The sequence below is a fragment of the Beta vulgaris genome, chromosome 8 (assembly GCF_026745355.1).
Source record: "Beta vulgaris subsp. vulgaris cultivar EL10 chromosome 8, EL10.2, whole genome shotgun sequence".
In the NCBI taxonomy this organism is placed as follows: Eukaryota; Viridiplantae; Streptophyta; class Magnoliopsida; order Caryophyllales; family Amaranthaceae; genus Beta; species Beta vulgaris.
Window position 1 is genome coordinate 11,759,410 of NC_079209.1, and position 72,089 is coordinate 11,831,498.

Here is a 72,089-nt window from a genome sequence, read left to right on the forward strand (position 1 = left end):
TGAATTGGGCTAAAATCTAAATTTGAAAATTCTGCTCATCCAAACAATGAAATTGACCAAATTCCAGAATTTGAAATGAAATGTTTGTATGCATACAAGCCATAATTGGATTCAATAAAGGGCAGAGGCTATCAATTCAATTAGTTAATTTTTGCATTTTTTGCATGAGCTTTTCATGATAGTTTAGTAGGAGAGAGAGCACACGTAGAATTTTTGCTTATTGCAGTCTTGAATTTGAGCTACGAGTATCAGAATTGGGAGAAGCTATCTAATCATGCATTCATGCGCTTCCAACTTCAAGGAAAGACGATAATGGGGCACTACATGTTGGTAGCTAGCTTTAATGGAGAGAGATAGAGAGTTTGAAATAGTAGATGGGTAATTTGAAATGACTTGAAAAATTATATCATTGCAAATTCCTTTTTTAAGGTTTCCTCAATAAATCTATGAATTCGGGCTAAAATCTAAATTTGAAATTCTTGCTCATCCAAACAATGAAATTGACCAAATTCCAGAATTTGAAATGAAATGTTTGTATGCATACAAGCCATAATTGGATTCAATAAAGGGCAGAGGCTATCAATTCAATTAGTTAATTTTTGCATTTTTTGCATGAGCTTTTCATGATAGTTTAGTAGGAAGAGAGCACTAGTAGAATTTTTGCTTATTGAAGTCTTGAATTTGAGCTACGAGTATCAGAATTGGGAGAAGCTATCTAATCATGCATTCATGCGCTTCCAACTTCAAGGAAAGACGATAATGGGGCACTACATGTTGGTAGCTAGCTTTAATGGAGAGAGATAGAGAGTTTGAAATAGTAGATGGGTAATTTGAAATGACTTGAAAAATTATATCATTGCAAATTCCTTATTTTAAGGGTTTCCTCAATAAATCTATGAATTCGGGCTAAAATCTAAATTTGAAATTCTTGCTCATCCAAACAATGAAATTGACCAAATTCCAGAATTTGAAATGAAATGTTTGTATGCATACAAGCCATAATTGGATTCAATAAAGGGCAGAGGCTATCAATTCAATTAGTTAATTTTTGCATTTTTTGCATGAGCTTTTCATGATAGTTTAGTAGGAGAGAGAGCACTAGTAGAATTTTTGCTTATTGCAGTCTTGAATTTGAGCTACGAGTATCAGAATTGGGAGAAGCTATCTAATCATGCATTCATGCGCTTCCAACTTCAAGGAAAGACGATAATGGGGCACTACATGTTGGTAGCTAGCTTTAATGGAGAGAGATAGAGAGTTTGAAATAGTAGATGGGTAATTTGAAATAACTTGAAAAATAATATCATTGCAAATTCCTTATTTTAAGGGTTTCCTCAATAAATCTATGAATTTGGGCTAAAATCTAAATTTGAAATTCTTGCTCATCCAAACAATGAAATTGACCAAATTCCAGAATTTGAAATGAAATGTTTGTATGCATACAAGCCATAATTGGATTCAATAAAGGGCAGAGGCTATCAATTCAATTAGTTAATTTTTGCATTTTTTGCATGAGCTTTTCATGATAGTTTAGTAGGATAGAGAGCACTAGTAGAATTTTTGCTTATTGCAGTCTTGAATTTGAGCTACGAGTATCAGAATTGGGAAAAGCTATCTAATCATGCATTCATGCGCTTCCAACTTCAAGGAAAGACGATAATGGGGCACTACATGTTGGTAGCTAGCTTTAATGGAGAGAGATAGAGAGTTTGAAATAGTAGATGGGTAATTTGAAATGACTTGAAAAATTATATCATTGCAAATTCCTTATTTTAAGGGTTTCCTCAATAAATCTATGAATTGGGCTAAAATCTAAATTTGAAATTCTTGCTCATCCAAACAATGAAATTGACCAAATTCCAGAATTTGAAATGAAATGTTTGTATGCATACAAGCCATAATTGGATTCAATAAAGGGCAGAGGCTATCAATTCAATTAGTTAATTTTTGCATTTTTTGCATGAGCTTTTCATGATAGTTTAGTAGGAAGAGAGCACTAGTAGAATTTTTGCTTATTGCAGTCTTGAATTTGAGCTACGAGTATCAGAATTGGGAAAGCTATCTAATCATGCATTCATGCGCTTCCAACTTCAAGGAAAGACGATAATGGGGCACTACATGTTGGTAGCTAGCTTTAATGGAGAGAGATAGAGAGTTTGAAATAGTAGATGGGTAATTTGAAATGACTTGAAAAATTATATCATTGCAAATTCCTTATTTTAAGGGTTTCCTCAATAAATCTATGAATTCGGGCTAAAATCTAAATTTGAAATTCTTGCTCATCCAAACAATGAAATTGACCAAATTCCAGAATTTGAAATGAAATGTTTGTATGCATACAAGCCATAATTGGATTCAATAAAGGGCAGAGGCTATCAATTCAATTAGTTAATTTTTGCATTTTTTGCATGAGCTTTTCATGATAGTTTAGTAGGAAGAGAGCACTAGTAGAATTTTTGCTTATTGCAGTCTTGAATTTGAGCTACGAGTATCAGAATTGGGAAAGCTATCTAATCATGCATTCATGCGCTTCCAACTTCAAGGAAAGACGATAATGGGGCACTACATGTTGGTAGCTAGCTTTAATGGAGAGAGATAGAGAGTTTGAAATAGTAGATGGGTAATTTGAAATGACTTGAAAAATTATATCATTGCAAATTCCTTATTTTAAGGGTTTCCTCAATAAATCTATGAATTCGGGCTAAAATCTAAATTTGAAATTCTTGCTCATCCAAACAATGAAATTGACCAAATTCCAGAATTTGAAATGAAATGTTTGTATGCATACAAGCCATAATTGGATTCAATAAAGGCAGAGGCTATCAATTCAATTAGTTAATTTTTGCATTTTTTGCATGAGCTTTTCATGATAGTTTAGTAAAAGAGAGAGCACTAGTAGAATTTTTGCTTATTGCAGTCTTGAATTTGAGCTACGAGTATCAGAATTGGGAGAAGCTATCTAATCATGCATTCATGCGCTTCCAACTTCAAGGAAAGACGATAATGGGGCACTACATGTTGGTAGCTAGCTTTAATGGAGAGAGATAGAGAGTTTGAAATAGTAGATGGGTAATTTGAAATGACTTGAAAAATTATATCATTGCAAATTCCTTATTTTAAGGGTTTCCTCAATAAATCTATGAATTGGGCTAAAATCTAAATTTGAAATTCTTGCTCATCCAAACAATGAAATTGACCAAATTCCAGAATTTGAAATGAAATGTTTGTATGCATACAAGCCATAATTGGATTCAATAAAGGGCAGAGGCTATCAATTCAATTAGTTAATTTTTGCATTTTTTGCATGAGCTTTTCATGATAGTTTAGTAGGACAGAGAGCACTAGTAGAATTTTTGCTTATTGCAGTCTTGAATTTGAGCTACGAGTATCAGAATTGGGAAAGCTATCTAATCATGCATTCATGCGCTTCCAACTTCAAGGAAAGACGATAATGGGGAACTACATGTTGGTAGCTAGCTTTAATGGAGAGAGATAGAGAGTTTGAAATAGTAGATGGGTAATTTGAAATGACTTGAAAAATATATCATTGCAAATTCCTTATTTTAAGGGTTTCCTCAATAAATCTATGAATTCGGGCTAAAATCTAAATTTGAAATTCTTGCTCATCCAAACAATGAAATTGACCAAATTCCAGAATTTGAAATGAAATGTTTGTATGCATACAAGCCATAATTGGATTCAATAAAGGGCAGAGGCTATCAATTCAATTAGTTAATTTTTGCATTTTTTGCATGAGCTTTTCATGATAGTTTAGTAGGAAGAGAGCACTAGTAGAATTTTTGCTTATTGCAGTCTTGAATTTGAGCTACGAGTATCAGAATTGGGAGAAGCTATCTAATCATGCATTCATGCGCTTCCAACTTCAAGGAAAGACGATAATGGGGCACTACATGTTGGTAGCTAGCTTTAATGGAGAGAGATAGAGATTTGAAATAGTAGATGGGTAATTTGAAATGACTTGAAAAATTATATCATTGCAAATTCCTTATTTTAATTTCTCAATAAATCTATGAATTCGGGCTAAAATCTAAATTTGAAATTCTTGCTCATCCAAACAATGAAATTGACCAAATTCCAGAATTTGAAATGAAATGTTTGTATGCATACAAGCCATAATTGGATTCAATAAAGGCAGAGGCTATAATTAATTAGTTAATTTTTGCATTTTTTGCATGAGCTTTTCATGATAGTTTAGTAGGAGAGAGAGCACTAGTAGAATTTTTGCTTATTGCAGTCTTGAATTTGAGCTACGAGTATCAGAATTGGGAGAAGCTATCTAATCATGCATTCATGCGCTTCCAACTTCAAGGAAAGACGATAATGGGGCACTACATGTTGGTAGCTAGCTTTAATGGAGAGAGATAGAGAGTTTGAAATAGTAGATGGGTAATTTGAAATGACTTGAAAAATTATATCATTGCAAATTCCTTATTTTAAGGGTTTCCTCAATAAATCTATGAATTGGGCTAAAATCTAAATTTGAAATTCTTGCTCATCCAAACAATGAAATTGACCAAATTCCAGAATTTGAAATGAAATGTTTGTATGCATACAAGCCATAATTGGATTCAATAAAGGGCAGAGGCTATCAATTCAATTAGTTAATTTTTGCATTTTTTGCATGAGCTTTTCATGATAGTTTAGTAGGAGAGAGCACTAGTAGAATTTTTGCTTATTGCAGTCTTGAATTTGAGCTACGAGTATCAGAATTGGGAGAAGCTATCTAATCATGCATTCATGCGCTTCCAACTTCAAGGAAAGACGATAATGGGGAATACTGTTGGTAGCTAGCTTTAATGGAGAGAGATAGAGAGTTTAAATAGTAGATGGGTAATTTGAAATGACTTGAAAAATTATATCATTGCAAATTCCTTATTTTAAGGGTTTCCTCATAAATCTATGAATTGGGCTAAAATCTAAATTTGAAATTCTTGCTCATCCAAACAATGAAATTGACCAAATTCCAGAATTTGAAATGAAATGTTTGTATGCATACAAGCCATAATTGGATTCAATAAAGGGCAGAGGCTATCAATTCAATTAGTTAATTTTTTGCATTTTTTGCATGAGCTTTTCATGATAGTTTAGTAGGAGAGAGAGCACTAGTAGAATTTTTGCTTATTGCAGTCTTGAATTTGAGCTACGAGTATCAGAATTGGGAGAAGCTATCTAATCATGCATTCATGCGCTTCCAACTTCAAGGAAAGACGATAATGGGGCACTACATGTTGGTAGCTAGCTTTAATGGAGAGAGATAGAGAGTTTGAAATAGTAGATGGGTAATTTGAAATGACTTGAAAAATTATATCATTGCAAATTCCTTATTTTAAGGGTTTCCTCAATAAATCTATGAATTCGGGCTAAAATCTAAATTTGAAATTCTTGCTCATCCAAACAATGAAATTGACCAAATTCCAGAATTTGAAATGAAATGTTTGTATGCATACAAGCCATAATTGGATTCAATAAAGGGCAGAGGCTATCAATTCAATTAGTTAATTTTTTGCATTTTTTGCATGAGCTTTTCATGATAGTTTAGTAGGATAGAGAGCACTAGTAGAATTTTTGCTTATTGCAGTCTTGAATTTGAGCTACGAGTATCAGAATTGGGAGAAGCTATCTAATCATGCATTCATGCGCTTCCAACTTCAAGGAAAGACGATAATGGGGCACTACATGTTGGTAGCTAGCTTTAATGGAGAGAGATAGAGATTTGAAATAGTAGATGGGTAATTTGAAATGACTTGAAAAATTATATCATTGCAAATTCCTATTTTAAGGGTTTCCTCAATAAATCTATGAATTCGGGCTAAAATTAAATTTGAAATTCTTGCTCATCCAAACAATGAAATTGAATTCCAAATTCCAGAATTTGAAATGAAATGTTTGTATGCATACAAGCCATAATTGGATTCAATAAAGGCAGAGGCTATCAATTAATTAGTTAATTTTTGCATTTTTTGCATGAGCTTTTCATGATAGTTTAGTAGAGAAGAGAGCACTAGTAGAATTTTTGCTTATTGCAGTCTTGAATTTGAGCACGAGTATCAGAATTGGGAAAGCTATCTAATCATGCATTCATGCGCTTCCAACTTCAAGGAAAGACGATAATGGGGCACTACATGTTGGTAGCTAGCTTTAATGGAGAGAGATAGAGAGTTTAAATAGTAGATGGTAATTTGAAATGACTTGAAATAATTATATCATTGCAAATTCCTTATTTTAAGGGTTTCCTCAATAAATCTATGAATTCGGGCTAAAATCTAAATTTGAAATTCTTGCTCATCCAAACAATGAAATTGACCAAATATCAGAATTTGAAATGAAATGTTTGTATGCATACAACATAATTGGATTCAATAAAGGGCAGAGGCTATCAATTCAATTAGTTAATTTTTGCATTTTTTGCATTGAGCTTTTCATGATAGTTTAGTAGGAGAGAGAGCACTAGTTAGAATTTTTGCTTATTGCAGTCTTGAATTTGAGCTACGAGTATCAGAATGTAGAAAGCTAATCATCCATTCATCGCTTCCAACTTCAAGGAAAGACGATAATGGGGCATAATGTTGGTAGCTAGCTTTAATGGAGAGAGATAAGAGTTTGAAATAGTAGATGGGTAATTTGAAATGACTTGAAAAATTATATCATTGCAAATTCCTTATTTTAAGGGTTTCCTCAATAAATCTATGAATTGGGCTAAAATCTAAATTTGAATTTTGCTCATCCAAACAATAAATTGACCAAATTCAGAATTTGAAATAAATTTTTGTATGCATACAAGCCATAATTGTAGTTGCATATAAGGGCAGAGGCTTTATCAATTAATTAGTTATATTTTTTGCATTTTTTGCATGAGCTTTTCATGATAGTTTAGTAGGAGAGAGAGCACTAGTAGAATTTTTGCTTATTGCAGTCTTGAATTTGAGCTACGAGTATCAGAATTGGGAGAAGCTATCTAATCATGCATTCATGCGCTTCCAACTTCAAGGAAAGACGATAATGGGCACTACATGTTGGTAGCTGCTTTAATGGAGAGAGATAGAGAGTTTGAAATAGTAGATGGGTAATTTGAAATGACTTGAAAAATTATATCATTGCAAATTCCTTATTTTAAGGGTTTCCTCAATAAATCTATGAATTCGGGCTAAAATCTAAATTTGAAATTCTTGCTCATCCAAACAATGAAATTGACCAAATTCCAGAATTTGAAATGAAATGTTTATATGCATACAAGCCATGATTGGATTCAATAAAGGGCAGAGGCTATCAATTCAATTAGTTAATTTTCGCATTTTTTGCATGAGCTTTTCATGATAGTTTAGTAGGACAGAGAGCACTAGTAGAATTTTTGCTTATTGAAGTCTTGAATTTGAGCTACGAGTATCAGAATTGGGAGAAGCTATCTAATCATGCATTCATGCGCTTCCAACTTTAAGGAAAGACGATAATGGGACACTACATGTTGGTAGCTAGGTTTAATGGAGAGAGATAGAGAGTTTGAAATAGTAGATGGGTAATTTGAAATGACTTGAAAAATTATATCATTGCAAATTCCTTATTTTAAGGGTTTCCTCAATAAATCTATGAATTCGGGCTAAAATCTAAATTTGAAATTCTTGCTCATCCAAACAATGAAATTGACCAAATTCCAGAATTTGAAATGAAATGTTTGTATGCATAGAAGCCATAATTGGATTCAATAAAGGGCAGAGGCTATCAATTCAATTAGTTAATTTTTGCATTTTTTGCATGAGCTTTTCATGATAGTTTAGTAGGAGAGAGAGCACTAGTAGAATTTTTGCTTATTGCAGTCTTGAATTTGAGCTACGAGTATCAGAATTGGGAGAAGCTATCTAATCATGCATTCATGCGCTTCCAACGTCAAGGAAAGACGATAATGGGGCACTACATGTTGGTAGCTTCGGAAACGGGAACTTAAGAGGAGTCTCCACTAATCATACTATATAGGGTGACTTCAACATTTACTTATTATTTAATTGGGCAAATGATAGGTCTTCTCAATTGCATTGTTATTTTTAGCTTATAAGGACTATATCTCTTTAGATTGGAATTGTGCTACGATTTGGTTGTCTCATAACGGGCTCTATATTGTGTTTTGAGAGCCTTATGGCCGTCATATGTCATCTTTTAAGCTTGATTTGGGCTTTGTTAGCTATCATGTTCTTAATTGTTGATTATAATTGATTAATTATTTAATTTGGTGCTTTTAATTTGTTAACTTTATTATTCATGTACTTCATTGTTATTATATTGTTGCATTATGAAGATCTTTATTTTTTACATAACTGTGTAAATAATGTTTCTTATAAATTATTACTAGATGTAATTATGAAACTAGTTATTAGGCCCGGGCTATGCCCCGGGTAAGAAGAAATTTCATTTATTAATATAATACTTTATGATAATAACAATAAACACAACTTAGCCTAGTGGTTAAGACTTTAGTATATGTACTTGAGGTCTCGTGATCGAATCCTATACTACACAATTTCAAAAAAAATTTATTGTACATAGATTACATGAACTAAAACTCCCTAGGGGTAGTACTGTAGTGGTCAACACTACTCTTCAAATGGTATCATGCATACATAATTAATTTTAATGAACATGCAAATTTATTTATTTTTAAGGATGCAAGGGATATGTTTAATAACATTAACTTTGGAAACATGGATCACCAAGAGAAGTTAGATGTGATGGTGATTCTTTGAAAACCCTTACATAAGGTCAGGGGTTCGAGCCCAAGCTTCAACATATTTATTTTTAAACTAATGACCACTTGACTTTGTTGGTTAACAGACACGTGGCGAAATTCTGGTGGCAGGAGGAGGGTGCCACGTGGCGCATCGACGTTGTTACGCACGTCTTTTAATATATTAGTATAGATAGATTGATTAAATTTGATAATAACTTCGCACACATAGCAAGTACATTGGCAAATACTACTTAATTATAATTATTACTAAATATAATTTGGTGTTCTCTTATAATTATTACTAGATATAATTATACAATTAATTAAATTTTCTATATGTTTTCGCACGTATCAGGTGCATATGAGTCTAGTTATAGTAATTGAATGTTGGTGACTACTTTTTAGAGAAAGTACAATAGACATAAATCTAAATTGATCCAAGAGAGAATTATGCAATCGAGAAAAACTTCGTCTTTGACACAATTGAAAATAAAAATATTGACCTTAAGAGCATCCTTATTCATGATTGAGAATAAAGATCAAGTTGATGATTGTGAGGTGAATGAGAGTGATTGGGAAAAAAATGGGTTGATGCGAGTGAAATGATGAATAAGATTGTAGGATGAGAGATGCCAGATGTCACATTTTCATTGGATTTTAAAATATGATAATTGTTATAAAATTTGTAGCGGTTTTATTTTAGAAAATACAAAGTGAAAAAAAATTAAAAAAAATACCAACAGCTCTATAACGAGCTCTATAAATAGAGATCCATTTTGCTATATTTTGGATAAAAAAAAATTTCAGTTATTTACTGATTTTCTCTAATTTTGCTTATTTCATATGAAATATCTTTCATTTTTCATTTCAAAAAAATAAAAATTAAAGAGTAAGAGAGAGAAATGTAGTTGGATAGGTCAAAAAGTAAGAGATAAAGAGGAAAAATTAGTTGGGATGAATTTTTTTTTGTTCATGGTTAAAAGGATATGTGGGAAAAGATTGTGAGATGTTATTTTTTAGAGAGAGAAAGTTAGAAAGCGAATGGGATGATCTTTGTTTAAGATCATGAATAATGGTGCTCTAAAGAATTTTGTCTCAATTTCGTACTATGTGAGTTTTGTTACAATGAACGGGGCCAACTCAACATGTAAGAGATCCAACCATATTTCTCAGTTTTGAGACAAACTCTCATCGAGGCCTATACCAGTTGTAAAAATAGAAGATAACTTTTTCCAATCCAAACCCTAGTCTACTTGTTTTCTGTTAGGTTCGGATTGGATCAACTTTTACCAAAGTTAGCTGAATTTAAAAAATAAATATTAATTATTCATGATAATTAATTATATTTAATAAATATTTTAAAATATATTATGAAAATCTGAAATTTATTCCTTAAGATAATTGATTTCAGAATCCAAAATATAGCAATTAATCAAGGGTAAACAAAATCTTTTAATTTCATATAACAAACAAAATCCGTCAGATCTGCGGTTGCACAATGCGCAACCGGATGCGTCAAGCGCACAAGGACGCGCACGCATAACATCGAGTTAGTCAATGAAACACAAAAACAAAAAAGCACCCACGTTGACGCAAGAAGCCTGCGCCAAACACAAGTGGTGTGCGTGGGGTGCACGTTCCATCCGCCAAGTGCACTATTGTTTTTATCTCTTACGCACGATTTTCGGAATTACTGTCTTATAAATAGCTTCATTTTCTATACAATTTTGATACGCTCAGATACTTTCTTACGAACTTTTGCTACGCTTCCAACTGGGCGCACGTTCCATGCGCCAAGTGCACTACTGTTTTTATCTCTTACGCACGATTTCCGGAATTACTGTCTTATAAATAGCTTCGTTTTCTATACAATTTTGATACGCTCAAATACTTTCTTACGAACTTTTGCTACGCTTCCAACTACAAAAACATTCTCAAACATATAATCAGTCACTTTTAATTTCCATTAAATCTCCATTTAAGCTTCAAAATTGCTCATCCTGATGATTGTTATTCAATACACATGCGACAAAGGTTAATTTATGAGGGTCAATTTCAATTTATTTCTTGTTACATTAACAATCTACTTTACATGATGTAGTTCTTAAAGAAATTCATGCTTCTTGTATATTCTACGTCTCTAATCTTCCTTTTTTATATTTTTATACATTATATTATTCACATGCATGCCAACATGTTTATTGCTTTCATCATCATTCACGTGCTTATCTGCTAATCAATACCTAAATAAATGTTCTAACGCTTAATAAAATAATTTGGACAATTGATTTAGGATCCTAGTAATCTTAATTACATAAATAACATATCATCAAAATTAGTCTTCCATGTATTTAATGAATTGATACAAATTAATTTTTTTAGGAAAATTGGGTTATAATAATCCCACCTTTTATCGGTCTCCAACTAATAGTCCCACCTTTTATTAATTTAAAAATAATCCCACCTTTTGTTGTCATTTGCAATTAGTGGTCCCTAATCAATTTTAACCTACAATAATAGGTTGTAACAGGTAAAATTCCCCTTGAAAGGTTTGACTTAGTTTTCAATGGTTGACCCTTATTAAACACCATGTTACTGACTAATTATTCTCCCTTTTTATTACTACGTTAATTTTTTTTTTCTTTCTCTTAGTGATTCATCTCCTTCCTTTAAACTTTTTCTAACTCTCTTTTTTTTTCGAATCAATTGCTTCAAAAGTTCTGGAGCACTAATGGACAACTTACTATTGCTTGGTAATGGAATTTGCTATTGCTTATATGATCACATGTTAAAACATGTTTAACAGCTACATATTTTGTAATATTCATGCTACATTACGCCATAATTTTAACCATAATTTATCATACAATTGAGTTTCTAAATTATTGTAACATTAATAAATCCCAAACTACAAACATAAATATGTTGATGAGGATAACAACTAATGCAAAACCTACGTCCAAAAAAATAGGAGCACAAGTGCAGTAGAATTAGACATCAATCATCCTTGGTCATTAGTCACCATCCTAGGTCCATTACTACCAGGTACCTGCAACAAAGATGAAGATTGACATTAGAAACATGATTTTTTAAATTATACTTCATATTATAAGTAACAACAGCACACCAAAAATAACTTACATTTGTGTAGGTAATCCCATTATTGGCAACCAACACTCCTTGCCCTTGAGGTACTTGTGTGCTTCCTCTTCCTCTTCCCCTTCCTCTTCCACCACTTCCCCTTGTACCAACACTAACACCCCTTTCCCTTCCTCCAGCTTCCCTTCCCCTTGTACCTTTGCCCCTCCCTCTTCCTGCAAGTATTACTCTACCTCCTCTTCCTAATCGACTAGGCTCGGCTGTTGTATGATGATTTGGTGGGGGCACAGTTGGTCTTGGTTGTGTAGGTTTGCCATCTGCCCTTGGTCTCCCCTTAGGCCTTTTTGGTTGTGGTTCTTGAACTTGTGCCGTGTTTTTATCAGGGCACCTTCTTTTATTGTGTCCTTTAGCATTACAAATAGAGCAAGTCATCTCCATACCATGTTTAGTCAGTTTGCTTGGTTTTTTTGGATTCTCAAATGGATCTTTCCTTCTATTTTTTCTTGGTCTGCCCGGACCAACTTTTACTGGTGGAGGGTCTACTTGAACATTACTACTTGGCCAGTGTCTCTCACCATCAAGTGGCTGAATTGCATTGGCATAAGCTTTGAGATACACTTCCTTCTTGTACCATTCACTTACAAAATCTTCAGGTTTCTTGTGGCAGAAAAAGATTGCCGCCACAGCATGACAACATGGTATACCAGTACTATCCCATTTCTTACATGTGCATGTTTGTTGTTCCAAGTTCACAGTTAAACTGTCTAAGTAATGGTTCACTTGGAACAAGATGTTTGTTGATGGAATGACATCACATTTTGCAGCTTCATCTTTTTCTTTCTCAAGTTTAAGCTGAATTCTAGGACAAACATTTGAGGTCCACTTGTTTGCTTCTTGTCTCTTCACGACAAGTCTTTGCATCAATGATGCCCTTATGTCTTCTAACATGTAGATGAGGTGCTTAGTTCTTGCATTGATGATGTAATTGTTGAAGGTTTCGACCATGTTAGATGTAATCACATCAGCCTTGCTTGTAGTCTTCATGTGTGACCTACAAAACACTTTTGGGTTGTATCCTTTGAAGGCAATGGCAGCATCAGGGAACTCCTTATCAAGCTCAGCTAGTGCATCATCGTAATCAGCTGAATTATATGACTTTGCAATCGTCCAAAACTTTAGCTTCATGTCATCCCCTCTAAAACACCTATGCCACAAGGCAAAGATGTGCCTTGCACAATGTCTATGTTCAGCATCAGGGAGGACAGATGCAACATTTGTTAAAATAGCCTGTGTTAATCGAGAAACAAAGTCAACACAAGCTAAGTATTCACTAATTAATAATAACCAATGAAAAGAGCATGTAAGTGTATACCTGATTCTCATCTGATACAATGACTAAGTTAGCTCCTTGACCCAAATCTAGACTCCTCTGCAAATGTGTCAAAAACCATCCCCAAGATTCATTATTTTCACCCTCCACCACTGCCCATGCTATGGGATACATTTGATCATTCCCATCTCTTCCCACTACAGACATTAGTTGACCTCCAAGAAAAGTTTTCAAAAAACAAGCATCTATGCATATGATTTTCCTACAACCTTGTTTCCAACCCTTTTGCAAACCCTCGAAACAAACAAATAGTCTCTGGAAAACTTTAGTACCATTTTTAGCAGTGTGTACAAGTTCAATAACACTTCCTGGACTAGAGTTTTTTAGAGCTTGTATGTATTTGCCAACCTTCAAATAATGTTCCTTCATTGAACCATGAAGCTTTCTATGAGCTAGGTACTTGACTCTGTAAGCAAAGTCTCTTTTAACAATAGCTTTGAATCCAAGCCTTATTGTCTCACATATCTCTTTGGTAGGCCAATGAGGTCTAGCTTTAAAAATCTCTAAAAACTGATCTGCCAACCAACTAGCCTTCATTTGCCTATTCTTCTCCATATTTCTTAAGCAAGTGTGTTCATCAATAACTGTTTTCACAACAAACAAAGCTCTCCTTGAATCCCAAGAAAAATATAATCTGAAAGGGCATCCATCAACACATCTTACACCAAGCCTTTGTTGTCTTTTTTTGTTACTGACATTAAAAGCTATGTTCCTTCCTTGAAGTATACCATACTTAGCCACTGCATTCTTCACATCAGCTTTCGTACCAAATCTTTGTCCTACCTTCCATTGAAACACAGAAAAGTCTGTGTCTTTCCCAACAATCAAGCTTCTTTTAGTTCTCCTATCCTCTACAGTATCCTCATCACCGCTTTCAGGAGGGGTGTGTATGTCCTGGTCAGAGTCTTCATAATCACTAAATGGCTCAATATTGTCGTTGTATTTCTTTGCAAAAACTTTAGAAGATTGACCTAGTTGTTGTAAGTCATTCCTCCCTTGAAGAGCCTCTTGTTGTAGCCTTTTTGATAACTCCAACAACTTGGTCTTGCATCCCCTCACTCTTTCCCTTGATGCCTTGCACTCATCATCACTAGTATCAACATCTGTTGCAACAGGCTCTTCAAGGTCTACTTGTTGTTCTTCTTCATTTTCCCATTCTTCCTCATATTCATCATCAACTCCAGCATAACCCAAGCCTTCTACTTCCTCATCAGAGCCTTCTGGATGATACTCTGGGTCACTCTCATCATCTGAACAAGCCCAAAAAGAATAAGTTTGTTGAGATAAGGCTTGAGGTTTAACCCCTATGTCTGTGGTGGTGGCTGGGATTCTATTTGGAGGTTGTGTTTCACAGTTTTGTAATGAATAGGTGTCATGTAGTTGATTCTTGTTGGAAAGTTTGTTCCTTGGGGCCTTTTTAGGTGTCATTTTTGGGGGCCTGTTGGACCCAATTGTATGTGGGCCTGGTTGGTGTGTATCAATTGTGGTAGGCAATATAAGAGACTCTGGTGGATCCCCACCATGAAACACATATATGTCTATAGTGCTAAATTGTGATACTATTTCAGCCATGATCCTTACCTCTTCATCAGTATACACCTTTCTCAAACCTTTCTCCAAACTCAAATCAGGAATCAAGTAATAAATACACTCTACCTTCTCATAATTACCACATTTTTCAACCAATTCCTTCAACCAAAACCCACACAATTGGTCTGCATCAATCTGAAAAGTTGTAATGTCCCCTCCAAAATATACTAAACCAGTGTTCATCTTCCTAAATACCCCCCATGAAAATACTTCAAAGTAACACCTTCCATTGCACATTCATAACAAGTATATTCACTACAACCACAAAAATAATAATAATAACAACAATTAATAACAAAAACAGTAACAACACATACAAACAAGTTCAGAAAAAGTGGGGAACAAATTCACAAATAAGACACCAACATGACTGCAATCAACCACATATCCACAATAAAATCTAAGTTTAGTTAAGCAATACGATTTTATTCCATAATTCGATGAATCATATACACGAATTTGAAAAAAATATTGGCAATTGAAAATCCCCAATTTGATTCCAATTCTCATCACTGTATGTAAATACGAAAAACAAGAAAAAAAAAATTAAATGAAAAAAAACCAAACCAATATACAGAGCATTAGGAAAAGCCATCCACAAAATTTGATATTAAAAAATGGAGGACAAGTACCTTTGGAATAGCCCCACTGTTGAAGCTTCTTTGAATGAGAAGTTAGCAGTAGTAGTACACCGTAATATTGTTTTTGGAGAAGTAATATATTTTAGCTTAGTATTTAGTATTATTTTTGGGAGGTAAATGATAGTCAACCTGGACAATAGGTTGCAAGTTAAAGGGACTATTAATTGCAGATGACAATAAAAAGTGGGATTATTTTTAAATTAATAAAAGGTGGGACTATTAGTTGGAGACCGATAAAAGGTGGGATTATTATAACCCATTTTTCCATTTTTTAGAATGTTCAAACATATTATTTGCATAAAGCTCGACGATTAATCGTATCAAGTAGAAGCCAACAATGGGAGTAGGGTGTGCACGGGTTCATGACCGGACCGAGCCAGAAGCAATTGGGCCGGCAGATCAGAATTTGAGAATTTTTTGGACCGGGACTGGTCCGGTCCGGTCCGATTTTGGACTAGTTGGATCGAAATCTATATATATATTTTTTTTAAAAAGATCTTTTTATTTGATATAAAGATATTTATAAATTATATACATTAAAATTTAATAATATTAATAGCAATAATCTTAAAGGTAATAAATTATAGGTTTTTAACTTTCTACATTTTAAACTTTTTCTAACATATAAACTCTTTTTTTACTAAAAAAAAAATCAGAAAATTTGATCCACGGTCCAGACCATAATTTTCTAGGTTTGTACTGGACCGAACCAAAATTAGGATTTTATGTGGATTGAGGACAGAACTGGAATCTTCTGAATGGTCCAGTCCGGTCCAAATTATGGTCTGATTCGGTCCAAATTACGGCCCGACCCTGCTCTTTACACATCTCTAAAAAACAGAATGTGATTTCTGATTATATCCGTACTATCACACCCAGACTCTATGTTTGGTTCATCGACGAATTATGAAGTATTCATAACGGAAAAATTTGTATTGGATAAGTCCTAAGTTGTCTATATGGTTTTTCAATATCCAGTTAGGTTTATGATTCTAGCTTTAAAGACTTATTGACAACTTATTTTTCAAAACAAATTTCGAAATAAAAACCTTTACAATGAGGTAGTCAAATCCGCGCTCATCCCGCTTAGGAAATAAAAACATGCCTATATTTTGGCAATTTCATTGGGGAGGATTCAATTTAGTTTTTGATGAGTAGGTGAAACTCGAAAAAAGCGAATTCATACTTATTTTATGCCTTTAAATAACATTAAAGTTTTGTATATGCATGAGTTTTCTTCAAGGCTACTATAAAATTATTGTCTTTCCCTCATTATCGCATGTTTATGCGTGAGGCTACCCCCATGGGGTTAGTGCTTTGTCCATCCGACAAGCTTCCTAAGAAATAGTGTTGGGTCTTAGTAATAGGCAAACCCACACAACCATGGCATTGCTCCTTTGAACCTGACTTGAAACTAAAGAGTGTTTTACACATCGCCATCTTTTTAAGCAAAGATACGAAAGCATGTGATCAATCTCTGGACACTTTTAAGCCTAACCTAAGTCTAACCATAGTATTAAAAATAGATCTCGACTTTAGATTGGAAGTGCATACTATTTCTTGCCTATTTGACATCATTCATTGTTTGTTTGTTATGTTTAACATGATTCTCCCATTGCTTTCCTCTCGAATTAAGCTAGAAAACATTGAAAAACCACCAATAAACCGTCGAAACGGAAATTATAGGTTTAGGGCAAAATGAGAGGTTTGAACTCATATTAGAGGATTTGACTAGTCAATATTCTAATTTGAGTGTTTGGTAAAGAGATATTTCAATTAGCTTATTGAGTCCAAAAAAACTCTTTTGAAAAAGGTGGGGTAAGGAACTTTTAAGCCTTAGAAGTTTAGAAATTAGTGGATCAATTACATTTATGTCTTAAAATAGATGAAAATTACATTGATAAATAATAAAAAGTACAACATACTATGCACATGTCTGTATTGATCATTTTACACAATTGTATACTTATCAAACACCATCACTAAGGGCCTGTTCTCCCCAACTTATTTTCAATTCAGTTCAGCTCCCATCAGTTCAGTTCAGTTTAATTCAGCTCCAATCAGTTCAGTTCAGCTCCATTCTTTTATAACCATTTTGTTAAATATTATTATTATTATGTTGGTATAATTTATTTTACTAATTACTCTTATTATTATTATTATTATTATTATTATTATTATTATTATTATTATTATTATCATCATCATCATCATCATTATTATTACTATTTAAATATATATCATTACTATTAAGTATTATTATTATTGTTGTTGTTTCTATATATTATTTTGTTTATTATAGCTTTACTCATTATTATTAGGAGGAACATGGTTTAGGTCAAAGCACAAATAAACCCACTTTTTTTTATCCCATAAACCAATCAAATCGCGTCAAGACGGTATATGATGTAATTTTCGCGATCCAACCCAATCATTATTTTTATTACTAAATATTTTTATATTATTAAATTTAATTACTGAAATAATAATATTAATTTACTTCTTAGATATTATTGTTATTATATATCATCATCAAGTATTAATATATTAATATAAATAATATAAAATAATAATTATTAATTATCATTATTATCATTAATTATTATATTATTAATTTATGATTATTAATATTATTTATTTATAACTATCATTTAAAAATATCCAAAATACTATTATTATTACTTATCATTATAATTATTATTTAATATTCATATTACTATTGTTTAAATATTATTTATATATTTATTACATTCAATTTAATTCAATTCAATTCACTTCAATTCAATTCAGTTCAATTCAGTTCAGTTCAGTTCAGTTCAGCTCCAATAAGTTCAGTTCAGTTCCGTTCAGCTCCAATAAGTTTAGTTCAGTTTAGTTCAGTTTAGTTCAGTTTAGTTCAGCTGTTTTATGCCGAAGAGAACAGACCCTTAATCAACCATTTACCAAACTAAAAAGCTAGAAGCCAAAAGCCAAGCAAAAAGCCATTTACCAAACACCCCTAAACACTTAATACAAACAACTAATCAACAATCAGCTAATACAATCCACTAACACCTAATAACTATTCGTTAATTGTCAAAGAGGACCTATATCTCTATTTCAAATCATGCAGCAAGTATTTCTGAAATTACTGAAATTATAGAACGCAACTACGCAAGTACACAACACAAAATCCATTCATTCATACATTTACAGAGTCCAGTCCCAACACTCGAATCTCTTCTTGTCTACCTTCCCGGCTTTTCCGCCGCCTTTAATTTACAGTTTCAATCCCCTTACTCTCTCTCTCTCGCAATGGTTCATCAATGGCGAGTACTCAACCTCATCAATGGAAGATGACATGTTCATCCAAAACCCTAAAATTTTGGGCTTTTTCCATCGACAATTCCTTCTTCCATTGCTGCTAACCTCATGCCGAACGACGTCGTTCCGAAGTCGGCTGCTCCCTCTCCGATTCTCGATCGTTTCCGTATCCTTCTCAAGGAGAGAGAATCTGAGTTTAGGGTTTCCGATATCGACGACGTCGTTTCGGTTCCACCGCCGACAACTGAGGAGATTGTGAGATTTTACGAGGATGTTTTGTCGGAATTAACGTTTAATTCGAAGCCGATAATCACTGATCTTACTGTTATTGCTGGTGAGCAGAGAGAGCATGCCGAGGGTATTGCTGACGCTGTTTGTGCTAGGGTTTTAGAGGTACCGCTCTCCATATTCAAATCGGAAGTTTTCTAGGGTTTCGGGATTTTGGGGAAAAAGTGTAATTTGTACTGTGTAATCATATTCAGATGAGTTTTCAGTTTAATTTTTGCTGTTAATGATTGCTTTTGTACATTGTAATCAAGTTTACTAGTGCATAAGGAATTGGTTTAGTGAGATTTTGGACTTCATCTCTCTGCTCTTTTGCTTATTTCAGTTGTTATTATTGTTTGTGGCTTTATGGTTTTGTAATGCTATGTACTCAATAGAAGGTAGTATATTATGGCGAGTTTTGAGCTCGTGAGCTTTAATTTTGTGGTGTTAAATGGCTGGTTATGCATATCTATGCAGGTTCCAGTAGATCAAAAGTTGCCTGCTTTGTATTTATTGGACAGCATTGTCAAGAATATTGGACGCGAATATGCTAGGCACGTTGCACCTCGTTTGCCGGAGGTGAGCAATGTTTTGGTTCCTGACTTGCTATTGGGGGTGTACATTCAGTCCTCATATGGGGTTTTACACCCAAAGCTTTGTTTCACCATTAGTACCTATCTTGGAATATTGGAATTTCAGGTGTTCTTGTGTGTACTTGGGTTTCATAAAAAAGTTAATTTATGCCTTTATGGAAAAACTTCCAGCCGTGTCATGATCATTCATGGTTGATGAGTCCTTTCACTTCTCACTACAATTGGTATTCAATGCCTCCAAATTCATTAGGTAACCATGTATTGTGAGAGGTGGATCACTGGAGACTATTGGACCGTGACCATGTAATCAATTTTCGATATTTTGGTGTGCTCATAAATATTTCGGTGTGGTAAAAAGGATGCAAACTTTGTGAAAAAGTTTTCCAACTATGAATGTTTCACACTTCCGATGGATGGCTACTTTTAGTTGAGTTCATGTAACATAGAGCTTAAACGTTGAATATCCGCTTGGGGTGTGTCATTAATACAATTTTTTTGCTCTTTTAAAGGTATTTTGTGAAGCTTACAGACAAGTACCACCAAATGTGTATCCTTCATTGCGCCACCTGTTTGGAACCTGGTCAACTGTCTTCCCATCACCGGTTCTTCGTAAGATTGAGGATGAATTGCAGTTCTCTCCAAGGGTAAACCAACCATCATCCAACATAGCCAGTATGAGGGCTTCTGAATCCCCTCGACCCTCTCATGGCATACATGTCAATCCCAAATACTTGGAAGCAAGACGACAATTTGAGAATCCATCAATTAATAATGTAAGTGTCAAGTTAACATCCATCCATTTTCCCTTTGTTGCCTCGTATCTTCTGCTTTTGACAGGACAGAGGCCAGGATTGTAAAACTGACACTCTTAGAGTATACACTATTTGTTGCACTCTTTCGTTCGAAGAGTTTCTTGAAACCACGGGTATTTTCTCCTCGTCTTGGATGCTTTTTCATGAAAGTGGTACTTCTCAACTTATGTCAAATCCCTTTGTTGCTTACCAACCCAGATGACTGGTGATTTGTATCTTGAAAGCCTTAAACTTTGTATATAGCTAGTTTAGGCTTTCTGGCTCCTTTATGAGGTCTGAGGAAGCTTTAGCCTACTGTGAAATTGACTGTCTATTCATAACTAACCATTTAGACATATAAAGAAGCATGTATAGAAGAGAAAATAAGTCTAATTAGTTTAAAAAGAAACACAGTTGAAAGTGTTTTCAAGAAGTAAGTTGTTATCCCCCCCTCCCCCCCCCCCCCCCCACAACAAATGCAGAGTTGGGAATGCAGATTTCTATAGGAATAATGTAAAATAGTTGATGAAATCCTGTTTGTTTGTTTCCTTTTTGTCGATTCAAATATGTGGTCCCCTTAGTCCCGTTCATACCATCCTTCGCCATTGAGATACGTGAACAGGCGTGTAGTTCTGTTTTGACAATTGTTTTTCATTGGTTGCAAACTCAGGTATATTGAACTAGAATATCTGTGTTGAAGTTCATGTCTTGTTTTTAATCCTTTTATTTTGGCAGCATCTCTGCCAATTATGATCTCCTCAAAGGCTCAAACCCTACAACTAGTGGGTTTTCCTTCTTACTGATACCTTCATTTTCTAATATACTATTGAGCTTTTAGTTTGCCATGATTAAACTTGGTGCATGTGTACGTCTTTTTTTGTTTTTTAATTTTTAATTATCATAAATTTATAAGAAATTTCTAATTCAATTATTCAAGATAAAGCTCAATTTTACTTAATTTGCTTAGTGCTATATGTCCTGCTTCTTTTCCTTTCTCCCGATCATCTTCGTGTAATTTGCTCTTTTCTTATTAATTGAACCTGTAACTCTATAATCCACAAGCATAACTTCTGTATTATGCCTACGTTTTCATCTCGGCAGAGCAGGTTAAGTGGTCCAACATACTTGCCTGTTAGATGTCCTGTACTTGGTACTCCCGTTATTAGCCTCTCCCTTATCTTTATCCATTTGTTTCTGCGTCTCCCTGAACTTCTCTGTGATGGCATAGATTGGCTAGGTTTTTTAGACTGAGAAGCATTGTTCAAATGCATATGGTGTGACACTGACAGTTGATTGCTCCATGTCTATTCATTCCATGAGCAGAACATCCAGCTTGGGAGGGGTGCATCTAACTTAGCAACACTGGGTCAGAAGCATTCTATTCCATATGAAGAGTATGATTATTATCAAGGAGAAGGCACAAGTTCCCACATTGATGCCCAAAGATTCAATGGTTATGGTACCCGTACATTGTTTCCACAATCAACAGATAAGCTGCTTCCATCTGTGACTGTGAGTGCTTTGGGCAGGCCCTTATCACCATCAGTTGATGAGTTTACAATGTCCACCTCACCTGGAAGGGTATTTGAACGGGCGTCTCCATCCCGTACAGGATATAGTAATGGACGTAGGAGAGCAAGAGATGAGGAGTCAGATGACTGGCAGAAAAGACATCGCTCTGATGATTCCTATCGTGGTTTTGAAAACATTGCAAACTATGGTTTGAGTAATGGTTTTGAACATGACAGGCCAAGAGCTCTGATTGATGCTTATGGCCAAGATGATGGGCAAAGGTCATTGAAAAAGAAACCTCTTGGTATGGGTCGCTTGATTGCTAATGGTGCCGGAAGTAAAATTGCTGATAGCTCATGGCAAGATACCGAGGAAGAAGAATTTGATTGGGAAGATATGAGCCCGACATTAGCTGATGGGAAGATCAATAATCTCACTGCATCTACTGTGCCTTCCAGAGGTTTTAGAGCTATACCTGGTGTTGGTTCTGTTGGCTCCAGACCTTCTGATTCCAGTTTCAGGAGGAATTGGGAAATGTCTAGGCTAGAGGATTCGCAAAAAGTTGCTGAAGATGTATGTTCCCGCAATCTGATTATCATCTACGCTCTTTAACTTCTATTTGTTTTTAAGATTGCCATAATTTCACATGATTAGAGATTGTTATAGCCTCTTAGTGCCATTTCGTTTTCTTCGTTTTGTTGATAACTTATTTTACTTAGAACTCGGTCAATGTTTTGCTTTGGTCTCTCTCTCTCTCACCTTTTTTTTTTTTTATTTTTTTTTATTTCTTTTTATTTTGTTATCTATGATGCGGATCCAAAGGCATCAAGTCAATTAGAGCCAATTTCACTTCTTACGGAACACATGGGGTTCATTTTGAAGACTTACAACAATGCATTTGTGTCATGTGTCACTTGGCTCGAAGAAGAAGCTACTTAGCATTTTAACTTAGTGTCATTTTTAGTTAAAATGTTAGCTAAGTTAGTTGAGTTGTTTAGCTTTCAATAAATCCGAAAATTTCATGTTAATTTTGGTTAATAAAGAGTCTTATTGTCATGGTTGTATTTTAGGAAAGAGTTGCCTTAACTTGGAGAAGAAGTGGCGTGCAAGGCATAGCTTGTTGTCCTTATGTATTTAAGGAAAGATTTGCCATCTTTCCTTAAGCTTTTGTTTTCTTAAGTTCTAGCTAGATTCTAAGGTAGAATTAAGGGAGAATACTTTCCTAAAATACTCTATGTTGGCCGAATGGCTTGGTTGATTGGAGGGCAAGTTAATTCTTGTCATTATAAATAAACATGTCATGCTACATTACAAGAGCGTGAATGATTTAGACAGAAACTTTGTTATTGATATTAATATGCCTCACAATTATTTTCGACCATTAGTTTAATTCTCAGGAGTGTTAATTAATCTACTTAATTCCAGGAGTGGTTTGAGTGAGATTAAGAGTTAGCTAAGATATTTAGGAGTGTTTATATTGGTTATCGTATCCGGATTTCTTTGCGCTTGTTCGAAGTTCTTGAGTGTCTAACTATACTAGTTGAGTATTCATATCAATCTATGTCTCTTCTGTGTTAGGCATATGTATCCTCACAGCAGTAGTATTATTGTGTTTTGTCAATATGATGCCTCTGTGTAGTTCATGCTTTTTTTCCAATGTCAATTCGTAACCGTGTTACACCTGACTACCTGAGGTTGCCTACCGACTACCGTAGTGGTAGAGATCCTTGATCACAAATGGCGATGAAGATCTCCTTTACTGGTTTTATATTTATATCATCTATATATTTTGCTTATTCTTTTCAGATAATTATACTAGAAGCACAATATTCTGATTAGGTTCCTATTATTCTGCAGGTTGGTCATCTATTATCCAACAGGCCTCTTTCAAGGAACGAGATGAATCACTCTCAGGGAGCTTGGAAGTTCTCTGGCAGTCTTTCTGGGTCTGTAGCTGTGGCTGGAAGAGAATACACTTCTCAGTTGACATTACCTGCAAATGGAGTGCCTCCATTGTCATTTGATGGAAAGCCTTCTTCTACAGATCATTTTGCTGGAGTTCCAATGCAGCTTGGCAGGGGCTCTAATGTTACAACTAGAGTAGGTTCTTCAGCTTTAAATTCTTTTGAAGAGAGACCTCCCTCACCTGCGGTCTCATGGCCCTCCACAAGTGGGCATAATGTGGTGCCACCTGCATACCTGCAGCAAAACCCGCCTAGACCGTCCTTTGATTTTACAAATAGAAGTTACAGTGTCCTCCATCAAGGGAATCAACAATTTGTCACCGATGACAAAAGAAATTCAATTTCTGGAAAGCTGCAACACAGGCCGCAGTTTAGCTTCACCCCATTGCACCATCTGTCGCAGCAACCTGTGTCATTACAGCAGCAATTGCGTCTGCCTCAAGAATCTCGGCAGAATGCTGTATCTAGTATGTCACCTTTGCCACCTCAAACGATGCTGCCATCTAGTCTTGGATATACTCCATTAGGTCATGGGCTTGCAGCTAGTAATGCTGTGCGTAATCCGGTACCAGGTTCACATCCTTCTGTACCGTTCCAAAATGTGTCCAATGGTTCTTTGCAGTTCCAAGCACCTATGGCACCACTCCCTTTAGTCCCTCGTCCCTATCCTCAGTTTGTACCTCTTCCACAGAGTTCTGGTCCCCTGACTAATCAATCACCGACAGCTGCTATTTCTGGTTTACTTAGTTCCCTTGTTGCTCAAGGTTTATTCCCATCGAATCAGACCCCTGTACAGGTAAGTAAGCTGTAATCCTATGTTACATCTAGTTTGGGTTTTGTAGCCTCTTGATCTATCTATTTCTTAGAATTTGTGGTTAATGATTAAATATAGTATCAGCGAAAGGTTTCTGATTTTACCTTTTGATCTTGGCTCCTACTGATTTTTCTTTTATGCTGCTATTCCAATTTAGGATTCTCTTGGAGTAGAGTTTAACCCCGACCTTCTTAAGGTGCGTCATGAGTCAGCCATAAAGGCTTTGTATGATGATCTACCCAGGCAGTGCACCACATGTGGCCTTCGGTTTAAGACCCAAGAAGAACACAGTAAGCACATGGATTGGCATGTGACCAAGAATCGAATTTCAAAGAACCGTAAGCACAACCCTTCTCGTAAGTGGTTTGTCAGTGTGAGTATGTGGCTCAGTGGTGCAGAAGCATTGGGGACTGATTCAGCTCCTGGATTTTTGCCAACTGAGAGTGCTGATGAAAAGAAGGATGATGAAGAAATGGCAGTTCCAGCAGATGAGGATCAAAATGTATGTGCTTTATGTGGGGAACCTTTTGAAGATTTTTACAGTGATGAAACTGAAGAATGGATGTATAGAGGAACTGTGTACTTGAATGCACCTTCTGGGTCAACTCTAGGTATGGACAGATCACAGTTGGGCCCTATTGTGCATGCAAAATGTAGGTCTGGTTCTAGTGCTACTCCAACCTGAAGAACAAGCATCTTGCTTTACGGTAAGCGTCTTAAATACTTGTTATCATGTGAATTTAGTGTTGTGGGCATTTGTCACTATTGAATGTTCTGGATGCATTTGCATGAGATGGCAAGGTACTTTTGTATAGGCCAGTCCTTTCACATTTATCTTTATTGAGTACGTGGGAGCGCATCTACGTGTGAAGCATGATATAAAGCTTTGAGCCTTGGACCATGGTAGAGCTATCTATTATCCACTGATCTGTGTAGGCTGGTTGCCTTGAGTTACGCAAGTTGCAGGGAAGACATGTCAATAGTGCCCTTGACTAACTTTCCCAAGTGTAACCGCAATTTAACTATCAGGGGTATTCCGAAGCTGTCGAAGTAGTTAAGCTAATAGCTACAACTTATCTTTTACGACAGTTTCAGCCTAGTTTGAGTAGATAAATTCTTATGCATTAAGTTGTTCATATGTTCTAATATAGGTTTATTTTGTTTTAATACACATCATTGCATTGTGTACAGGGACTTTCAAGAGGCTAACAATGGGACAAGTGAGGAGTTAATTATCAACCTAGATGTTTGTTTTTCCTGTAACATTAATCTGAGTTTTATCTTGTTAGAGGTAGGATCTTATACTTTTCTCTCTCCCCCCCCCCCCCCCTCCCCCTTTCATTTCAAGATTTTCTTACTTTGGCGCTCTAGCGGTGACATCATGCCAGAATTATGTAAATACAGCGGAGATATACCATCCTTAGTCCTTTGCAGTTACAGCAAAATGCTTCGGCTCAACAATTTCATCTATGGTGTACTTTTCAGCATCGATGAATGAAAATTATGTAGAGAGACGTCTGGAGTTTTGATTTTTCGACCCCCCTCCCCCTTAGAGAAAGGAAAACAAATTGAAGAAAAATCCTTTTTCTTGTTCTCTATATATATTTTCTTCATTTACTTCGACTGCACTATCAAAATGAGTCTGATGCTGATGGCGGGGAAGGTTTTCAGCAATCGATCTTCGTAGCAGATTTCATGAGTTGATATCTTCTTAGCAGGGAATGACAAAATGCAGATTAGTGGTAGTGGCAGTGGCAGAGTGCCAAATTATATAGGGATGCAATTTCGGAATATAATTAACTTGTATTTACTGTGTTTTATGATTAACCTTCATGGAAAATTTTTACTTGTCTATGTTAACGAAACTGTGGAGCTTGCATTTCAGTCGATAAATACTTTTTATCTTTCGTTTTTATTTTTGAGTTGATATGTTTTCCCTCTAATTTGGCACGTACAGTTTTCTGCTCATTATAGTAAGGTCTCTTGACTTAGAAGTCCATATTGCCAATAATGTTAGGGGCTTAGGGCTTTGCTATTTTGACGTCTTAATATATCCTACTAATGCCCTAAATACAATATTTTTATACTGTATTATTTATACCTTCATTTTTTTCTTATCTCTTCTTTCCTTCCCCTCCCCCTTTCCCTTCACCACCATTGAAACCGCCACCACCAACACCTCTACCACCAACACCACACCCACACCACTGCCAACAACACCGTCGCCACCACCACCGCATTTGTTTGCAAATACTCTATCAATGACTATTTTTTTTAAAAAAATTAAAATTATGTTAATACTCCCACAATGAGAGAAAATGAGAAAGTATTTGTATTTTGAATCTGAGAATATTTATTGCATTTACATCACCACTGGGCACCATCGGTGCTACACACCACCATTATCACACCACCACCGTCACACTGATACGCCACCACCACCATACCCCCCACCACTCACCCACACCCTTCTTCTCTCCTCTGTTTTCTGCATTTTCAAAGAATTTTTTTTATAAAAATAAAGGGAGGCGTCCACCATGGACGCCCCACCATCGGTGGAGGCGACAATGGCAGGCGCCTCACCTTGTGGTAGAGCGCTTGCCATGGACGCCTTCACCGGTGGCGGGACGTTCATGGTGGACGCCTCTTTTTTTTTGAATTATTTTAGAAAAATAAAGAGAATTGAACAGAGGAGAGAAGGAGAGAAGAGGGGATGGGGTGTGTTAATGTCGTCGGAAAATATTGCTGTCGGAAATGATGTCGCCGGAAAATGTTGCTGCCGTTGCTAGAGTTCCTTCGTGATGGTGATGGTGATGGTGATGAGAGAAATTGAGAGTGGGGGAGTGATGAGAGAGAGAGGGGGTGAGGTATGGGAGTGGGAGGGTGAGAGAAAGTAAAATAGTATCAATACGTAATAAGTATAAATACAAGGTGTTAGTAAAAAATAATAGTGCGGTGTTTAGCAATCCAGTAATGTTATTGTACGTTTGGACATATAAAGCACCATGCAATAAGTCTCACACTAAGATTAATGTGAGGCATTGATTATTGTCTAGCGGTGCAATTTTTTTTTGAGGGGAAAGAGATGTGCATTAATCAATCAAGGGACAGAACGTCCATCAATACATACGGAGCAACTTCCCTGGGACAATGATTTTCCCAACACTGCTCGACACCAAACGACACAACTCTAGCAAGGTTATGGGCTACAGCATTCCCATCCCTTCTAACATGACTAAAACAAACAGAATTCAAATTTTTGCTTAAATAAAGGACATCCCCTAATACAGAATCTAAATCAGATAAAAATAAAGACCCTTTGGTCAACCTCGAAACTACTACCATAGCATCCGACTCAATTATGACATCCGAAAAACCATGAGATCGTGCACACCGTACCGCAAATAGGATAGCCTTACACTCAGCAATATCCACAAGCCATCGAGCTTGCTGTTTTCGGACACTAGCAAAGAGGACCTCCCCAGCAGAGTTCCTCGCCACCGCAGCTATACTCACCCAGCCCTCCACACCAAGATAAGCGTCAGTGTTAATTTTAACCGTACCTGGCGGCGGAGCGTGCCAGCTACACGAGCTCACGCATCGGTTCTGTCGCGGGCCTTGCATCCGGGATTGGTACTCCGTGAACTCCTCCACTTGCCTACTCACTCTTTGGCTCAATACGGTAAAGGACAACAATTTTCCCCAAAGACGAATCTATTCCTTTCGAACCAAATGTTCCATGCTAGATAACACCCACGCTGAACCATCTTTTTGTCAAGCTTCGACTTACCGTTCCATCATATCGCACGCCTCCTCCTCTTCATCATTTCCCACCATCTCACTGCAGCCATGATCAACCCACAGGCCCCTGATCCGTTCGCAGCTAAAAATCGCATGATGTTGCGATTCAAGCGAATCGGGGCACCAAGGACAGCTGCCACTATCCAGCAGGTGTCGCGCCCATAGCGTGCCTCGGGTGGGTAACGAGTTCGTACAATACCTCCACAGAAAATGTCTCACTTTCGGTGCCACATCAAGCCCCCACAACACCACCCACGCACGATGAAAATCATCCAAGTTCCCCCCTTTCCCAAGCATATAAGCCGTTTTCACCGAATAAATCCATCTTTTGAGAGAGCCCATGTTACTTCATCTTTCGCCTCTCGAGAGCTTAAAGGCACTGACAAAATGAATTGTTGATCTCGCACCCCAAAGCACCTCTGAATACACTCAAATTTCCACTCATGCGTATCCTCATCAATCAAGTCATGCACTACATTTAGCCCCTCCACTCTCGCGCTCGTAATATATTGACCTTGCCCATCCCCTATCCAAGGCTCACTCCAAATATTGATATCACGCCCGTCTAGCGGTGCAATTTAAATAAACTATAAAGGATATTAAGTAACTAATGCTACTGTCCTATCAAGTTCTATTCATATACTTTAGATACACATTTTAAAATCGTAGAAAGAGTGTAAAAATGGGTTCACTTAATTTCTTTTTAGTGATTATAGAGAGTATGTTTATCTTATTTTAAGGGAGATAGATAGCATGAAAGACAGAGAGTGTGGGCCAAGGGTGTTTAAATTATTGTACTATATTTTGCCAAAATAGGAATAAAGCACTAAGAGTAGAACTTCACAGAGCGGACTAAAACGGAAAGTGGGTACGACTTCATAAAACGGAGGGAGTATATTGAAACTAATCATAATTATCAACCCAAAATCATAACATCAACCAAACTACCATAATCATAGCCCAATAACAGGTTTTTTTTTTTTATTTTTAAAATCTAAACCTATAACAAACAATCCAAAATAATAACTTTAATTTTTATCTAAACCTATAACTAACCATCCAAAACAATAACTTTTTAATTAACATATCAAAACAATAACTATTAACTCGAAAACTATAACAAATAATAAGCAAACCAACTAATGGTTTTACATACACTAGTTTGACCATTATTGGTGATTAATATAGAAGAAATCATATATAGTACTCATGTGAAACCTTATTAAATCCGTTTCAATATACATTGGTCCTTACTATACAATTGATTCTTACTTAAAATTATTTGTTCTAAATTTTAGATTGTTTTAGCTTAACTTGACGAACATTAATTTTGTTAATTTTCTGCACATCTCATTTTGACTATTTCTCTATATTACTTATAAATACAAATGTTAACATATACTTCAACAAAATACATTAAACTATCAAATTCTATAATTAAGCTAATAGATAATTAGCTAAAGACATTAACGATCAAAATCATGAATGATAAACGTGGCAAGCTACAATGGAATAAGAACTATTATTAATGGTTAAAGTTTACAATTACTAAGGCAAACATTAGCACCAAGTAAGTGTTGGCCCAGTGGTGATGGGGACTGACTTTGGTAGGACGGACCTGTGTTCGAATCCCCGCAACACCTTTGGGAGAGGAATGGAACCTAACCACCCCGAAGTTGGCCTCGATCCGGATGTAGCCCAAAGGGTGAACCGGGTGCAAACAACAAAAAAAACATTAGCCCAACATTTAGTTAATTAGGAATTATATTTTTGATTAAAACTGCGTTAAAGTTAAGTTTATTTTATTTTGACAGGAATAAACTCCAATTTAACGCAAATTTAGTCAAAAATATAATTGGTGTTTATTAATGTTGACTATCAATAATATTCAACAGTAAATTTCCTTCTCAATCAAGAGGATCCCACATTGGTCCACACGAAAAAAAAAGGGACTAATTGGAAGTTTAGACTTTAGACATATCAAGATTATCAACAATAGAGCTCTGCGCAGTCTCTCGCCTTCTATCTCCAAGGTCCGGGGTCCAAGGTCCAGGGTTCAGGTCCAGTGTAAAAACAACTTAGAACCATCCGCATAGTCCATATAGGGACAGGGAAAATATGACAAATATAATAAGGATCTTATATACTTTTTTTGAAATAAGTTTTTTTATTTGTAGTTCAAAAAATATAAAACGGTTGGCTAATGCAGATTATTTTCAAAAGATTAAACAACAAAATTGTAATGAATTTTGCACATAACAAGAGTTGAACTCATGTTTTCGTTGTTCCTTCCCTTACATTTTTACTACTTATTTATGTATTTTTCTTTTGTCTTTCCTCAAACAATTAACATGAATATATTTTGTAACTCTTATATCTTGAGCCTTGTTCAGTCGCCCTAATTGCAAAGACCAACTAGTACTATATATATACCCACCTCTCTATTAGTTTTTCCAAAGTCCAAACAAAAACCTTAACGAAATGGCAACCTTTAACTTCCCCAAAAGAGAAATCTCCACTATCATTCTCACCGTTTTTCTCATCTCTCCTGTACTGCTGGCTCGTCCATGTGAACCACCAAATAGTCCGGCATCGGCAAAGAAAGGAGATGATCATCAAGATGGTATGCTCGTCATTCTAAGAGGTAGCACTGCTAGGAAGATCGTGTTGCTGTCTTCCTTCATCATGCTAATTATTATGGTTTATAAGCTATGGATACCAATCATATCATGTTGCAGCTGCAACACTACCAGTACCAGCGGTATGCTTTTAAAACTTTTACGTCCTGTTGATAAGAGGTCATAAATGATGGAAATGGTAATGCATCAAAGTGTAAACTTGTACTAGAAATCCATTGTCATAACCTATATGGTGATGCTATATATTCCATCGTAAGATATCCATTTTTTTGCTAAAATTACATTACTAGCCATTACCACTTGGGAATGTGGTATTGGATGGTAAACTGGTAATGTAAATTTATAGAAGGAAACCCTGTGATAAAGTTTCATTTCCGTGGCCATTGACATGAAGACTTCTTTACATATCTCCGCTAAATTTCATTACTATTATGATCACTAACCAAACGGTGTTAGTACAACTTTTTTTTAGGACGAAAATATCACTAGTTTTGATCTTATGTTAAAATCTTTTAGTTAGAGGCTATCTAGTACAGACATGGGAAAATTCAGGTCCTAGCCATTTCAGAGAGCTTCTTAACATGGAAATAACTGGGGGTTCTTGAAGTAAACTTCAGCTCCCAGCTGTTTTCGTACTTCATAGCTTGGAGAATGATGGTATTAATAACTACATGTTACAATTTTATTTTATTAATGGGCATTCTTTTGTGAATATATACTATGTATTTTGAAGAAAATTTAATACCAGGTTTTTTTAATTAGTACCTTCATTTCAATCAACAGATAGCTGCACCACGTCGTCGTCAATGACATGCACACGTGATGGACAAGTTGAGATGGTCAAGGTGACGATTACTTGCGGCTAGATCACCAAGTTTCGTTGTCCAGCAGCAATGGCCAATGGGTTTGATGCATTTTGTGTATGGGCTCATGATCTCTGGTTATTTACCGCTGTGATTGTTGTATGTTACTATTGAAGCATATATTGTTGTATCAGTATAAGAGTTCGTAATTAAGGAATGCTTATTATTACGTGGGCTATGGCCTATGGGTTATTGCACTTCATAATGAGGCAACAATACTAAGGAAATTAGGAAAGGGATTCAGTTTTTTTTCATGTTTATTCCTTGACTGTCTAGTGTCTACGCATTATTGAACTGTGTACATATGCTTCCAGATGCACCTCTAACTACAAATAAGTGTATCTATATTTCGCGAGCTTTGTAAGAGATATTTGAGGAACTTATATTATTCTGTATACTTTTCTGAAACATTTTATGAAAGAGATTTCATTGTTTTAGGCTCTAATATCTTCACTTGAAATAAGGTTGTCTTGTCTGGATTTGAAATTTGGCTTAATCTAAACGGTATCTTTTTGGTTAGTAATGTTGTTATCATATGTGATTCTAATATATACATATATATGTATATGCATACATATATATGTGTATAATGGATGTGATAAATAACAAATAACAAAAGCAGAAAAAATAAACAATTCACAGATTTAACGTGGTTCACCAATGATTTGTTGGCTATGTTCACGGGCAGAAGAGAGAGAATAGCTTTATTGATCTTGAGTAAAACTGAATTACAGATGTGTTTTTTTACACTAATGATGGCGTAAAAACCTAGGTTATAGTATAATAATAACCCCGAAAAAAAATCTCGCATCCCGCGTCAAATTTCCTATTGCCCAATCGAGTGGTCATTTTCTCCAAGCCAGTTGATGTTTCGGGCACGATCCGACGCTAATCGCCCAATCGTAATTCGCTAAGAGCGCCCGATCGGGCGCCTTGCTTTTATGAGCCTCCTGAAGCAAGCGACCCAGCCCGGTCGGGCGAGCCAACGAAACCCATTTTTTTGACTAGATTCAAGGCAAATTACCACAAATCTTCACGTTGACTTGAATCCTCTCACAACGAACCAGATAACCTGATGAACAGATGCATTGATCACAGTGCCCAGATCCTCACTCCAACCAGATTTGTCCCTGAAGGACATCAGATTATCCCCTAAGGACCCCAGACTTGCCCCAAAGGGCAACTAACCACCTCGAACATTGAGCAAGTCCAAACAATGTGGAAACTTACTCTGTGGAACCGATTTGGTAAATATATCAGCAGGATTATATTATCAACTGTAACTATCTTTTTCAACTTAACTCATGTCTCACTTCTTAGAAAATGATACCTAACATCAATATATTTAGTCCTCTCATATCGCACTCAAGCTGTCACAATACACTATCGTCTGATCATGATGTAGACCTAAATCACTGACTAGCCCCTTTAACCAAATTCCCTTCTTAGTTGCTTCTGTCAAGGCCATATACTCTGCTTCAGTAGTGGACAAAGTCACCGTAGGCTGCAAAGGAGCTTTCCAACTCATAATAGAACCAACAAGAGTGAAAACATACTCAGTCATAGATCTTCTACCACTACTACAAAAAAGGCCTAGGAAACCGGTTGAAAAATGGCCTAGCAAACCGGACTATAACACATCTTCATCTCACATGTGTCCTAGGTTAAGAGACCGGTTATATATAATGTCTGGTTTCTTTGTTTATTTGGGAGACCAATTGACAAGTAAAACCGGTTTCTTAGGTAAGCCTATATATAATACATAAAGAGGTTAAGAGACCACTTAACATTCAAAACCAGTCTCCTTACCTTACCTTTAAAACCAGTTATTGAGCATAACCGGTTTCTTAGGTTTTGATACATATTTTTTTTAGAAATTAAAATGTTACAGTATACATACATAATTATCTTGTAACTACTCCTGTATTTGTGGCTCCTTTGATATACGTTCTTTTTTATAATAAAATATATTAAAATAGCTACAACAATATAATAAACAAAATTTCTACTTGCTTTATTCATCTTGTAAATAAAATTACTGCATTTAAATTTATATCCAAAAACAATCTCTCACAGCATCTATTTCTTCCAATAATGTTTTTAAAACAAATTTTCTATAATCTAATGCTATCTACTAAAACTAAAATTCTATAATAATATAAAATATGTACAATTCAAACTTAATTGTCGTCTTCAATCTCCATCGTCTTGTGTTTTGCTGTTTCAATATTTCACCCACATATCTCTTAGCTCGTCAATCATCTCTTGTGAATAAATGCTCAGAATCCCAAGAAAGTACTACAAAAAAAATTCAGATAATTATAATTAGAACTAGGATATATATATTATATAAGATTTTTCTACAAAAACTCATAAAAAACAAATCGATTAAAACTAGGCATTGTGAAATCCAATTGCAACCAACCTAAAATTGCTTTCATTTCAATAACAAGCAAGTATGTTTTATTAACATAGCCAAAGATGTAACAAATGGTGCTTAAATAACACATTCTTTTTCCAAGTGTATGAACACCAAGAAGTCCAAATGAATGTAGAAAATAAGAGCAAAAATTGACAAAAGTTTATTTCTATCATTCAAGTATATTAACTAGCCAAGTTCAAATATTTGATACAAAATATCATTCAAGTACTTGACTTAAAGGTAGACTGATTCATATTCAAATTGATACAAACTTAAACATACTCCAAACCCGGAGCAGTCCTATAAACATACTCCACCCATGTACACTTATGCGTTTTCAGCATCAGCTCTTGTCTTGAATTCCACATATGCATATTCTTTGGGAAGATTGACCTTTGTATACCATCATGTCAAAGTTAGCTACTGAAGGCACGAGTGCATAAGTTGACAACAGGCATTAATAAAACTTACAATGCGATCCATAGCAAGCTCAACATTTACTACTTCTCCGAAGTTGCCTGCCAGCAAAAGGAAAGTGAAACAAGTAAAGACATATAAGAAGGAAAGTCAAACAGGTCAAACAAAGAAGATATGCATCACATAGACTATATATAAAAAGACGAACATTACTCTAACCAGATTCATTTAGAAGCTAGTGGGAAAAAATGTAGACAGTAGGAGAATAACTAGGGAGTAAAGAAACAAAAAGGGAGGACAGAGAAGGGGAGTCTAACTATATATAAACACAACTCCAGAGAAGCAGCTTATTCTCTTGGTCATATTAGCTAAACTACTGCTCTAGCTCAATCACCTCGAAGTTCCAGTCTCTGACTTGGTCCCTTCTAACAACACGACTCCTAATTAGTCATGGAGTGCCTGAAATATCAACACAGTTTGATAAATTCGGCTGCAGAGTCATTTTAGATGATGACATGACTGAGTTTCCCCGAGGAGGAGGAACAGAAAGCTTCCCGATCAAGCAGTTAGCCATAGCTGAACATCGTCCATCATTGTATGAGCTAGAGACGGAGTAACTTCTGAATGAATGTGATGGAATTTCTACGCCATGGCGCACAAGACAAGCGAGACTCATATTAAATTTTGGACCAGTCTGTACTTAGCCTGCTGATAAAGAAGAAAAATACTGATTATGAACAAGCACAAGAGGCTAGCTTAATGACAAAATGGATTGAAGGAAAAGGTTGGCATTATTATTAACCCAAAAGGGTATTTATAGTACATCATATAAAATCTAACTTAAGTAGAACTAGGAAAACATATCCAACTAGGAAAACAATCCTAAACCAAATATAATACTAAAAAATATTATCTCTCGATAAACACTTTTAGATATGTCTAGATAAACACTTCTTGATATATAGATAGATTTAGTAAATACTCCTAAATCTATCCTAACACTTAACAAGAAACAATCAAACTTCAAAGAATTCAAAAGTGATGCTATACAAAAAAAGCAGTTGAGAGAAGTCTGGATCATCAGGCAACTTCATGAAAAAGGAGGTAACAAGCAATCTCATTGTACAAATGCCCAAGTCAATATGCTTCTCATCTGTCAGAATTCAGAAACAACAGCAAACATAAGTCAATGAGCTTGCAACCACTCTTTTGGCCATAAAAGAAGCACCACCCTTAAAAATGTTTTTTTTTTTCCTAAATCCAGCAAAAATATATATCGAGGCCAAGTCAAGCAAGGATCACTGCAGTCAATGTTGCTCTCATTCTTCATTACATGACTAATGTATCATCATATAAGAAAATATTAACCTTTAAAAGAAACTGATTGAAGGCAACAAATTCTGCAATTACATCAATTTGTTCATATCAGAATAGTATAATATAGTTATAACCCTTCATGATCATCATCAAAGTATATAAAATTTTGTAACTTTATGCATATACAAGCAGAATTTCGATCCAAACTAAAGAATTATTTACCTTCAAAGCTGCCTTGCTTGTATCAAAGGAGTTGAAAAGATTGCTGAAATTTTAAAACAACATATATAATCAGTTATTATATTCCTAGAGCAACAACAACAAACATTTATAACAATTCTAAATCATATAATCTGATATATAAACACCCATAACAACTGAAATTGCAATTTATTTTCCAATCCTCATGAAATTGATAAACCCTAATCTATAAAGTAAAACAAGAAATCAATCAAATTAAGTAGATTACGATGTGCCTAGTCATGGGTCACGACTCTTGAAACTTTTCCGTCCACCGTCGTCCACCAAGGCACCAATTTCGACCACTTCTGCAGCTGCAGGTCGGCGACAGCGAGTCTGGGAGGCACGACACGTCAACATCCAGTGGCAATTATGCGATATGAAGGCACGAACCACCAGGCAACAGCAGGAGTTCCGAGAGTCCGAGTCCATAAAGCCGCCGCTAGTGAGGCCGTATGACTGGAGGGAGAAGTGAAGGTCTGAGATTTTATGAGAGAGAAAGGGAGAAGGTTTGCGAGGTGGTGAGGTGAGAGAAAAGAAAGTTGAGAGTGAAAACTGAAAAAAAAATCGTGCATCAACTGTTTGAAATTTTTTATTTTTTTTTATTGCTGGAGCGTGTTAGTAGGTAAATCAGCCACTAACTTAAAAAGATATTAAATTTAAAAATTAAAATGTTTCAAGGAAACCGATTTTACTTAGAAATAGTCTCCTATCTCACAACAAGAATATATACATACATTATAAGATATTGAAAAAAAATTGAATTAAAAATTAAAAATATTTCAAGGAAACCGGTTTTACATAGAAGTAGTCTCTTATTTCACGATAACTTTTTTTATTAAGTGAAATAGTTCAACTTAAGAGACCGGTTTTGGATAATCAACGATTTTTTATATCTAACAAATGAGTTAGTAATCTCAACCAGTCTCTTATGGGTAGTCTCTTTGGCCTTTTTTGTAGTAGTGTACCATCCACATCCTCAGCATAATCAGAATTAGAGAAACATGTAACTAAACATGTGACATCACCACCATAAATGAGACCAATATTTGACATACCTCTAAGACAATGAAAGATCCTCTTGAACTTCCTGCCAATGCTCCTTACAAGGATCACCCATGAACCTACTAACAACATGACTGCATGTGCAAGATACGGCCTAGTGCAAACCATCACATACATCAAGCTCCCTACTGCACTAGCATAAGGAACCCGAGACATGTACATCATTCTCCTCAGCAGACTTAGGGGAAAAAGCAACCGACAAATGACTATTGGTCGCACTTGGAGTATCTAAAGGCTTTGCTGTTGACATGCCAAACCTTGACAATATATATCTTCTTAATATAACCTTTATGTGAAAAGAAAAGCTTCTTTGGGGTCATGTTCCTATAAATTTCCATGCCCGATTTTTTCCCCTGTCACACCCAAATCCTTCATCTCAAACTCAACACCGAGAAGCTCCTTCAACTTCTGAACATCATGCTTGTTCTTTGCTGCTATCAACATATCATCTACATACAACACTAAGTAGATGAAAGATCCACCTGTCATCTTGTTGTGATATACACAACAATCATATGAACTCCTGTTGTAGTCTAGCTCCATCATGTAGCTATTGAACTTGTACCACTGCCCCGAAGACTACTTTAACCCATATAAGGACTTCTTCAACTTGCAAACAAAATTTTCTTCCCCCGTAACCTGGAAGCCATCTAACTGAGCCATGTACATTTCCTCTTCCAAATCTTTATGTAGAAAACTTATTTTTATATCTAGTTGATCAAGCTCAAGATCTCGATGTGCAACTATTGCTATTAGCACCTTGATAGAAGTGTGTCTAACTATAGGTGAAAAAAATCTCATTGTAGTCTACTCCTCTTTATGTGAACCCTCTTGCAACTAATCGAGTCTTATATTTGACCCTCTCTTTAGATGTCATCTCCTCCTTTTTCCTGAAAACCCATTTACAAGTAACATTTTTTCTCCCTAATTAAAGGCTTAGGAACTAGTGGAAAAAAACCCATTCGATGCGGTCAAAATCGGGCAAACTGATCCGGATTTGGTCCGCATCGAATGGGCTCGCATCAGATCCAAAAAATTTACTGTTGCGGTTTGTTGTAAAAACCGCATCAATTTCACAACTTACTAATTCGGGTTTTTGTGAAAACCAGATCGGTAACCTGTGAAACTGATTCGATTTTTAGAAACAACCGCATCGATCTGCCCTTAATTATTTTTTTTAAAAAAATGTAATTCCCAATCCCAGGCCCCAGCTAGCAGACAAGCATTTGGCAAGAACCGACCAACAATAATGAAACAAACCACATGTTACAATATTTATATGAAAAATGTTACAACAATAACAAGAAAATTAGAAAATAAAACTAATGAAACATGTTACAATATTTATATCATTGCCAAAAAAAATACAAATAAAACTGATTAAAAAAATTACAAATAAAACTGGAGCGGAATTAATAACGCAAATAAATACAAAAAGAAACCAAAAAAAAAAAACAAAAATCTAAGAGAAAACACTAACAAAACGAAAAGAAATCACAAATAAAACTTATAACAGAATAAAAACAAAAAAAATTACAAATAAAATTAGTAACAGAATAAAAAAAGAAAATATATGACAAATAAATAACATGATAAAAAGGAAAATAAATTTAAAAAAATAATAATAACAGAATAAAAACGAAATTAAACGAAAATAAATTGAACGAAAATACTAGAAAACGAGAATATAAATGAAAAAAAAAGAAATGAAACGAAAAAACTGGAGAAATTAAACGAAAAATCACTAGTTTTAGATCTAAATTCGCTTCGCGCTGCTTCCTTCGCGTTTCCTTCGATTTTCTTTAATGGCGCTTCTTCCTTTGATTTTCTTTAATGGCACTTCGTTCTTCGAGTTTCTTTAATGGCGTGGCTTCCATTGTGTATTTGATTGTTTACGGTTCGATTGTGGATTTTAGCGTGATTAGAGAGAAGAGTGTTAGAGTTAGGGTGATGAGGGGTTAGAGAGTTTGGAATACATACTCTAAAGTAGTTGAAATACATATATATTTAGGTTCAAGGTATAATAGGATAAACCTTTCCATTGAAAATTTTTTCCTAAAAAGAAAATCATTAAAACTTCAAATATTTTTTGTGAATTTTTTTGTAAGTTTGTAGTGACGTCGAGGATATTGGTTGTAGTTTGTAAGTAAATTTTTTAGTTTTGTAAAGTTTCTTCATTTGAGTGATTTTTATAATGTAAATTATGCATTTTTATGATTTTAGTTGACTTGTAAGTGATTATTATAATCTCATTTCCAGTATTTTTTTTTGAAACCTCTTTCGTTTGTAAGTGAATATATAATTTAGAAAGGGAAGGGGGTAAAATAGTCTCTTCATTCGGGGACACCATAGCTCCCTTTATTATATAATAGAGATTTTTATAGAAATTATTATTACATTTCAATTTGTTTAATATAGGTGGACCAAAAAAGTATATTCTCTTTCGTTTGCCTAATATACTGTGTCCATAGTTATGAAAAAAGTATTGAAAAAACTGAGGGACTAAGATGCTTTCTCACGATAAAAAAAATATATAAAGGTGCTTTTTATAACAAAAGTTGTAACATATTATAAGGTACTTTTTGACAAATTAGAGTATGAATTTTCTGAAGTGATCCCTTTTTCTTGCAAGTTCATCCTTTGGATTTAGAGTGGTGGCTGGGCCAAATTGCTCTGAGAAAGTGTTAGAAGAGTGGTGGTGTATCTGATAAGATAGAGAGAGAGGAGAGTGTTAGAGTTAGGAGGAGAGAAGAGTGTTAGGATTAGGAGGAGAGAGGAGTGAGGAGGGGCATAAAGGTTAGGAGGCTTATATCCATTTCAGCATGCTGGGCCAAAGGTTGGAAACGCGGGTTTTGAGCGAAAAAATAACAAAAATCTTATGCGGTCCTCTGAACCGGATCAGATAAAAAAACCGCATCAGTTTCTAAAATATGATCCGGTCCAAAAAGACCGCATCATATTATCCTTCCAGCTTTCCCTCTCATTTTTTATGTTGATTTTCGAATGTGGTTTTACAAAAACTGAATCTGTTAATAAGTGACAGATAAGGTTTTTTCCAGTAGTGCAAGTCTCATTCTTCTAAAGTGACTCCATCTCATCTCCCATCGCAGCAAGCCAGTGGTTAGAGTCCGTACATATAACTTCCTCCCTGTTGGTAGGTGGTTCATAGACATCCACCTCCTTAGGGTTTTTTTCTAGTAGTGCAAGTCTCATTCTTCTAAAGTGACTCCATCTCATCTCCCATCACAGCAAGCCAATGGTTAGAGTCCATACATATAAATTCCTCCCTGTTGGTAGGTGGTTCATAGACACCCACCTCCTTAGCAACCTGTAGTGCATAAGCCACCATATCCTCAAAACCATACCTGTTATGGGGTTTCCCAAAATTTATCCTCATGAGACGCTCCCGAGCGAGCAAGACAAGGCATGTCTTGACTTGATGTTGAAGAGTTTGATGCTTCAGAATTACTGTGTTGATTCTCTTCATGTGTTTCATCACCCTCATCATGAGTGACCTGCTGCTTCACATGCACTTCAACACTAACAATATATGTTGCAACACTAGACTTCACAGTAGGATTAACCATAGAATTTTCATCAAAGACTACATTTTTACTAAGTATAACCCTATTCTTTGACGGGGACCAAATTCTGTAACCTTTCACCCCATCTCATTATCCTACAAACATTCCTTTTTTGGCTCTCAGCTCTAACTTACCCTCATTTACATGATGGTAAACACTACAACCAAAAGTTCTCATATTAGAGTAATCTGCAGGGTTACTTGACCACACCTCATATGGTGTTTTAAGGTTGATTCCAGATCAGTGAGGCCTACGGTTGATCAGATAGCACGTTGTACTAATTGCTTCTCCCCAAAACCTTTTTGTCATCCCAACATTTAGAGAGCATGCACCAAGCTCTCTCCAGAAGTGCACTAGTAGAATAAATGTTATTTGTTGCGGTGATATTGTTGCGGTTTACCTATACGCAACAATATAACACGCAAAAAGAAATAAAAAAATAGAATTTGACAATATTGCTGCGGTTCCCACCCAAAACCGCAGCAATATTGTATAACGGTTACCATTTTAAAAACATGTAGGACCCTGTACAGCTAATATTGCTGCGGTTTCCACGTAGGACCGCAACAATATATTAAAAAAGTATTTTTTTAATATATTGCTGCGGTCCTACGTGGAAACCGCTGCAATATTAGCTGTCACTTACCAAAAAAAAAAGACGGGGGTTTCTAATCTTTCACACTTAGGGTTTTTTCCTTCATTTTCTATGTCTCACCCTCAGTCTCTCTCAACGCCTCACCCTCTCTTCTCTCTCTCTCATCCTCTCAACCCTCTCTTCTCTCTCTCATCTCTCTCAACCTCTCTAAACACGCCAGATCTGAACGCTCAGTTTTTAACTATCGTTACTGTTGTTAACTATCTCAACCCTTAACAAATCTCACCCTTAGTAACGATAGTTTTTAACCTCGCAAGGCTTGTTTATCATATCAATCTCCTTCATAATCCCAAATTATTAAGGTTTTTTTCGTTTTTTTTTTCATTATTTAGATTTGTTGGTACCGGCCAAATCTTCTCGCGATGAATTTCCGGCGAGTTTTGTTCGAAGTTTCGTCCCTCATCGTTGTCTCGGCCTCAGATCTGAAATTTTCGAAGTTCCTTCTCGTGATGAATCTCCGACGAGTAAGATGGCGGTCTTGGTTTGCGTGATATCTTCGTTCGTTATAATCTCCGGCGAGTAAGATGGCGGTCTTGGTTTGCGTGATATCTTCGTTCGTTAAAATCTCCAGCGAGTAAGATGCGTGTCTTGGTTTGCATGATATCTTCGGTTGAGGACGGTGGGTGATGGCTGCGATTTTAGTTTTTTTTGTCTTAGATCTGATTTTCTTGTTTTCATCATCTTTGTTTTCTTTGTAAGCTGGTACAGTTTTTCACTTAGATTTTACTGTATAATATAATTTTCTGGTTCTTATTGTTTTTTTCATCTATTGTAAATGAGAAGTGATGTTGGTTTCATTTTGAGTTTAGTTTCTATTAAACGATATAATGCTCATTTGTGGATGGGTTTGTTGCCAGGTTTTATCTTTCAAATTTTATGGCAAAATGCAAAATTTTTTTTTTTGCCTGTACCAGGACCTTATTGCTGCGGATTTGGGATAGAAACCGCAACAATATATTGTATTTTTTTAATAAATAATATATATATTGCTGCAGTTCGGGCTAGAAACCGCAGCAATATAATTATGACCTATTGCTGCCCCCTTAATTGTTGCGCGCCCAAAACCGCCGCAATAGGCCTCTTTTTGACCGCAGCAAATAGCATTTATTCTACTAGTGGTGTCTGATTCATTCATTGGCTACATTATTCTGCTGTGGTGTAACCCTGACAATATGATGACTAGCAATCCCTTCATTCTTGCAGAACTCATCGAACTCAGACCAACAGATGTCCAGACCATTATCAGTTTGCATCCTTTTGATCTTCTTCCCAGTTTGATTCTCCACCAAAGCCTTACACTACTTGTAGTTCTTGAAAGCTTCACCTTTTGACTTCGTAATAATCAACCAAGTCATTCTTGAAAAACCATCAATGAAAGATACAAAATACTTGTGACAGCCTAAAGATTCAACACATGAAGGACCCCAACAATCGGAGTGGATATAATCAAGAGTACCTTTTGTTCTATGAATGCCCTTAGGAAATTTGTTGCGATGTTGTTTCCCGAAGACACAGTGCTCACAAACTCAAGATGGTGACCTCATGGCCACCTAGAAGATCTGCCTTAGAGAGGATTTGCATTCCTCTATCACTCATATGCCCAAGTCTCATGTGCCATAACTCGGTCATATCCTCCTTTTGAACTTCAGATTTAGCAACATCAGCTGAACTTGAGAGAGTAGAACCTTGCAAGATATATAAAGTTCCACACTTGACACCCTTCACCATATCCTTTGAACCCTTGCAGACATACACAACTGCACCCCACCTCTGAAACTAAACCCCTTACTGTCTAACACTATTTAATGTGCAAAATGTACCATCATGCGTTCAGATAATGATGAAGTCAATTGCAACTGTTTTGCAGACAAAACTGTTAGCCATTGAAATATTTCCCCCATCTACCTACTCATAAGCAGTAAACCACTCCCTGCGAGGACTCATATGATACAACACTCCAAAATCAAGAACCCACACATCATTGTAATTTGACTATTCATTTGCAACTAGAGCAATGTGATCCTCAACATTCAAATTTTTTGCTGCAACAACAGCGGAAGCAGACCCAGATTTATTATCCAGATGCTTCTTTTTAGGTCATTCTTTCTTCCAATGTCCCTTTTCCTTCCAGTAATTACATACATCATTAGGTTTAGGACCCCCTTTTGAGTTTCCTGATCTCATGAATTTTTTTTCTAGGAATTCCCATGACCCTTACTACTATTGTCAACCAATCTAGAAGCCTAATTGTCTATACTTATACTACCAGATGCCTTGTGGCACAATTCCCTAGTATGAAGAGATGATATAACCTCTTCTAGGGACATATAATCTTTACCAACAATAAAAGACTGCACAAAATTCTCATATGACATTGGTAAAGAAACAAGCAGAATTAAAGCAGCATCCTCATCCTCCACCTTAACATCAATATTACGCAGTTCTAATAAAATCGTATTTAATTGATCAAGATGATCCCTAAGAGGTTTACCTTCATTCATGTGCAGATTGAACAGACGTTGCTTCAGAATCAACTTGTTGGTTAGATATTTTGTCTTGTACAAATTCTCCAATTTCAACCATATACCAAATGTGATTTCCTCCACCGTGACTTCAATTCAGTGATGATGTCGTTAGCAAGACATAACATGATCGTTTAATGTGCCTTCTCCTCCAGAACGACCATCTCAGCAGTAACCGAATCCGAATACTTCTTTGCAAACTGTGTCCACAACCTTTGTTGCTTCAGTAAAACCCGCATCTTGATTTTCCATAGACTAAAACTATTTCTCCCATTGAATTTATTATTTTTCACAGTCATCCCAGACATCTCTCTCACTCAGATTAAACCTAATTTGTTATAACGGATGTGAGAAGGAACAAATAACGAATGTAGAAAATAATAAAGAACACATAGATTTAACGGGGTTTACCAACGATGTGTGTTGGCTACATCCATGGGCAGGAGAGAGAGAATAACTTTATTGATTTTGAGGAAAATTGAACTACCACAATAATGACGGCTTAAAGACCTAGATTATAATATAATAATAACACCGAAAGAAAATCGCACATCCCGCGTCAAATTCCCTATTGCGGGATCGGGTCAGGCAACATCCGCCCGATCGAGCGGTCATTTTCTTCAAGCCAAATGATATTTCGGGCACGATCCGACGTTGTTCGTCCGGTCGTAATTCACTAAGGGTGTGTTGCTTTTATGAGCTTGCTGAAGCGAGCGACCCAGCCCGATCAGGCGAGCCTGTCCGAGTAGACCGAGCGAGCCGACAAAACCCACTTTTTGACCAGATTCAAGGCACAAATATATATATAAAAGGTAAGATGAAGTCCCTTTTAAGGAGAGACTATACATAGCCTAAGTTCCTAGAATAAGGTAAAGAGAATGTAAGCTTAAGTAGAATTTAGTATGTTTCTTTGATTGTAAAATATTTATTGCAAAAAATCTATAAGGTAGTCGTAATAGAACTATTTGTTGTGCTTCATGTATTACATATAATAAGAGTAATAAATAACTAGGCCTTAAAGTTAGAACAACCTAATAAAATATATGAGTGTTCCTCCTACTATAAGGTCTATGAGGCTTAAACGGACAATCCTGACCCATTGTATTCCCCAAGCATGTAGGGAGGGCCTTGTAGCCCAACAATATTGTTTGCCGCATATAGGGGTGTTATTAACAGTTTCAGATAGGCTTAAATGTGAACGAGAGTGTTGAGATGTTAACTCACATGTTAGGTTGCCCGACCTAATTGAAATAAGAGAGAGGATTACTAACATATAAGCTAGAGTGGCTACTACTCCTATTACCAATTGGTTTTATGTTGGAACCTCATATAGACTTGTGTGTGATTATATTCTCCTCAAGTGTTGGCTTGTATGTGCAGGCCCAGTGACAAATTTATCGTGGTATTAAAACCCAGGTTGTTGGGCCGTTTATATTGAGCATTTGTCAATCGACGGGATAAGAGATTATTATTGGACATTCATTCCGAATAAAAATTACTATTATGTGCTCTACTAGTTTGCTCTAATTTGAAGAGTTGGAAAATGTTAGGCTATTAAGTAGGCTGAACTCTCCATAAGCAATTATAATAATACTCTTAATTAGTTGTGGCCCCGAATCCTAATAAGTATTGTCGTATCATGGTTCCTTAGCATTAGAGTCATTGTGGATACAATACAAATTGAAGCCCATAATTGATAGTAAGTGAACCTACACAGGGTTATGCATTACACTAACGAGATTATTGTCGGTCTTGGGCCTAACACATACTACATCTGTTTCAAATTAATTGTTACACTTACACTTTTCACGCATACCAATGCAAAACTTTGAGGACATATATCTTTAGTTTTGTATTTGTAAAAATTATAAAAAGTACATATTAATAAAATACATACTAATACGAATCTAACAAGATCCCACATGATTACGTTTTTATTCACGTATAAATCACAAACGAGGGTCAAAGTCCAATTTGTGAATAGTGTAAAATGTCAAAGTGTAACAATTAATTTGAAACGGAGGTAGTATATTGCATGTTAGGGCCAAAAGCTTTCCAGAATGATATAGCATTATAAAGATATTGGTAGTTGTTAACTCGTTATGTAAGAGAAAAGAACATGGATTGTTGTATACTTGCATCCCTACACCAGGAAAGGGACGAGTTAAGCAATGATAGGCTGATAGCACATTCCAAATGTAGGGGATACGTGTGCATTTGGCCTGTGGATGCAGAGGTAGCTAAGGCCAAGTATAAAGTAAGCAACTATAGAATGCCTCTATAACATAATGGTCCAATTTTATTAGTTGCTCGTCCAAAAAGTAAAAAAAGGAAGATCTATTTAAAGATTGTTCCTTAACAATTTATCTAGTTTAATGTTGGATGCAGATTCAAAGACGTTAATTTCTATCAGGTGTCTCTTTCTATTCTCCGGAAAAAAACCATTAATGACTCTTCTAGATCTTCCTATTCACTAAAAAATTTCGCTCTTTATAACTTAATTGAACATAATAAGGTTCCTATTATTAAGACGACCCTGTTCTCCAAATAGTCGGACTCAATTAAATTTATCTTAGATATTGCATGGGAAGGTGTAGGGGGGATCCTTAGCTTGAAAGGATCATGCTTATAACTTGAGATGAGTGGCCTTGCCCAAAGCCCATATGACTAATAAACAGATTGTGAACTGGGCTGGATCACACCTTATAGGAACTGGCCTCCCTCTCTCCTTTTGTCTTTCCACTTTAATTCATTCTCTATCCTCATGTCTCTGGTAAGTGCTAAACTTGTCTACAACATTCCTAGTCATAATTCATTATCGGCTCGTTTGGTAGTCGTTAATAAAGTACGGTAATGGGAATGAATTGTAAGTGTAATTTTATTAGGGAAGCACCCTTGAAATCTCTATGGTGAGGCATTTTTTCTCCATGGGCAAGCAATCTCACCCCTAGACTTGTGTTTTTGTCTTCAAAGGGAAGCAATTTTCATTACCACTCATTACCACCTACAAGGTGGTATTGGATGGGAATGAAAATTTAAGAAGAAAAGTGGACACTTTAGAATAAATTAGCATTACCATGGGAATGTACATGATATTTTTCGCAAATTTACACACAAATTCATTCCCATTACCACTATTTATGACCAACTACCAAACGGGCCGTAAATCTCTATGCAGGAAACATCTAAGAAAATACTTAAGTTTTGCCAAAGATTTGCCTCTCTAAGAAAAAACTCGAGTTTATAGTTACGTACTTACATGGTAAGGAACTGGGATAGTACTGTAAAAAAACGAACTACAACAGACAACAGTCATCAACTCGTTGGTGCGTGTTTTCATACATAATCTTAATTTTTAAGAGCCTATTTCTTTTTATTTAGGAACCCAAGCAGGGGAAACAATTTAATAAAATTAGTAATTTCTACGTTATATTTTAAATGAAACATAAAGGATTGGTACGAGGATGTAGGAGATGATAGAGATAGAGAAAAAGAAAATAAGACCCATATGATATGGGGAGAGATAGAGAGAAGTGAATACTAAATAAAGTAACAATTTATCTATTAGAAATAGCCTAAAATGATAAGTTTAGTTCATTATTTTTAAAACGGAGGAAGTAAGGATGGGCATGGATCGGGACCGAGGCGGTTCTTGCTAGACTCGCCCTAGACCCAGAGGGTCTTGAAAATCCGGTCCTTACCAAGATCCAATGGGTATGAGGGTCCTAGGTTCAAAACGGTTCCAAAATGAGTCTCAAGCTTATTAGGAGTTTTGAATATTTTTTTTAACCTGCAAATTATTTATACCCGTTTTTTTAGTTACTAAAAGGATAAAAGAACAAAATAATAGATTATCCTTGTACGAATATTTATAAATAAAACATCCACAACAAGTTGAATTGAGTCTTGGTAAAAAGATTTACTACTTTATGTATTTCTATTATAATACATACATTTAATATGTGAAAACAAAAAATGGGTCTACGGAGCAAATTTGTATATGATATTACGAGACCTAGACACAGATCCGAATTTTACACCTAGATCTAGATCCAATCTAGACCCAATGTGTCTCAATTTTTTGACACACGCCCTTAAAAATGGGTCGGCTCCAACAGTGTTGTGGTTGAGTCATAGGTTCATGCCCATCCCTGGGAGGAAGTAATAAGTTTTTCCTCTAAATATAATGTGCACATATTAAAGTGCCAACCCAAGGCATATTGAATCATAAATCTTTTATTCTGTATACTATATATCACTTAAATAGAACACTACTTTCCTTTTACAAAAAAAATTGTACTTCATTCGTTCCTAAATACAGTGCTTAATTTTTATTTTTTGTGTCACATAATATAGTGTTTGTGTCTATTTAAAAACATAATTTTTCTTTAGTGTACCCTCATTGCAAAAAAACAAAAAACTAACTCCTCTCATATATTCATTTTATCATAGAACAGTGTACCCATATTTAATGTTATTTAATAAAAATGCCATAATGACCATTTTCTCTAGATTTTATTTTTTCATCATTCACTCTCATTGGTTGTATCATTTAATGTTTCATTTTTTTTGTTTAAATAAATAAACCAAAAGATGTTTGTGTTCCTCTTAGGTTCTACTTACCTTCCTGTGAAGGAAGATATTTAAGCATTATATTTTAGGGAGTGTGCCTTGAGTGTAACATGTCACATCATAACTTATTATATAAACAACTCGCCTTGCGTACGGCCGACCACACCTGCACGAGCATTGTGACAACAGGTGCGATCTCGATATGCTTAAAGAAAAACAAAACGCCCTCTACACGTGGCGGGGCATCATGAGCAGTGTGGATATTGTTAGAAAAGGTGTTAATATGGCAGTAGGAAATGGTCATAAGACTTTCTTTTGGCATCATCGGTGGGTTGGAGACAAACCTTTGATTGAAGTGGCTCGAATAGAACCCCCGATTCACCTGCAAGATACTACTGTTCGAGAGATGTGGGATAGAAACACGGGGTGGCGATGGGAGATATTTGCAAATTTTTTACATAAAGAGGAGCTCGGAAGAATTGCAGCCCATGAATTGATAGAAGATGAAGAAGTGGCAGGTGAGATATTCTGGAATGGTGCTCCTTCGGGAGGTTTCACTTTGGCCTCTGCGTTAAAAATAATTCGAAATGAATTGGAAGTTGATGTAGATGAAGTGCGTGGATGGAAGAATATGTGAAGTGTGAAGGCTCCGCAACGAGTTCGCTTCTTCATCTGGTTGGCAAGTCAAGATCGACTCATGTCGAATGGAAATAGATTTATTCGTCAAATGACAGACGACCCTCGGTGTTTCGTGTGTGGAGAAATTGAGGAGAACACTCTTCACATCCTACGCGATTGTCCGGCGGCAAAAAGAGTTTGGAGGCTACTTGGGGTGCAAACGGAGGATTTAGTTTGGAGGATTCCACTTAGTGATTGGCTGCTAAGTAATCTCGAGAAAAGAAACTTGCGAAGTGATGAGGGTTGGCCAACGCTTTTTAGTATGACGTGTTGGTGGTTATGGCGTTAGAGGAATGAACGAAGTTTTAATGCTGAGCCACGAATTCCAATGGACCAAGTGAGTTTTGTTCTTGCTCGAGTGAAAGAGGTGCGGGAAGCGTTTCTGCGTGAACAATGCCCAATCAGTGGGCATGGTGAGTCACGCCAGGAAATATTTGTGAAGTGGCAATGCCCCAATGTGGGGTGGGTTAGATTAAATACTGATGGGGCTTCGAAGGGTAACCCCGGCAAAGCGGGCGCGGGTGGTGTGATTCGTGGACATCGTGGCGAAGTTTTTGAATTGTTTGCGATGAATTGTGGGGAATGTTCGTAAGAGCTGAGTTGTTAGCGGTTATGAGAGGTTTACTTGTGGCGTGGAATGGAGAGCACGAGAAGGTTATTTTATCGGTTGATTCGGAAGTGGTGGTCCGTTTGTTAGAGGGGGATCCCCCCAATAACTCTCCTTTTATTCATATTATTCGTAAGTGCATTGCTCTAATCCGTAATCGTGATTGGGAGGTTAAAGTGGAGCACTGTTATCGAGAAGCTAACCGGGTGGCGGATTGGCTTGCCAACTATGGTGTTAATTTGGGTGCTAAATTCGAACTGATTGAGGCTGTCCCAAAGGACCTTCGAACCGTTTTATTGGAGGACCTTGGGGGAGTTTCGTGGCCTCGCATGGTGCCTAGTAAGCGGATAGAGGAGACGGGGAAGTAGTTAACTATCTAGTATGGAATAATGTAGGAAACCTGGCGATGGTGTCTGGGTATTAGTCTGCTGTTTTCTTGTTGTTCGAGTAGTTGGTTTTCGTTTCTTTCTTTCAGTAGCTTTCGACTTTGTTCTTTTACTTTGTTTTATTTCATTTTTCTTTGTAAGTCTTGGGTTTTTTTTCCCTCTTCAATCACCAAAAAAAAAAAAAAAAAAAAGAATCAATATAATTATTCCAAATATCGTGAATAGATTTTTAATATATATATATATCTTTTATCTGATTATGCCGAAGTAGGATAATATAAGAGTCATTAAGGATGAGGAGCTAGCTCATGTGGTAGAGCACTCCCCTCTGATCTTTGAGGTCAGGGGTTCGATCCTTACCCCCAGCATTACGCTGGAGTATTTCCTTAGCATGCTTTGCATGCATTACCAGCATAATTGGTAGTTCCTACAAGGCTAGTAGCCTGGTAAGGATTAGCCCTTGGACTAACTTAATTTCCAAAAAAAAAAAAAAATCTCAGATTTTAAACACCACCCTTACACTTTTAATAACTAAATTAGATGGCATACGTTAGTTTTCGAAGCATAGTCATTGAATCGGATTTAAGCGAAGTCGCTTGTCTTGGCCATAGGCCATAGCCCATAATAAGTTACCAGCCATAATTTTTATAAAGAACCAAGTGAAAGTTGAAATAACTTTGAATAACGAAGGGAGGAGAAGTGACAGGTCAAAATAAAGAAAAGAGAAAGAAAGCCCCAACATAGTAGGAATCACGGCAGCAGCAAATGTGAAGGTATTAGCAGCACGCGAAACTCCCCCACATACCATTTGCTTTTGGTGTGTTGTTCACTGCCTACAACTGGAGGGTAGTGTTGACTGTTGAGCAAATGAGCATATGCCAATTTTTAGTCTAATAGTCAAGATACTTGCTTAGAATTTTCTATAAAGAGAATCTAAAGGTCATGCACACTGCACAAGCTAATCCCTACCAACCACATTGTCCGCAAGCAAGCTAAGGGTAGCCATTATTCATTATTGGCACAATTACATTGCTTGCAAAACCAAAATATGCCAAACTTTTACACACAGAAAAAAGTTACCATTGCGGCTTTTCTAGTCATCATCTTTGAAATCTCTCCTATACTATTGCTGCTTGCTAATCCATGTGAACCACAAATTTCTCCGAGATCCGCCGCGAATGCCCATGATGAAGACGGTATTAAGGTTATCCTTCCAGGGAGATTTGGGAAGATTGCCTTTCCGTCTTCGCTCATCATGCTACTTTTTTTTGTTTATAAACTTTGGAAATGCTGTTGTAACAATATTGGTATGTTTGTACTATAACATATCTCTTCTAGTAATAATTTTCCCTCTTTCAGTAAAATACTATAAGTACTTGTAAAAAGTGAGAATAAACATCGTTTACCATACTTGGGACAAGGTATGTACAAAAAGATATAGATTCTTGTGGGGAACAAGCTAAGGTAACGAGGGGCTGCTTGAGGTATATGAGGAGTTTAGGGATTATGATGAGGGCTCCTAGAGGGTTAGGAGGAGGCCAGGAGGGTTCTTGAGTAAGCCATTGGATGATCTACAAGCTAGATCATGAGGAGAGAGGGAGAAAAATATTATAAAGAATTAGGAGAGAGAAAAAAAGAGGAGAGAGAGAACGATGATCAGATCATTACAATGATTTGATCATTGTTGGATCATAGTTAAAGCTCATGAAAGAGAATAATTGGTAGGCCCCATGTATGATGAGTTGGCAACAATCTAATGGCATTAAGAAAAACAATCCAATGGTTAAAAAACCTAAATTGTAGATCATCCATTGTGGGTAAAAACAGCACAAAAACTAATGATAGATCATAAGTGAGGTGGAAGAGAGAAGAAATATTAAAATAATTGATCCAAAATTTTGGATCAACCATTGTGTATGAGGTGTTTGGGGTTATGTGGGGCTGACATTGTGAGGTGTTCGGGGTCATTAATTATGAGGTGGGATCTTAGAGTTCCGATCGAGGTGCCCAAGATGGAATTATGTGGTGTCCGGGATTATGAGAGGCTCCTCGAATTAGGAATGACAATTGGTCAAATTTAATTAGATTTTTCAATTTTTATATCCGACCCATCTCTATATTTCAATATGAATTTTATTGATTGGATTTAGATCAAAGTAATATTTTATTGAATTAGGTAAATTTAAGTCGTGCTCAAACTGTTTGATGATTTAAGGTCACAAAAGTTTGAGTTTTTGAAATAAAGATGAAAATTATACTTGTAATTTTTACTTGATTAATGAGGGAATAACTGAAGTAGGATTTAAGTCATATTTGTGAAATCTTATATAATCTTCACATCATGGAGGGTTCTGATCAAATGTTTACTTTTCGAATGTGATCAAATGATGAAGAAGGGCTTACGAGTTATTATGAGGTGTTCGAAAGTTAGGTGCTGTAGAATTATAAGGTGTTTGGAGGTTATGAAAGGATCTCGAATAAGTTAAATTACTCAAATCTCATACTTCTAAGTTATAACGTACGTAAAAGAGTCAAGTTAAGTTGAGCGCGTGATAACTCATTTATATTCAAAGTTCAAACCCATTTAACATAGTCAACTACCTTGACATATAACTTTAACTATCCATCGAGTTCAAAATCTTGTTGAAACTTAACTTGATGAAAAATTTTCATGTTTGGACTCTACTCGTGTTCATCGAGCCTTAGTTCATGATTATAGGCAAGCTTTTATTCAACAACAATAGTTTCTTTTTTGTGTGTATTTTTGTGAGTTGTGACTTGCCGAAGGAGGAAGGCAGCAGCTTGGCGAGAGAAGAATGGCTCGGCAGGAGTGGTGCTCCCGCACCAAATGTTGGTGCGCCCGCACCAAGTAGTGGTGCTCCCGCACATTCGCTACGACGTATTTCTTCAAGCTGAGGCAGAACACTTTGGTGCTCCCGCACATCAGGCATGTGCGCCCGCACATCAGGCTGGTGCTCCCGCACCAGATGATGGTGCTCCCGCACCAGATGATGGTGCTCCCGCACCTATCGGGGAGGCGAAATTTTTTCGCGTTTCTTTTCTTATTTTACGACTTAGGGTTTGTATCTTATACTTCATATAAATATGTTTTGTCATATTTAGGGCTTAGAACCACAAAATACTAGAGAGAGAGATTAGAGAAAACACAATAGAGAAGATTAGAGAGAGTCTTTGAGATTCAATTGGAAGTACATTCAATTGAATCTTGCCTATTGTATTTGTAATCGTCTCGTTCATAGTGAAGCGATCTTTTTCCCTGCCTTGAGGACGTAGCTATCACGTTGATAGTGAACCTCGTTAAATCTTGTGTGTTCATTTATTCGCTTTCTTTTTCTTGTGTGTGTGCTTGGTTGTTGTGAATTCTTGTTGGTTTAATTAAACGCTTCCGCATAACAAGTGGTATCAGAGCTACAGGTTAACACCGGGGTTAATCGCTTTTGGGACATGGCAACAACAACCTTAAAGATCGACAAGTTTACGGGAAGGAATAGTTTTGGGCTATGGCAGATAAAGATGAGAGCTTTATTGAAACAACAAGGTAATGGAAACCATTGATTAAGGGTTTCACAACGACATCAAAAGAGGGAAATCTGACTGGTCTAACTGAGGCCGAGTTGGAATCTATGGAGGAAAGAGCACACTCCACTATCTTGCTATGCTTGGCGGACGATGTCATCACAGAGGTTGCAGATGAAATCACGGCTGCAGGTTTGTGGTTGAAACTGGAGAGTTTGTACATGACAAAGTCGCTCACAAACAAATTGCTATTGAAGCAAAGGTTGTTTGGCCTACGCATGAGAAAAGGTATGTCCCTAAAAGATCATCTCGATCGTTTGAATTCTATTTTACTGGACTTGCGTAATTTAGATGTTAAGATTGAGGATGAGGATGCTGCGTTGATATTGTTGGTTTCATTATCAAGTAGCTATGAACATTTTGTAGAGTCTTTTGTGGTTGGAAAAGACACTGTGTCCCTAGAGGAGGTAAAGTCGGCACTTTACACTAGGGAATTGCGTCATAAAGCAACTGGTGATATGGTAGAGGATCGTGATTATTCTGCAGGTTTGGTAGCAAATGCTGAGAAAAATAGGGAGATTCGAGTAGGGATAGGAGAAAACCTAGGTCGAAGGGCCCTAAAAGTAGTGATCTTTGCCATTATTGTAAAGAACCGGGTCATTGGAAGAGTGAATGTCCTAAGAAGGATGGTTCGGCTTCTTTTGCAAAACAAAATAAGTTTGACTACGATTCTGAGAGGATTTAGCTCTAATTGTCCATGAGGAGAAACGCTTAGAAGATAAGTGGGTTCTAGATAGTGGATGTTCTTCACATATGTGTTCTGACAAGGAGATGTTTTCGACCTATAGCTTATGCAAGAGTAGTGTTACTTTGGGTGACAATACGGTGTGTGAGGTGGTTGGAGTAGGCGTCTGTGAGGTTTAGAATGCATGATGGGGGAGTTAAGGATCTTAGAGGCGTGAGGCATGTTCCACAACTTAAGAGAAATCTTATATCTCTTGGGATGTTAGACCGTAAGGGTTTTCGATTCCAAGGAGGGGATGGAGTTTTGCATGTGGTGAAGGGTTCTTGTGAGTTACTTCGTGGCATGAAGTCAGGTGTGGGTAACTTGTATGATTTGCAGGGTACGACACTGGCTAGAGATGATTCTGGGTTGAAGCTGCATTATGAGTTGAAAAATGATGGTCTTGAGTGTGAGGTGGAGCTTATGGGGGCTTCTACACAGGTTGAGAGGTCAGAGTCAACGGGAATGAGTTCAACAACCGGGTTGGAGAGTACTACTTGGGCTGAGGATGAGAGTGTCAACAGTGAGGTAGAGTTTGTGGGAACTTCTACACAGCTGGTTGAAACTAAGGGTCATCAAGAAGAACAACCAAGGGTCTCTCAACAGCAGATTGGTATGATAAGGTTCGGTTCTATCGACACTTGTGTGCCAGCTTATAGTTATGGGATCTCGAGCGACATGTCTTTGCCAGGGAGTGTTGGGTTGAGAGGTGATTCTGGGAGAAGTCACCAAGAGATAGCTAGATTGGAACTCCAGGAGGAGTTGCCTGCGTTTCAGTGAGAACGGGGTGGAGTGCTCCGGCGCGAGCATAGAAGAACTTCGACGGAAGTTCCCCTGCGCCAAGGGTGATTTGTTTTGGGTACTTAGACGTAAGTGCAAATGGCTCTAGTTGGAGCAACTGGCAGGGTACTGGCTCGTCTTGATTAAGGTGGAGCTAGTGTGTTTGCGATTCAATGAAGGCAATTTGATTTTCGACGGGTAATAAATTGGGTTTCAGGTGAATGCGCAACATGGATCTCATAGGCTGTGAGACCGGGTCGTTCATGATGAGTGGTCAGCGATCTTGGCGAGATTGGGTGAGACTCATATGAGGGCAAGCCTGGCATCGGGTGAAAGATGCATGAGCAGGAGGGAAAGGAGTATCTCGCGTACTGTTGCAGAGGTACATGATGTGTTGATGGTTTCGAGGTGGAGTCGTGTGATAAATGCAAGTCAAGGTGGAGATTTGTGAGTTGTGACTTGCCGAAGGAGGAAGGCAGCAGCTTGGCGAGAGAAGAATGGCTCGGCACGAGTGGTGCTCCCGCACCAAATGTTGGTGCGCCCGCATCATGTCAGGTGCGCCCGCACCAAGTAGTGGTGCTCCCGCACATTCGCTACGACGTATTTCTTCAAGCTGAGGCAGAACACTTTGGTGCTCCCGCACATCAGGCATGTGCGCCCGCACATCAGGCTGGTGCTCCCGCACCTATCGGGGAGGCGAAATTTTTTCGCGTTTCTTTTCTTATTTTACGACTTAGGGTTTGTATCTTAGACTTCATATAAATATGTTTTGTCATATTTAGGGCTTAGAACCACAAAATACTAGAGAGAGAGATTAGAGAAAACACAATAGAGAAGATTAGAGAGAGTCTTTGAGATTCAATTGGAAGTACTTCAATTGAATCTTGTCTATTGTATTTGTAATCGTCTCGTTCATAGTGAAGCGATCTTTTTCCCTGCCTTGAGGACGTAGCTATCACGTTGATAGTGAACCTCGTTAAATCTTGTGTGTTCATTTATTCGCTTTCTTGTTTTCTTGTGTGTGTGCTTGGTTGTTGTGAATTCTTGTTGGTTTAATTAAACGCTTCCGCATAACAATTTTAATTAGCTCATTTAGTTTATAATGAGATCAAAATTTAAAAAAACAATGAGCTTTGCAATGAACAACACAAATAAGTTTTAATAATTATATAAATCAACAAGTTATTGCTGAACATATATAGATAATTAAGTAACAATGTTCATATTCAAACCCATTTATAAACCCAGCTCTTAAATTTGGTCAAACTCGGTTCATTAATTAGAATTAAACGAAACTAACAAGATTTGATTGAACTCGAGTTCAAACTATTCAACAAGATTCTCAACTCATTTATACGATTATACCTCTCTAATCGTATTCTCTTAACTGCTGGAATTAAAAATTTTGTTTCGCAAAGTGCATTCTTAATTTTTATTATATGAAAATTATGTATTTCTCATTTGCTTTGCTTCTAATGAACAGATAGCTGCAAACCGTCAATGACATTTACGCGTCATAATGGTGAAATTGAGATGGTTAATTTTGAGATTGTTGTCCAGTAAGTTTCACCCCTCAAATAAAACTTTTGTGTTCTGGTCTTAATTCAGTGCTCCATTTTCAGGATCTATTGGTCTTTAATTGGGTGGTGCGGTTCTAGTAGTTCGCAACTATTCCACAACCTTTAAGATCCAATACGCTCTTGGCACTTAGACTTGTATAGTTGTATTATTGTGTAATTCTCACTTGAATATAATTTTCATTGATTGAATACATAGATTGTACATTTCTAATTTTAATGTACCTACAAGCTTTAATGCTTTATAATAATTACACGAGTTATATCTTTATATAATATATTGAGAATATATATTTACATTTTCCATACAACGTGTCTTGAGTATATATTGAAGATAAATTGATGGATTTGCTTTCTACTTTATTTGCACAATAAAATTTATATGTAATATTGCAAGAAATCGTGACAATATATAAGTTGAACCAATACCTTGAATATGAAAATTTAAATTCTGAGTGAAAATGATCTTAAATAGATATTGCATGAAAAAAAAAATCAAAATTAGGAGATTGATACATCTCAAGAACAATGTCAAGCTTTCTTTGGCAAGTGCAAAGTTGTGATCCATATCGATGTCTGGTCTTCCAAAGTGTATGAGAAATATAATATATTGACCATAAGTAATTTACTAAAATATTAATTTTTATTGCGCCAATGACTTTTTGCCTAGAGTTGTCACACCCGTGAGAAAAATATGCAATAAAACAAGGAGAGTAAATGTATATATGCACACATACATACTTATACATATATATTATTTAAGTGAAGGGGGAAAAAGCATTAGATCATCTAATGTAGAGGATTTGAAAATATAGAATAGAAAAAAGCCCTAGTCTCCCCCTCTCTCTTTTTCTCTCTAAAACCCTAACCTTCTCTACTCCTTCTTCATCAGTTAGGGGCTGCCATGGATGATTTCATCCATGATAAGCCCCCTTTTCCCTTTTATTTTCAGTTTTTAATTTATTTTCTTGTTTTGTTGAATAAATTAGTATCTCTTTATGAGATTTCTTCAAACCCTGTTATGGGGTTTTTAGTCTCTGTTGTGGAGATCTCCTTCTCCCCTATGGGAGTTGTGAGTGTGGTTGTTTTGTTTTTAGGTATGAGAAATTGTTCTTATTGGTTGACGTTCAAGAGTGTACATGAAGGTATTGGAATCTCGGATGCAGTTAACATGGCTCGATCAAGAATGTTCTTCCCAAACTATATCAGAATGATAGACTTCCTCATCAATAGTTGTTTGATTCAGCAAATACAAGGGGGCTGCGCTGTATTGCTCGATCTGGTTCATTATAGTTTCTTCGAAGACGAATTTGATTTAACCTTGTTTAATTATATCTTGTTTTTCTTTAATATCTATTGTAGATGTCGTTTGGCCTTCAATTAATGAAATTTCTCTTTCAAAAAAAAAAGTGAAGGGGGAAGAAGATGGTATTCTCCTTACAAAAAGTCTAATATACCCTTAATGAATTTAAATTGCCACATATATTAACTTTTCATCGTCCTACTTGCCAAATATATTAAACAAGTTAACAATGGAATTTCATTTGAAATTTCAACTAAATATTAAATTAAGGGAAAATGATTTTACTCTTCTTACATATGTGTGAAAAATCTGATCAAAATTAAATTGATAATATAACTTGATTGACAAAATCAGAAGCAAAAATAAAAACTTGAATTTCATATTAATAAGGTAAAATTTGCCTCAATTCCCTGAACTATAGCGCAGGTGTACCATACAACCCCAACTATGGCTTATAGCCAGAACACCCCAAAGTACAAACTTGGGTGCAATATGTACCATAAATGAAGTCAGTGTCCAGAACTCTCACCGGATTCTCTCCCCTTTCTTACTTTCTTCGCTTTTAACCCTAATTTTTTTACTTAAACAAAAAAAAAAGGTGTGTGCCTTCATTTTCTCTTTTCTCAACTGAACACTGGTAGGCGTGTCGCGCACCTAACAAAAATAAATAACCTAACTAATCCTCCTAACTATGTAGTAAGGTAAGTCAGAGTCGATCCCACAGAGAGAAAGCTGTTCTATGATTAGCCCTTAAATAATGGTAAGACTAAGGAGATTAATATCAAGAATAATGGTGAATTAAACTATACTAATCAATATAAAAATAAAAGACTCTATAGTTAAGTATCCCCACTAGCACGAAATAATACAAAATAATTTCTACCCCAAACTAATAAATTAAATGTTCACAAGGAAAAGTACACCCTATAAAGTACCATAAACCTCTCCGAGTATCTATGGCTTCTCTAATATGCATTCAAGCCTACTCCCGTGGAATCATGCAAATTAAAGACATTAAACAGACACTTTAACTTCCTAACAATCCATTCTACCTACTCCCGTGGAGAACTTCATGTCCTTAATTGAAATACTCAAATCCGTCAAAATCCAACTCCGTTGTGATCAAGACAATGGAATCATAACAATACTAGTTATCCCTAATCTAGTATTGGAATATGCACAATCAATTAAGCAAGAACAATTAACAATTAATATGAGAATTTAAAGAAACAATCATGAATTAAATCATACTAGGGTTTAACTTAACCATAGATAAAAGAAACTACTCTATCATGAGATAAATAATGAAATCTAAAACTATAAAAGAAAACATAATTAAAGAAATCAATGAAAGAAACTAATAGAACTCATGAATTAATAAAAAAATAAAAACTAGGGTTTACACTAAAAACTAGAGAGAAAGAGGGAGAGAAAACTAAAACCTAAAACCTAAAAAAATAACGTGAGGGAGGGGAGGAGAGAGAAGAATGAAAACCTATCTAAATAAATATTCAATAACCTAATATGACTTGGAAAGTAATTTACAAGATAAGGAAAGTCTTAAATAAATCATTAATAGGCGGATTAGTGATCCGCGCGTACACGTGGCAGATTCCAGCAGAAACAGTGCAATCTTCCGAAAGGCATAACTCCTTGACTAGAAGTCTCCTCGGGGCGTGCCACCTATTGTTGGAAAGCTCTTCAAGTCTAGTTCTCAAATCTGCTGGAATTACTCGATTCTAAGAATCACATCAAAAGTTATGATCAGAAGAGTAGACGTGACTCTTTTTCACATTTCTTCTAATGATTTTTCCGCTTCGTTTTTGCTCAAACTCGTACTATGACATATCCATACGATCCTTATGCATTGTAACTTCCTTCCACGTGCTCCTAACCCTCAAGTTAGCTAATCATATCCAAATACGTCTTCAATGCCTGAAATTCATCAAAAACAAGAAAACATACCGAATAGATAGAAAAACATAACTTAAGAATATAATGCAATAATGAACCTAAATATGAAACTAAATGCTCTAAAATGCAACCTAAATGCACCTAAAAACTATATATAAATATGACTTATCAAACACAAAGACTTTCTTCCCCAAATTCTTTTTTACTTTATCCAATTCCCTCTTTCTTCCCAAATGTACCCGAAATTCTAAAAGAGTGAAATTCGCATAACAACAATGAGATCTGCTTCCTCTTCGAGTTTGAAGAAGAATTCAAAAACCAGTTCACGTAATGGTAGGGTTCATTGTCGGCATCGATTGTCTGCAATAGTCCAAACTACTTGGAAGTTGAACTACAATCAAGGAAAACGCTTCAATATTTAGCACTCGACTTATATCTGGTGAGAATTCTGGTCACGACCTCATTAAGGTACGGACTGCACCCAGGTCCATACTTTGTGGTGTTATGGCTGTAGTTGTGGCTGTTTGGCACACCTGCGCTATAGCTTAGGGTGTTAAGGCCAATTTTGCCTATTAATAGTTGTACTTCTCATATTGTAAGACGTAAATGTTGATTGTTATTTGGCCGGTAATCTCTATTACATAATTTAAATTCTTCTACCTTATCAATATTCAACGATTGCACCTCATACACAAATTCTTTCATTTTAATTTGTTTGAGCACAATAGCTTTCTTTTGCTTTATATTTCATTATCTCAATACTATATTTGAATAATGATAAACTGAAAAAAAAAACCAACAATCACATTAAAATCTCACGCTATATATGCTTGTGTAAATACATATTTTCGAACTCTCTTATTGTAAGATTTACAAATTTTACTTGTAAATGTGGAATAATTTGTAAACGGGACCTCCTAATCTACTATCAAGACAAGAAAATCCTGCAATTTCCACAAAAGGATCTGAAAAATTGACACCAAGCAAATGGGAAGAAAGCCTAAAGAATATGACGTAAACAAAACAACATTTATTAGTAAAGTTGAAGAATATAGTCAAAAGACGCACAAGCAAACCTCAATTTCATCACATGCACTGGGTCATAGTATCATCAGTGAATTGTTCTAGGTAATTTGAATATAACTTTAGTAGTTTAAAATATTAATTTTTTTTAGAGTAATACAAACTTTTGTCTGTTCTTTCGCAATAATACAAACTTTTGATTATTTTTAAATAATAAAGACTTCACACCAAAATTTCCGCAATAGGGCAAGTTGACCTGTGACCTTTAAAATAGGTAAAAGATATTTTTAACAAAACAACATTCTTTTCTCTCTCCTCCCCCTCCCCCTCCCCCTCCCCCTCCCCAACCAACTAAAACCCCACCCTACCCTCCTCAAGAAACCACCCTCCCCCTCCCCCACAGAACCACCCCTGCCCACCACGAAACCACCCTCCCAACCACAAACCCGGCCTCCTTCCACACTGTCATAAATGGGCAGAGTCACTAGACCACCATCAAGATAACCACCACAACCAGAAGAAGAAATACCATTAGGGATGGCAACGATCCGGATCTGGACCGGTTCTTGGTGGTACCAGATCCGGATCCGTTTTTTGACCATGGACCCAGATCCGGACCGGATGGATCTCAAAAGGCGATACCCAGATCCGGATCCACTAGATCTACGGTTCGACGGATCTGGACCTGGATCTGATTGTTTCCCCAAAAAGTTGTACAAACAATTGCCAATATATTATCACTAAATGATATAATTATCATAACATTCACCAAACTACAATATAGCAACATCCCAATATTCAAAATATTCAATCTTGTATGAGAATGAGATAAACAATAGCCTTAAGTTACTAATTAAAAATTAAAAATATTCAAACTATAAAAAAGGGAACTACCGGTCGGATCTGGATCCTCTCTATAAGATACAGATCAAGATCCGTATTTTTTGTGTGGGATACGGATCCGACCTAAATCAGCAGGGTCCAAAATGCTAAGATCCAGATCCTTCAAAACGTATCTGGATCCACGGATCTGGGACGGGTCCAAGATCCATTGTCATCTCTAAATACCAATACTATCACCACCACAAGAGCCATCATTACACCGACTCCACATTCAACCCACAAACTCAAATCATCCACCATTTCCACCCACCAAACTCTAGAACGGAAACCACCACCATTTCTACCACAAAAAAAATGGCAAAAACAACCACCACTACAAACACTAAAACGAAATAAAAAAAAAAGCACCAAAACGGAATCCAAAAAACATGAATAATATCGAAATCAAAACAAAATCAAAAACCAAATTTGGAACAAAATTGAAAATCAAAACTAGCTCTAATTTCGAAATCAAAACCACTAGATCATCACCGCGAGCACCAAACTCGAACAGATCTAGGTTGTGGAGGTTTTGAAATTCGGTCATTTTAGGAAATCCAAAACTCGAATAGAACTGGGTTGTGGAGCACCAAACTCGATTTTTCGATCTGGGTGGAAAGAGTGAGAAGGTCGGAGGTGTAAGAGGAGAGAGATGAGTCAACGTGGGGTTGGATGTCGACGACAAAGAGAAGGAAGCATTCCATTTCGCCTGAGGAAAGTACGAGTCGTCCGCTTGTCGTAAGTTCAGTTGGTGATAGCCACTTTCCTGCCATTGATGATGATGTCAGACGAGAGAGAATTTGGTGGATAATGGGGAGGTTTAGTGGATCATCACTGACTCCATTCGGATGTTCAATTGACCAGAAATCGTTAAGGGTTGTGGTGGTTTTGGTTTCAGGAGGTGGGGGGGCTTTTGTGGAGGTGATGTGGGAGGATGAAGAGAGAGATTGGTTGAGGGAAGGCTAGGCAGGGGTGGGGTGGGTGAGGGAAAAAGATTTTTTTTTTTTGTTTTTCAAATTTAAAGAAAAAATTGAAAAAATCAACCAATAAAAAAACGACACGTGTGCTAGAGAGTGCCACATCAGCTTGTTTACCTTTTACAACAAGTTAACAACCGGTATTGCCCTTTTGGAGGAATTTTGGTGTGAAATTTGTATTATTTAATTTAAAAATAATCAAAGTTTGTATTATTGCCAGAAAACGGACAAAAATGTGTATTATTTTAGTTAAAAAATTCAAATATTAATTAGTTGTTGGTATAAGTGATGCACTGGATAATTACATATATATACCTTGCGGTCATGTTTGTTGTGAAAAGTTGTTGAAATTTCTTTAAAAATGAAAATTTGTACAATTCTATTTCTAACTATATACTACATAAAGGATACCTTTGCATCAATATCTGGACTTTTTCTTTCCCATAAAGCTGCAATTCTCCATTTCCAAATGACATAGCATGTGGCATAATGGCAGCAAGGTATATCTTCGTCCTAAATATGCTATGTTTGTAGTCCCTCATAACCCATTTCATCAGTCTATACACATTCTGCACAAGTCTTTGTAACCCAAGCCACCTTATAATCTTGAGCATACAATCAGCACTAGCAGAGCATTTAAAAAATAGACGGGAGTGAGTTTCCTCCCTACCTCCACAAAGACAGCAGTCACTGGTAGTTGAGACCCCCCATGTAGTAAGTCTACTTCTTGTAGGAAGTCTCTGCTTCATGATCAACCATAGGAGGAATCGATGTTTAGGAATAGAGTATCTATTCCACACTCCGAAACTCCATAGCCACTTGGTATTGTTAGGGAAAAGAGCAGTATAGATCTGCTTGATACTATAGTTAGGCATCATTCGAGCTATGAATCAATGGCATAATACTCTCCCTTGCCTTGCAGATGTTTTTCCATACCCATCTAGATTCATGAGGACATATATATTGTCCCCGCTGCTGGTCTTTTATGCAGACTGAGTGCACCCATCTAACCCACATATTAGCTTTCTTGTGTGATATTACCATACTTGTCTCCCAACAGTAGCTTAGTTCCATAAAACTAAGTTCTTGACCCTTAAACCCCCTGCAGTCTTAAAATGACAAACCTCATCCCAAGCAACATAACCAGCTTTTGAACTATCCCAAGTGTCATGCCATAGGTAGTGCTTGTATACAACATTAATCTTTTGAAGAAGAGACTTGGGTAAGATGAAAATTTGACAACAATATACACAAATAGACATCAAAAGAGTATTAACAAGTTGTAATTTCCCACTATAAGATAAATGTCTGCTGCTCGACGATGTTATAATTACGTGACATAAATTCTCAATTAAACTATCACATTAAGCCTTTTTCATCTTCTTGGAACTTACGGGGACGCCCAAGTATTTAAAAGGAAGAGAGCCTAACCTATAGCCAGTTAATTGAGCAATTCTATTCTTCATGGTAGTGTTCATCCCTGTGAGATAAATCCCAAATTTCTCTTGACTGATTTGTAGCCCTGTAGTTTGAGAAAACAACTTCATTCTTCCGATCAACATGGTAATAGAGGTTATATCCCCTTTGGAGAAGAGCAAAAGGTCATCATCAAAGTATAAGTGATTAAGTTGAATACTTATACATATTGAGTGAAATTTAAAAGGGCCCAAACATCCCACTTTTGTGAGGATCCTAGAGGTATACTCCATACAGAGAGTAAAGAGTAAAGGAGAGAGAGGGTCTCCTTACCTAAGACCTCTCTTATGAGTGACCAAGTCACTAGGGCAACCATTTAGCATCAATGCAAAGCTGGGTGTAGTAACATAAACCATGATCATCTTTACAAAATGAGTTGGGGAATCGCAAGTGTTGGAGCATATCCTCAATAAACTCCCATTCTGCAGTATCATAGGCCTTTATAATGTCAAGCTTCATTAAGCAACAAGCCTGTTGTTGATTTGGCCTATAAATCTGAACTATATCCTAAAATATCATATTATTGTGAATGATATTCCTACCTGTCACAAAATCCCCCTAGTTTGGAGTTAAGTAGAACTTTATTCATCTATTCATAGAGGAGCTTGTGATACATTAATAAATGGAGGAGCAGCAAGCTATAGGCCTAAAGTCACTAACATTACTAGGAACCCTTATCTTAGGAAGCAGATTGATAGTAATAACATTTAGCTCTCTTAGCAGGCACCCTGAAGAAAACAACTCCAAAATTGAATCTGTTACCTCTTCACTAATGATGTCCCACGCTGCTCTGAAAAATCCACTATTGTACCCATCTATCCCTGAAGCTTTATTGATAGGAATAGACCACATGACTCTTTTCACGTCAGCTCTTGTAAAAGTGCAGTTAAGCAGCCCACACAGTATAGGAGTCATTTTACCACCCATGCCAACTATATATATCATCAGAAACATGAACCCTATTAGTGACACAAGTCCCCAACAACCCTTTATAGAAGCCAATGAAGGCTTGTGCAACCTCGAAAGGAGTATCCACCCATGTGTCAGCTTCATTATGGATGGCATTGATGCATTCTTTCTATATTTAGCTTTTATGCTACCATAGAAGAGCTTTGAGTTCTCATCTCCATTTTTAAGCCAATGCATTTTGGTTTTTTGCTTCAACATCATTTGATGGATGTCCCAAGCTTCCCTGAAAACTTTCTTAGCCTCTTTTTTCCTGCCTTGTGAACCCATTATCAAGACGTTGTTGGTGCATATCTGCTTGGACGTTGAGAAGAGCATCCTTAACTTCCATAACAGCCTTGTGAAGCTTATTCTGCCCCCTAGAGTCCATCTCATATTCTTTATTTCTTTCAGCTTACTAATGACCCTATACATCATGCAACCTTGATTGACGGCATCCCATCCCCTTCTCACTGTGGCTGAAAAAGAATCATTCATAACCCAATGATTGTAAAACCTGGAAGGCTTCCTACCATAATGGTAAGGAAAGGTCTGTATGATCATTGGGCTATGATCAAAATCCTCTTCTGGAAGAAAAACCACCTCACTCCTAGGGAGAATCAATTGCATTTTCATTACATATTATGCTACTTTTTTTGGTGAACAATGATAACATTAGAAATTAAGCAGTTATGGCAAATAGCCTTTTACAATCCATATATAATTAGGGAAGAGTGAAAAGTCCTAATTACGTTAAGGGAGTCTATCCCATGTCTACCGTCGTAGGATAACGCATCCACAACTTGGTTATCTTTTCTTCTAACTAATGTGAGTAGGGATGACAACGGGTAGGATCTGGACCGGATCCTCTAGGATCCAGATCCGTGTTTTAGCTAAGGATCCAGATCCTACCCGGATCCGATGGGTAATAAATTTGAGAATCCAGATCCGATGGATCCTACGGATCTGGGTCCAAAACGGATCCTAACTTATTTTTCATTCAAACAAACCTAATTTTCATCCTAACATTAAAACATAGTTTAACGAAACTCGGAAACATTATTCTTCAACAAACGTGATATATTAAAACTAGTAAATATATTAAAAAACGTGCTTGACAACATCTATGCGCCATGTGACACCCTCAATCTGCCACTAGAATTTTGTAATGTGTCTTAACCAACAATAAGTTAGGTGATCATTATTTAAAAATATATATATGTTGAAGCCTAGGCTCGAATCCTTGACCTCAAGTAAGGATATATCCAAAGATTTACCATCTAATCTAACATCTTTTAGTGATTCATGTTTCCACAAAATTATAAATATGTGTTGTAATTAGTAATGTGGCAGTTAATGCCTACTTCTAGCCATAAAATTTATTTAATTTTTTTTTTGCAGTCATTCCCTTAATCTATCTCTCCTTTTGAAATTTACCATGAGCTCCACTACTTCGTAATTAATAGGGGTATCGTTACAAATTATTCTTGAGGCTAATCAAATCTTATTGTTGTTATTCGAGAATGCGAATCAGGATGTGAAGTTTAAATGACCAAATGACCTATTAATAAAGATTAAGATATAATTACCACTACACCAAGTGATATATGATGTAAACATTTTAAAATTGAATTTTTAATAGATGAAAAATATAATTAACCGGGAACTAGTTAATATTTAATAATTAATAATTAATAATTAATACTTAATAATTGATAATTAATAATTAATAATTAATACTCTATCCGTTTCCTAAAGATCTTCCCTCTTTCCGTTTAAGGGTGTTTCCAAAAGATCTTTCCTCTTTTGCTTTATTCCTTATTTGGCAAAACAAATTTCCCTATTTACCCTCTCATGTCAATATCATATGGTCCACCATTACATTATTAATTCAATTTTACTCCCTTTCTCTCTCCTACTTTAACCCCCCTTTTATTTGTTTATTTATCTTAACCCCTTTCTCTCTCCTACTTTACTCACACCATGCCCCACACAACTTGATTTTCCTTAGTATCTGTAGGAGCAGTAAGTGGGAAGATCTTTAGGAAACGGAGGGAGTAATTAATAATAATAATTAATAATTAATAATTAATAAATAATAATTAATAATTAATAATTAATAATTAATAATTAATAAATAATAATTAATAATTAATAATTAATAATTAATAATTAATAATTAATAATTAATAATTAATAATTAATAATTAATAATTAATAATTAATAATTAATAATTAATAATTAATAATTAATAATTAATAATTAATAATTAATAATTAATAATTAATATACAAAGAAGTGTCAAGTGTGTTCGAATCGAGCTTAATTGTAGTGAGATCGCTAAAATTTGGATCCCTCGAATAGGGTAGGGGGTGTACAAGTGTGGGAATAATTGTGTGTCAACCTGTTGTAGGTTAACTAGACATTTAATATATATATAGTGTACATTACAAACCTATGACTATAGTAAAGTACCATTCTACCCTTTACATAATAATATTATCCCTTTACATATAATATTATCTAATACACCCCCTCAATCTTTACGGGGTGAAACGACGGATAGATTGATACGATGTTTAGTAAACAAGTCAGTAGATAGGCCCTTAGTAAAAATGTCTGCAACCTGAGACTGAGTAGGAACATGTCGAACAATAAGTCCTCCCTTGGCAACCATCTCGCGAACAAAGTGATAGTCAACATCGATATGTTTGCTACGATCATGATGAACTGGATTAGCAGTGAGATAAGTAGCAGAGACATCGTCACAATAGACAATCACAAGACGACGGAGAAAATGGCCAATGTCAGCAAGAAGTTGCTTGAGCCAAATGGTTTCTGCAGCTGTGTAGGCAATGGCCCTGTATTCAGCTTCAATGGAGGATTTGGAGACAGTAGGTTGCTTTTTAGAACGCCAAGAAATTAAATTCTTCCCAAGAAAAACAGCATAGCCAGTAGTAGAACGCCGTGTGTCAGGACATCCTGCCCAATCTGCATCAGAATAGGCAATAACAACAGTAGGAGAACTGCTGCTATATAAATAAAGTCCATAATCCAGAGTGCCCTGCAGATATTTGAAAATTCTTTTCACAGCATGAAGGTGAGTAGTACGAGGAGCATGCATAAACTGAGACACCATATTAACAGCATAAGCAATATCAGGACGAGTCATAGTTAAGTATTGCAATGCACCAACCATACTACGATAACCTGTGGGATCAGCAAGAAGTTCTCCATCAAGCGGAGACAATGTTACTCTAGAGACAACAGGAGTGGTAACTGGTTTAACAGTATGAAGATGAAATTTACGTAGTAAATCAGAGATATACTTATGTTGATACAAAAATAAACCAGAGGGAGTACGCACAACCTGCACACCCAAGAAGTAATGAAGATCCCCTAAATCCTTCATAGCAAATTGAGAAGAAAGAACAGAGATGAATTTGGCAACAAGAGGAGGACTACTACCAGTAAGGATAATGTCATCAACATATAATAGAAGAATAATGAGATGACCACGATATTTAAGAGTGAACATAGAAGTGTCACAACTGCTGCACTTGAAACCAATAGATTAGAGAAAGTTGCTAAACCTGGAGAACCAAAGCTCTAGGAGCCTGTTTCAAACCATAAATGGACTTACGGAGACGACAAATATGAGTAGGTTTAGATGGATGAATAAAACCCGGAGGTTGACGCATATAAACCTCTTCATTAAGGAAACTATGAAGCTACGAAAGAGCAACGTTCGTGGGAGACCAGTCCCAAGTCAAGACCAAGGGGGAACTATTAGGGACAGGGGATGCAGAGCCAACTAAAGCACGATATGGAAATTTATGTTCATGAAAAAGAACATGACGACTACTGTAGGCCTTTTGAGTAGTAGGATCAAAACATCGATACCGTTTATATTCCAATGCATATCCAATAAAAACACAAGTTTTCGATTTAGGTTGCAGTTTGTGATTTTTAGAGTTCAGAAACAAAGGAAAGCATTCACATCCAAATGTTTTCACAAAATGATAGGAAGGAGGACGATGAAACAATTTTTCAAAAGGAGAAACACCCCCTAAAACCGAGCTGGGTAATCGATTGATAGTGTAAGTGGCAGTATATGAGGCATCAACCCAAAATTATGCAGGAAAGTCAGAATGAATAATCATAGTACGAGCCATTTCAATGATATGACGATGTTTGCGTTCTGCAACACCGTTTTGAGCTGGAGTATGGGGACATGATTTTCGAAAAATAATACCATTGTCAGAAAAATGTTGAAGAAGAGGAGAATTGTCAAATTCCCTTCCTCCATCACTTTGAAATATTTTAATTTTGCAATTAAAAAGATTTTCAGCCATCTTTTGACACATAAGGAATTTTGAATAAACTTCCGATTTTCGACGTAATGGATAAATCCAGGATTAGCGTAAAAAATCATCAACAAACACAACATAATATCGAAATAATTGATTTGACAAAACAGGAGATTGCCAAAGATCACTATGAATTTTATATAATGGATATGTAGAAAGATGTTCAACAGAATCAAAAGGTAAACGATGTATCTTTCCTAGCTTACAGCCAACACAATCATCATGAAATTTAGAGGTACATGTGATATATTTATTGGAACATAATTTTCCTATAATGCTAGAAGATGTATGACCCAGGCGAGCATGCCACACGTCACCCCGACTCCTTAATGGCTAGGAAAGCAGGAACTGAAGGCCCAGGAGGGACAATGCTGGGCTGAAGAGGGTAGACACCTTGTTTACTGGTTCCCTGAAGCAGAACTTCCCCCGTTATCTGGTCCTTAACATAAACAAAATTTTTATCAAAACTCACAACACAATCATTTTCATGAGACAACTTGTTAACTGATAATAAATTATGTTTCAAATTAGGGACATGACAGACAGATGATAAACAGAGGGGACGACTTGCAGTTTTTAAAGTTAAATTATTAGTACTTTTAATTGGGAGTAAGGTACCATTACCAACTACAACAGAATTAGACCCAGTATAAGGAGTTTTAATAGAGAACGTACCATCTTGAGGAGTCATGTGAGATGCAACTCCCGAATCTGGGTACCAGACTGAGTCATTAGCTTCACCACCAACAGACAGTGTAGCTAAGGCTCGAGTGACACTTTCTGATGAGGAGGGAACAAAGCTAGTATTGAAACGCTGGGGACAGTAGGCAGCTTGGTGACCTGGAAACCAACACAAACCACATGTATTGAAAGTAGGGGTAGAGGTAACATTGTTACTATTTGATGAATTACTCCCTGCAGATGACAAATTATTAGCAATATAATCTATGCAAGGCATACTATAGGATGATAAGTTAGAAAATTTACTTGTACCATTTGAGCGTCCCCGATTACCAGTGTTGTTGTTGTTTCCTCCAGAGCCACAATTATTATTGTTTCCTCCATTCCCACCATTATTACCCCGAGCATTCTGATTATTGTTGTTCCCACGATTATTATTACTACCTCTGTTTCTGTTATTCCTTCCCCAATTTCTCCCTCCAGATTTAGTCTGGGAGGAGGAACTTGAACCAGTACCAGTAGATTTAACAGTAAGTAAAGCATGATGGGATGATGGATCAGATGCATCCTTAGAATTTAGCAATCTTTGTTCATGCAGTAACAACTTGGGACGCAAATCATCAAAACTAATTGGGAACTGATAATGCAGGAGGATGGTAACTATATGATCGTACTCAGAATCACGATCTAAACCAAAAAGGGTATACTGCACTAAATCCTGGTTTGACACAGGACATTGAATAGCAGCAAAGGAATCAACAATCACCTTAATCTCACATAAATATCCATCCATGGTCTGGGAAGCAGTCTTTTTAATACGAGTTAACCGACCCTTTACTTCCATTGATCTGGCCATACTAGCATGCATAAATCTAGATTGTAATCTAGTCCAAATATGCACAGAGGTATGCAAATCATGAACATCCACAAATACATCACGTGATAACGTAGCAAAAATCCATGATTTAACTTGTTGATCAATTCGCAAATATTCATAAAATTGAACGTTGGGAATAGTATTACCAGATTCATCAATAACAGTGGCAGGAGGAATAATAGCAGTACCATCAACAATACTAAGTAATTGATGTGAAAGTAGCAGGTAAGTTATTTGCGTTTTCCATGATAAATAATCTTCAGGAGAAGATAAACTAATGGTTACTAGATTCGTCAGATTTGGGGCCGATAAATGCTGAAGAGATAAGGAAGACGTTGGAGGAACGTTGTAGGGAAGGCCGAGAGGGGTCATCGGCTGGGCGGCGCCGGTGGCCGAGAATGGCAGAGGGGCCGAGAACCCTGGTGGGAACCGTGTGTTCACGCGGGAGGAGGAAGCAGGGCTGGGCTGCGGCGTGAGTACAGTCGGTGTGGCA

At 36.3% G+C, this 72,089-nt stretch overlaps 1 protein-coding gene and 1 pseudogene across 3 annotated transcripts; one reads left to right on the forward strand and one right to left on the reverse strand.

Moving 5' to 3' along the window:
• Nucleotides 1-18,571: 18,571 nt before the first annotated feature.
• LOC104882825 (polyadenylation and cleavage factor homolog 4) lies at nucleotides 18,572-26,585 on the forward strand. 3 transcript variants are annotated; one of them, XR_788459.3, is made up of 8 exons: nucleotides 18,572-19,153; nucleotides 19,505-19,606; nucleotides 20,130-20,393; nucleotides 21,735-22,496; nucleotides 23,781-24,683; nucleotides 24,859-25,408; nucleotides 25,893-25,992; nucleotides 26,090-26,585. XR_788459.3 is itself a non-coding variant. In XM_010667229.4 (7 exons), the coding sequence occupies exons 1-6, from the start codon at nucleotides 18,869-18,871 to the stop codon at nucleotides 25,384-25,386; spliced, it is 2,844 nt and encodes a 947-aa protein (XP_010665531.1). In that variant the 5' UTR covers nucleotides 18,572-18,868; the 3' UTR covers nucleotides 25,387-25,408; nucleotides 25,893-26,585. The 3 variants fall into 3 exon arrangements, 1 of the variants encoding a protein (XP_010665531.1); XR_788458.3 differs by having other exon boundaries at nucleotides 26,106-26,585; XM_010667229.4 differs by having other exon boundaries at nucleotides 25,893-26,585.
• An 8,631-nt stretch (nucleotides 26,586-35,216) lies between these two features.
• Nucleotides 35,217-35,519, reverse strand: LOC125492903 (uncharacterized; annotated as a pseudogene).
• Nucleotides 35,520-72,089: the final 36,570 nt, after the last annotated feature.

Excerpts from the sequence above, each read along its gene's own strand:
- LOC104882825 (XM_010667229.4), top strand. The coding sequence starts at position 18,869 with ATGCCGAACGACGTCGTTCCGAAGTCGGCTGCTCCCTCTCCGATTCTC. Across the intron at positions 19,607-20,129 it reads TTGCACCTCGTTTGCCGGAG|GTATTTTGTGAAGCTTACAG; the intron begins GTGAGCAATGTT and ends GCTCTTTTAAAG. Across the intron at positions 24,684-24,858 it reads CGAATCAGACCCCTGTACAG|GATTCTCTTGGAGTAGAGTT; the intron begins GTAAGTAAGCTG and ends ATTCCAATTTAG.